The sequence below is a fragment of the Meriones unguiculatus genome, chromosome 15 (genome assembly GCF_030254825.1).
Source record: "Meriones unguiculatus strain TT.TT164.6M chromosome 15, Bangor_MerUng_6.1, whole genome shotgun sequence".
Classification (NCBI taxonomy): Eukaryota; Metazoa; Chordata; class Mammalia; order Rodentia; family Muridae; genus Meriones; species Meriones unguiculatus.
Window position 1 is genome coordinate 61,677,317 of NC_083362.1, and position 68,664 is coordinate 61,745,980.

The 68,664-nt window shown below is 51.7% G+C and overlaps 3 protein-coding genes and 2 long non-coding RNA genes across 5 annotated transcripts in view; 2 read left to right on the forward strand and 3 right to left on the reverse strand.

Annotated features, from left to right (window-relative positions):
* Positions 1 to 3,384: 3,384 nt before the first annotated feature.
* Cryba2 (crystallin beta A2) lies at positions 3,385 to 6,357 on the reverse strand. Its single transcript, XM_021664210.2, has 4 exons — positions 6,197 to 6,357; positions 5,404 to 5,545; positions 3,895 to 4,037; positions 3,385 to 3,572 (listed from the first exon to the last, which is right to left on the reverse strand). Exons 1-4 carry the CDS (start codon positions 6,355 to 6,357, stop codon positions 3,425 to 3,427), a joined length of 594 nt encoding a protein of 197 aa, XP_021519885.1. The 3' UTR covers positions 3,385 to 3,424.
* Positions 6,358 to 15,392: 9,035 nt separating this feature from the next.
* On the reverse strand, positions 15,393 to 52,562 carry Cfap65 (cilia and flagella associated protein 65). Its single transcript, XM_060368643.1, has 34 exons — positions 52,458 to 52,562; positions 51,814 to 51,859; positions 50,503 to 50,700; positions 48,640 to 48,824; positions 44,641 to 44,743; positions 43,727 to 43,893; positions 43,402 to 43,601; positions 43,001 to 43,146; positions 42,317 to 42,539; positions 41,716 to 41,981; positions 40,640 to 40,840; positions 40,056 to 40,415; positions 37,963 to 38,100; positions 36,428 to 36,673; positions 35,407 to 35,631; positions 34,396 to 34,554; positions 34,040 to 34,190; positions 33,592 to 33,720; positions 32,093 to 32,306; positions 31,698 to 31,826; positions 25,707 to 25,883; positions 25,418 to 25,484; positions 25,127 to 25,237; positions 21,977 to 22,168; positions 21,712 to 21,870; positions 20,676 to 20,819; positions 20,195 to 20,308; positions 19,903 to 20,010; positions 18,319 to 18,363; positions 17,911 to 18,113; positions 17,354 to 17,482; positions 16,399 to 16,875; positions 15,639 to 15,776; positions 15,393 to 15,527 (listed from the first exon to the last, which is right to left on the reverse strand). The coding sequence occupies exons 3-34, from the start codon at positions 50,629 to 50,631 to the stop codon at positions 15,419 to 15,421; spliced, it is 5,544 nt and encodes a 1,847-aa protein (XP_060224626.1). The 5' UTR covers positions 50,632 to 50,700; positions 51,814 to 51,859; positions 52,458 to 52,562; the 3' UTR covers positions 15,393 to 15,418.
* Positions 15,524 to 17,917, forward strand: LOC132648095 (uncharacterized). Its single transcript, XR_009586470.1, has 5 exons — positions 15,524 to 15,757; positions 15,842 to 15,976; positions 16,098 to 16,205; positions 16,455 to 16,527; positions 17,268 to 17,917. It is a non-coding gene; the product is annotated as an uncharacterized LOC132648095 (long non-coding RNA).
* Positions 21,740 to 23,549, forward strand: LOC132648096 (uncharacterized). The gene is made up of 3 exons (XR_009586471.1): positions 21,740 to 21,860; positions 22,109 to 22,220; positions 23,205 to 23,549. It is a non-coding gene; the product is annotated as an uncharacterized LOC132648096 (long non-coding RNA).
* Positions 52,563 to 62,655: 10,093 nt separating the features above from the next.
* The window catches only part of Ihh (Indian hedgehog signaling molecule), a 6,619-nt gene continuing 610 nt past the window's right edge, over positions 62,656 to 68,664 (reverse strand). Inside the window, exons 1-3 of the mRNA XM_021664197.2 lie at positions 68,370 to 68,664; positions 65,696 to 65,957; positions 62,656 to 64,126 (exon numbers count right to left, since the gene is read on the reverse strand). The exon at positions 68,370 to 68,664 is cut by the window's right edge and continues 610 nt beyond it. Coding sequence (XP_021519872.1) covers positions 63,468 to 64,126; positions 65,696 to 65,957; positions 68,370 to 68,664 — 1,216 coding nt within the window. The 3' untranslated portion in view covers positions 62,656 to 63,467. The remainder of the gene's footprint in view (positions 64,127 to 65,695; positions 65,958 to 68,369) is intronic.

Genomic DNA, 68,664 nt, shown 5'->3' on the forward strand with positions numbered 1-68,664 from the left:
CCTCTCCCTCCCCTCCCTCTCTCAAGGCTTACTCTCCTCCCCTTTCCTCCCCCCCCCCCTTACCCCGGTCCCCGTCTCCAGGCTGCGTTATCTGCATCTTCACTTTTAAATTTCCGCTTCCCTCCCTCTCGCCTGTCGCTGCGCTCCGGGCCGCGCAGCCATGGCTCCCTTTATCTTTGCCCACCCCGCGCCTTCTCCCTCCTTTCTCCTACTCTCGGCTGGTCCCTAGAGACCCGGTCCCCCTCCTGGTCTCCCCTAAGCTTTCACTGGTTTCCTGTCTTGTCTGGCCCCGGGCCTTAGGCAGGACGCTGGGTCATCTCCCGTGGCAACTTCTGGGTTGCTCTCTTCTTTATTCTCCTCACCTTCTTTCTAGGTCTCCTTACTGCTTTGTGCCTGCGGGGGTTTTTCTCCTCCTGTCTTCTCTCTCTCCCCCCCCCCCCGCCTTTAAATTTTTTTTTTAATTTTAAAAAATATATTCAATTCCCAGTTGGACCTCCTGTCTCGCCAGAGACCAAATATAAGTTGCTCCCTCCTCCCCACCCCTTGGAGATTCCTATTTATTTTCCTAATTGTCAACTACAACTAGTTCTCTTCCCTCCTTCCCCACTCTTACGAACACCCCCATGCTGGTTCTGACGGAATCACACTGCGGGGTTACAGGGATCATAAAAGGATTGTGTCTTGTACAAGTGCCTTTTCTAATTCATGATGTGGCTTCCAAGCAGACCAGGGTCTCTGGGTACTTGTGAGGCTTCCCAGCCCTGACACTGAAGTTGGGGCTCTGGGTCAGGGATACCTTTTCTGCAACCATGTGACACTTCCTTTTGACGAGAGGTAGCTGCTGTCAGACCTGCTATTCTCCGGTCCTCCTCTCTCTTGCTTAAATACAGGGGCGCGGGGAGCTGGTCATGGGCGGGCCGCCTGCAGGGTCCTTGTTCCTAGGGTGCCTGTATGAGGAAGTGCTGCAAATATCCTACAGGGTTTCCGCGGCACCCCCACTTGCTGTACATCAGGGGAGAGTTCATCTTTGCCAGTCAAAGGCGCTAAGGGGCAGGTGAGGAGAGGCAGTCCACGGAATCCTAATGAGCCGGGGATGGAGACTTCAGGAAGCAGACGCGGAATCTGCTGGGAGCGAGGGCGGAAAGGTTGGGTCGTGTAGGGGGAACAAGCTTAGGACACCACAGGAAGAAGCCGGTGCTGCCAAGATCTCGGTGCTCTTTCTGTGCTCTCTTACTGCTCCATCCTATCACTGCTGACGGAAGGCAACAGCAAGAAGGTAAGGGCAGGAAGATCTGGGCGTATAGAAGGCATAATACTCTCAGCAGGAGCTGAGGCAGAAGGGGGAAAAGTTCAGAGGCGGAACGTACAAACTAGCTGTATCAACAGCTCAGGCTTTGTGCTCAGCCTGACAGGAACGCGGGTGCTAAAGGAGAAAAAAAAAAGTGCAGAGAAGTCTCCCAACCCCACTTCCATCTCTTTCTGATGAGAGAGTCAATGAGAGAGTCTTTGGTAGTTTCCCCTCCATTGTCTCCCTGCCAAGTTGCAGACACCATGCTTCCTCACTCCACAAACCAACAGCCTGTCCAGAATGGGAGACCCAGAGGTTAAAACTCTCAGCCTCTACTTACAAGCTACCAGGAGATGACAGATGTGGGAGGCAGAATGTGACCCTCCCCCCATCGAGGAAAACCTAAAGAGATCCACGCTGGTAAAAGCTGGATCAAACAAACCCAAGGCCACTATTCCCTTTCTTCTCCTTTTTTTTTTTTCTTTTCTTTTTTTGAGACAGGGTTTCTCTGTGTAGCCCTGGCTGTTCTGGACCTCACTTTGTGGACCAGGTTGGCCTTGAACTCACAGAGATCTGCCCAAGTGCTGGGATTAAAGGTGTGTGTCACCAAACCGGGGCCCTCGAGATAACTTCTTGATGCTTCCCAAAGGACCGCTCACCCAAGAGAAGATACTGGAGTCCTCTCCATTGTTCATCGCCTGTTTATGGCAACAGGTAGTGAGGAAGTGGCCACCGACCTGGATTCTGGATTCCACTCTGGGTTCTGGAGTCTCGCCTATTTCCTACTTCTGTGACTTGAGGGAGTTAAATCACCTTTGTACTGTACTTAGTCTTATTGTCTCAAAACTGAAGGTTTTAACATCTGCGTATTGTGAGCTTCTTATAAGATAGCACATGGTAAGTGCTTACGGACCAAGTAATATGCATTTAGCTTTTGATAATGCTTCGATCTTGCAAGAGATGACCAGCCAGGAACCCTACATATGTTTCAGGCTCTATTGAAGCCTGAAGCTTTTTAGTTGCAGCTCAAGTTAGCCTTCACTGAACCTGGATTTGGCATTGGGACCTTGTCTTCAAGCCCTGGCTTGGGTCAGTAACCTCTTTAAGCCCACCCCCCCTTTTTATAAATGAGATCGATGAAGATATGGAGGATATTTGGAGGATCAAATGCAACAGAAGCCATGGACTCTAGAGCCCACTCAGAATTTAAGTAGAACTCATACCCACTGAGAGCTCCTTGGTTCTGAGACCCCTGGCAGGACAGATGGGAGGGTCCTGCATCCACTGCCCCAATGCTTTTCTACAACATCACACACATTCTCGGGGGGGGGGGCGGGGAGTGTTCTTATTAAATCCTCAGACACACCCCCGGGGCATGGATCAATAGCTTTGGTTTACAGGTAGATGTCAAAGGAGATTCTAGTGATTGCTGTTAGAGACTGGGATAAGAGGGATGAAGCCCCCCTGTAGAAGTGGACAGTGGGACCTCCCGATAATTCTCCTCGGAATGAAAGAAAGGGGAATACTGAAAAACACTGGCAGGTTTCCCTAGCTGGCTGGAAGCCAGGGTAAAGATGCAAACTAAAGATGGCCACGGGTGGGGGTGGGGATCAGAGCTTTTGTATATAGTCTGTCCTGCCTGGTGGCTCATGGTCCAGGGAGTGTGCGGTGGCTGAAATTCAGCTGTGGACCCTACTTCAGGATAGGGTTGTTGATCCATCTTGAGAATGGCAGAGGCTGCATCTGGGCTTTCAATACTTTGACCTACCTTGGTGGCCCTTTACCCAGGGTGAGATCGGGGGAACTGGCTGAGTTTTATTGATGCCACAACTCTTGCTAGCTGTTCCCCTCTAGCTCCCCCAGAGCATGTCCATGCTCATCTAAGTCAGGCAGAGGTTCTGGGCCTCTTTATAGGAGGCCCTGGTCGGAGGGAACAATCCTCAGAAGGATAAGAATGGGGACTACTTACCTCAAGTGAACAAAGGTCTAGATCCCGTCATGCACACCACGCACACACACACGCGTGCACGCACACGCACGCATGCTGAAAGACACCAAGGAAGAGAGGCAAGAGGGGCAGGTAGATTCTAGGGCTTTTATTGAGAACCTTAGTGGTGATGACTGGGAATGTGGAGCCTAGTGCTGGACTCTTCGAATGGACTGCAGCATTCCAGTATGAGCCTGCGTGCCAAAGTCACTGTAGGTACGAAACTCCCCACTGTGCCGGTCCCGTTCCAAGACATACTGGTAACCTCGGTAGCCTGGGTACTGGTAGGCCACCCACCTAGGGTAGAAAAGAAAATGGGAAGAGTAGACTCTGTCTCACTCCCACCTATGTGGTCCCATCAGTAGTCCCCCTTTCCAGCTACCAATAGCCAGCTCCAAAAACATTGGTCCAGCTTTGCCTTCTGCACTGGGCCCTCCGTGATCTGTCTTAGCCCGATTCCTATATCCACCCTTCATTTCCTCCTTACAGAAGTTTTCAACCTCCCCACCCCTTTATACTCCCCCTGGCTACTGGTCTAAAGCATCCTCCATCATCCCCTCATTTCTCTTTTGTTCCCAGGGATCACCCACCCCTCCCTTGTTCCAGCCCCAGGACTCACGCTCCAGAGCTGACTTTGAGGGAACCCACGTCTTTGCTGGTCCAGCCCATGGAAGGCAGTGATGGGTAGTCATCACTGAGTTCAAACTTGCATCCCTGGAAGTTTTCCCCCTCAAACAGTGTCACTCGGCTGTCACTGTGGTTCTGAGGCACAGAAATGGGGGGGGGGGGGTACAGATAGGTCAGGCCTTCCAAAATGGTGTTCACGGATACAGCCTTAACCCTTTCTGCTCATCATGTCATGCAGCCTTGCAGGCTTTTCAGGAGTTCACTCCATCAGCTCCTAGTGAGTGTGGCCAGCTGGGATGATCAGAGTCTCCTCCTGGGTCCTGCCAAGACACTGAGGTGTGTGTGAGGAGTAGAAAGTTCCCAGACATTCTTTGAGGTCAGTGCTAAAGGGACTCTTGTGATGGAAAGCTTTATGTTGTAGTAGTCTGCTTTATTTGTGGTGATGCAGATCAAACCCAGGACCTTGAGTACACCAGGCTGGCCTTCAATATGTGATCCTTCTGCCTGAGCCTCCAAAGTAGATGGAATTGGCATGTACCACTATCCCTCCCCAACCCCATGCTTATATTTAGAAGAAAAACACGGGTTCTGATTTAAAACAAAAAATGTCTGGCTCATTAACCAGGATATTTTTCTACGGCTCCCACTGATGACCCAGCCCCATCAGCTTCCCTATCAGCTCCTCTCACATATCAGGACCCAGCTAAGGGGTACTGGATGGAACCGTCAGAACAGGTGGCAGGGCTGGTTGCATCTGATTTCCCTTGCACAAGGGTCTTTCTCCTGAGGGGTTATGGTCCCTCACAGCCTCTTGGAACCAAGAAAGAGGACTGGACCTCTGACCTTCCTCATCAGCCTCAGTACTCAGCAATACTTAAATGAGCATGAATGGAGAGCGAGGACCTCATCTCTGGGACAGTTGACTCATTTTACACACACACACACACACACACACACACACACACACACACACACACACGCTGTCCAATATACAGAGACATGCTGACACTGACCGTGTTCTTAGCCTTGATCCCTAGACTGAATTCTAGCGTCATCGGCATGTTAACACTTTGACCCTATTAAAGTCACGTTACTCCTCTGAGCCCATTTCTAAGACTCGGTATGGCGCTAGCCGCAGCTGCTTCAGGCTCCCGGAAGCTGCGTGACATCTTAGACCTTAGGCTCCTTGCTCCTGTGGTGGACTGAAGCAGAAGGACCCCAGAGCGCTCAGAACTGGTGGGTCTTTGGTGCTGTCCGTGGTGCTGATCAAGCCTGTGCCCCACAGTCCCAGCTTTCAGCGGTTTTTTTTTTTTTTTTTTCGGACCCGGACTAATGCCGCGTCTGAAAAAAGTCTTAGGCCACCCACCTAAGACTTTATTCATTCATTCTGCTCTGGGCGGGACGGTAGGCTTTCCAGGGCACCATGCTTTGGCTGGGGCCTGAAGCTAGGCGGCGGGAGACGGGGTGGGGGTGGGGGTGGGGGGGAATGGGCAGCGCTCACCGCACACAGCACTGGCCGGAAAGACAGCAACTGGTTGCTGTGGTGGCCGCTGCTGCCGCTCCAGGCACTCCAGCAAGGGTAGTCCCCTTTCTCCAGAATGAACTGCTGTCCCTGGAAGTCGGGATACTCGAAGGCCACCCATCTGAAAAAGAGGAGAAACTGGGAGGCGTCTGTTCCCTCTCCCTCCTCCTCCTCATCATCATCACCTTGTTTGCTGTGGTTAAAAAGACCCAGGGACCCAAACTCTTTTTCTAAATCTAGACCGTTCCCTGGACACACCCAGCTCCTCTGGAAACTTGAACCCCCCCCCCCAAACCTGGTGCTTTCCGGGGTTGGAAGGGCCTAGGCTTCCCATTCAGGCTCCACAGGTTAGAAGGAATGTTTCGGGTTGCAAAGGTCACTGGTCCAAGGACTGTCTTCTGGGGTTTATGTGCCTGCCTATGGAGGCGGCCAGCCATCCACCCTGCTATAGCGGCAACGGAGCCTCAGCTCTCTCCGGGACCCCAAGATGGCTTCTAGGATGCTAAGATGGGGCTAGAAGAAAGGCTCTGTCTCCACAAAGCCACCTGACAAAGGAAACACTGGGGCCTCCAGGGCGGGGCCCCACAGCTCGCTTCTTGCCTTTGTCTTGGAGAAGGTTGGGAGTTTTGGAGAGGAGAAAGGTTTCTCTCCCTAACGAGTCTGTGGGCACGGTGGAGCGCAGGCTAAAGTCCTGGGCTCTGACTGTGGCTAGGGTGTGAGGGCAGCCGGTCACCCCCTAAATGAGCCCGGCAGCCGCAGCAGGCTCACTCACGCGCCGTTCTCCACCTTGACGGAGCGCACCCTGCGCAGGGCTCCACGCTCGCAGACGTTGGCACAGTCGCTCAGCAGCCGGCAGCGACGACCCTGGAAGTCCTCTTCGTCCCAGAGCGTGAGGGAAGCCGGCGCCGGGCCCGGGGCAGGGGCGCTGCTCATCGTCGCTGCGGAGGGGAAGGGCGGGGTGGCCGGCTAAGCTCCCCGGAGCCCTCTAACTCAGTCTCAGTCTGCCCATCCCGGGGTAGGGTGTGAGGATCCCCCCTGGCTCTCGACACCGGCTGCCTAGGGTCGGGTAGGGGTGAGGGTGGGGTTCCCTTGTTTCTCCCTCCCTCTCCCCAGCACCCGGTACTCACCTGAGAGGTGAGCACCGCACCGCACAGGAAAAAATGAAGAGGCTGCGCGCGAGCCTGGTGCTCGCCGCTTTATACCCACGTCGGGCTGCCTCTCCCCGTGGGACCCCGGTAGGGTGGGCGAGCTGAGTCAGCTGGCAGGCTTTGGCCAGCTCTGGTCTGCATAGGCAGCGGAGCCACCGATCTGGTCCCAGCCCTCCTGGATGACAACGGAAAGTGCTGAGGCGCGCAGAGCGCGCCCCGCCGGAGCCCAGGCTGACTCTGCGCTTCCTTTCAATGGGGCCTAAGCCTGGCAGAGACTCCTGGCCCAGGGGCAGAACACGCACTCCCTGGCACAGACCTTCAGGCGTGAAGGCTAAGCCTGAGGCTTAGCCTCTCCGAAGACCACGTGAGCCAGGCCCAGCACAGCTCTTCCCTAGGTCAAAACTCCCTAGGCGAAGATCTGTTTTGGGAGGTGACAGGCAGAGGAAGAAAAGATCCCTTTCTAACGATGCCGCGTCAAGCCCCTTTTCTTTCCGAACGAGGGTTCCCGACCAATCTTTTCCGGCTCCGCGGTCGAGACCAGGCCTCGTCGCCAGGCGGCGCTAAGCAGGGAAAGGCACCTGGGAGAGCAGAAGTGCCAAGAGAGGGGCTCACTGTTCTATGTAGAAAGAGCATTTCAATCTCCTCCACCCGCGAGGCTGCCGAGGCCCCCTCCCCAAGCCTCAGAATCCAGAGCTCTGGTCCTGACATCGGCGGCGGGAGCGCGGGGTTAGGGGCGGGGGTTGGGGGTGGGATGACCAATGGGACAGAAGAGGCTCAGAGCCCCAAGGGGGGTGGGGTGGCTGCAGGAAGGGGATCTCTTTGTCATTGTAGCTGTCAACTAGACACCAGCTTGCTTAATAGTGAGAGGCTATTCCAGCAGGAGAGTGAGGGGATGGGTGGGAAATTCTTTGTTACTCCCGTTTTCCAAGAGGCTCTTCTGTAGACCCAACAATAGCCTGGTAGGTCCAGTTTGCACACACGAATGTAGAAATTTTAAACTCAGCCGGGTGCAGGGCCTTCTTCAAGTTCATAACTGGCCAGTTTCAGAGTTAGGAAAGATCCAGGCTTTCTGTTCTGCCTCCCCCCCACCCAACTTTTGGCAACTTACCCTCTGGCACCCAACCCGCTAAACCCATTCCCAGCCCAGAGCCTTTACACTTGCCCTTCGGATTCCCTGGAATGTTTTAGCCTCCTGCGCTCAGTGTGGCTAATCTCCTCTGCCACTTTGTGGGCGGTGCTAGTCACAAAACATCACCCATCACGTCTAGTCTATTTTCTCTCTAGCGTTTGTCACTCTGAAGATACCCCCCTTAGTCTGTGAATTCACCGGTGTGGTGCCTCCTTTACTAGTCTGTAAGCCCCATGCCAAACGGTAGGAACTGTGTCTGTCTTGTTCCCCAGTTATCCCTAGTACTGTGCTGGACACAAAGTAAAAACTCAATAAAACTGGAGTGAATTAACAAGATGACCAATTGTGGGCCAAATGTCCATCGACGGGGAAGGAGTGGACAAGAAAGTCTTTAGCAGTTTGGGGGTGATGGTTTACCCATTTTCCTAATCCCGTCTCTGAGTGCTGGGCTTCTGGGAGAGGGGGAAGGCACTTCCTCCCTTGGACCTCTCCATTCACTAGTGAGAAATGGCTGTTGGAATTCACATCCAGGAGCTTGAATCGAGGATATAACCCAAGCCAGGAGACCATGGATAGAAAAACGGGACAAGCCTGATAGAGGATGGAGCCAGAATTACTGTTCAGAGGTTTGACTTTACTCTAGAAGGGGCTGTAATTATTCCCAGGCCTTAGGGGAAAAGTCCAGGCTCCCTACAGGACAACAGCTAATCAGAAAATTCTAGAGGTGGCCACTAGGGGGCAGAGCCAGCCTGCGCTGGCCAGAAAACCAGAGCTGATGGCAGTGGGGGAGGCGAGGGGGCCGGAGTGGCGGTGTTGATGAGGAGGGGCTGTGGTGGTGGCTGGGGGCACGCGTTTGTCAAGTTTATCATCATTAGGAGCTGGGCCTTGGGTGGGGGCAGCTTCCCAGTCCATGGGTTATCGCTCCAGGATCTGGAAAGAGGTAGACATGAGATTCTCCTTAGAATTGGTGTCACCTGGGTTTGGGGGTGGTGGTTTCTGTGAGAAGCCCACCCTTTCCGGTTGGAAGTTCTCTTGGCAGCAGCCAGACTCTCCCCAGTCTACACCTAGGTTTCCTCATCAGAAAAAAATGTAGGTTCTCCCCAGCCATCCGTGGCTTTTAGTTCTATCCACAGTCAGCTAAAGGGTGTGTCTGTGACCACCACACCTGCCGCCACCACCTACCTCAACTGAGGTACCAGACCAGCCCCCCCCCCCAAACCTCAGAGACCAAGGAAGGGAAGGCACCAATAAAGGGCAGGAGCCGAGAAGCTCCCGGGCAGCCCCGCACTCTGCTGCGCCAGAGCGGGACCTTGAGAGTCCAATTCCAGCCCCTGCTCTCCCCCTCATGCCCCCTCCCACCCCCAGCAGCTGTTCCTGTTTGTTTTCCCAGATCAGTTGAGCTTAGAGCTTCCTGAAGGAAGGATGCCCAGGTGGCTTTGTTTGCCAGCTCGGTACCATCCCTTTCGCCCTCCTCCACACGCACAGATTTGACATTCGGGGAACAAGCAAAGGGGGGGACCTCGGATCTATACCCCCCCAAATCACCCAGAGATCTCACAAAGATCTCATCATGGCAATTTCCACTCTGACCCCACTGAGGTAACCACCTCATATAGGGACCTCTGACAGACCCCAGAAGTCCTAAGACCCTATCTGCACCTCCACCCTACTTTACTCTGTCTACCCCAGCCTGTGATTTTTAAGAAAATACTCATTCCACGTTCACCCTTAGATCCACAAGGGCCTTGAGCGTCATTGCTTCCACAAGGATGTCATACTCCACCCACGTGGGGACCAGTAGACTCTGCAGATAAATGCGCAGACCCGATCCTGAGTTTCCACTCACATCTCCATCTTAGTAAAGGTCCAGAGACTACCTAGGGAAGGGGGCCACTGCCCCTGTGTAGAGTGCCACTTCATGGGAAAAAAAAAGCCTCACTTCTCAGCACTGCTGGACAGTTTCAAGGTGCCAGTTTCCGTTTCAAGATGGCTAAGGTCCTCTCCCCAAAGCGCCTGATCCCACCTCTTCCCCTCATTTCACAGGGAAATTATCCAGGGCCTCGGGGGACTGAAAATGCAAATTCTGTGAGTGGCGCCCTCATCCACCCCAGTCCTATTGCCAGCTTTTTTTCCTTTGCTGCCTGGCTCCTCTCCTCCCCGCCCCATTCCAGGTCTGGAACAGGTTGGTGAGCTCCTTCCCTGGGGCTGTACAAGCCTTGTCTCCCAGGAGACAGAGATAACTCGGTTCATCATGCAGATGGGAGCCCTGCCCACGTAGACCCATTCTTTTTTTTCTCTTCCTCAGGAAGGCCAGACAACCCATCCCCATCCAGAGAGGAGAGGCAGCTTTCACCACGAACTCACTTCCACACTGGGCCACTAACCTCTTCCAGGATGGCAGGGAGAGGATCCTCAGGAACAGGGACACGGGCACAAAGTTGATCCCACAAAGTTGGCATGTGAACTGCCTTATCCTAGGACCCAACGGACACCTCAGAGTCTATTCTGAGGTCTACTGTGAAGACCCATTTGTCCAGTCATTTATAGTTTTTCCTGTTGGCAAGCATTGGGGAGGGTTCACACTGGAACACACCCTCATGAGCTATGACTTGCACACACGCCCGCTCTGCAGTTACCCAGAGAGTCGCCGTCATCTTAACTATTAGCTTTAATCACGCAGGTGCTGGAGGCTAGGTGGACTCTGAAAGGGATGCTGTTCCCTGCCTGAGATCAAATCCCAGCTCTACTGATTAAAAGTCAGGTAGTCTCCCCCACGTTACCTTTCCATTTTCTCCTCTGTAAAATGCGAATCATTGTTTTGACTATTGGGAAGATTGAAATGTATGTAAAACACAGAACCACCCTGCAATACACATTCATCAAACAAATGGTAGCAGTTACGGTAGTGTGTTTTCAGGTTAGGGGTGTCTTTGTCTCAGGGCTCTCCCCACTTGCTCTTGGATGAGGTGGGGTTGGATTGGGAGGGGTCAAGGCAGCAAGCATAGCTCCCTTTCCAATCGGATCCAGGTTCTAGGGAAGCCAGCAGAGCACTCAACGTGGTGTACCTGTCAGTCACTTACCTCCCTCTACCTCCCAGGAGCCATTCTGCTCACTCAGTTTGACAGGGTCAGGGGAGGTGTTCCAAGTTCCCCTAATTCTTGCTCAGGCCTGTGCCATCAAGAGGAAAAAAAAAAGTTGGGGAGTAGCGCTGAAGACATAGCTTCTAGTCCCTCTGGTTTTCTTTTCTCTGCCAGCCCTCCTTCCCACCCCACTCCCACCCCTTTGCTTGGGGCCTCAGTTGTTTTTTTTTTTTTTTTTTTGTTTTGTTTTGTTTGTTTGTTTTTTTATCCGTAAGCTAAGATGGCTGCTGGAGGGACCCCCCACCCCTGCTCAGCTCCTGCCATGTCTGAGGAAGGTTCTCCTCCCTCCCCATCCTGCCCCTGGCTTGCCCCACCTGCCCTGCCAGGTAGCTACCCACCTGGCCTAGGCAGAGTGAAGGGGCAGAGCTGCTGTCACCATGGGGATTAATCTCCAAGAAGGTCACCAAGGCTCTAGTGCTACCCCGGCTGCACAGGGATTAGCACCTGGATGTGAGCCCCATCCATTCTCACATAGTCCGGGAGAGGCCTCCAAGCCCAGGGGTTCCAAGGCCGAGCTGGATGCACCACAGCGGTGGGGGAAGGGCAGCTGCTCAGCAGTGACTTGACAGGGAAGGGTGGAGAACTGCCCGTGTCTGCTCAGGGACCGCAGGCGGGCACGAGCCTCGTGCCTTTCCATCTTCTGGCCTTTAATGGGAGGAGAGGAGGAGAGTGTTCATCCCGCCAGTCTTGGTGGTTGCCATTTGCCACCCACCTCAATACTGTCCCTTGAGGTCATCTCCACACCCCACCCTGTTTTCACACTTCCTTCTCCCTCTGACTTTCCACTTCTATCCAGGGGACCTCTAACTCCACTGTCTCTGAAGTTCCCATCTTTTGGTCTTTCACAAGACCACCAACGCCCTGTGTGTGTGTGTGTGTGTGTGTGTGTGTGTGTGTGTGGATTCTCTCGGTGTCTCCCTAGGTCTTGCTTCCACTGTCTGGTGGTTCTGCGTTCCCCCTGCCCTGCCTGAGCGCTTCCCTCTGCCTTGCCTCAGAGCTGCACTCTTTATCTACCTTTTGCGCCTGTTCTCAGGCCTCTCTCTCTCTCTCTCAGGCCTTCCCCTTGGCCCCGTCTTCTCTGCTGTTTCCCAGCCTCACACCCTTCCCCCCCCCCATCTCTTCCACAGGGCAGCACTTCAACTGATCACTCCTTTTCCTCTTCCCCCTACCTGTGCCCTCCCCTTACCGGGAGTGCTGACAGGGAAGACAGGAAGCAGACTCTGGCTTGGAGCGGGAGGGGGGAGGGGCAGCCCGCACACCAGCTGCTGAGTACCCCCCTTCTGTCCCAGCACCTGCAGGCTTGCCTGACGCCTGCAGACTCCACCTCAGGCTGACAGGGGGATGGGAGGGAGAGGAGGGACCCAGAGGAGAGAAGCCAGATGCCCCAAGATGGCCTGGAGAAGTGAATCATGGAAATGGGTAGGGGGTGGGGATATGGAGAAGGAAGCTTAAGGAAGAGGCCCTGTGACATCTGTCACCAGGCCAGATCCTCAGCCCTCTGCGTGCTCTCTCTTTTGCCACCCTATTTCCAAAGGCTGCTTTTGTATGTTCTGGGACCATTCCAAGGGCAGGCCTAGGTTGTGCAGAGTCTGGACAACCCACCCCCAAGGAGTCCCAGTTTCATGCCATGATTGGGGAGGGGAGGGTTCTGCCATCAAAGACATGGGAAATGTGATCCAGGCTGCCAACAGGTAACTCACTCAGTGCCAGCAAGGGCAAGGAGGAAAGACTGTGCCAAGGGAAGCAGGTCATGGAGGCCAGCATGGGGGTTACAAATACCTATCTATGTCTGAGGACATGTGGATCTAGCCTGGCCCTGGGGCTGGTTCAGTCAAGAACACATCTTCCGTCAGAGCCCCTTTGCCACCATTCCTTAGGAACCCAGCAGTTCCCATGGGGCCTCCGCATAGCCAGAAGTTGGGCAGTAGAGTTTAGGGTGGCTGATGGAACAAAAAAAGCAGCTCTAGGAAAACAAAACAAAACAAAAACCGATTTATCACCCTGCTTCCCGTCTTCTGTCTCAGGTGTGGGTTACCTCTCTCCATCTTTGCTTCTTGACCCAGCCAGGGTCTCCTTGCTGCCTCATGAGCAGCCTTTGCCTACCCTTAACCTACAGCTGTCGCCACACATTCCAGGGAGGGGGATGGGGAAGGAAGGCGCCCGGAATCAGAGGACAGACGCACTCATTTCTGGCCTAGCCTCTCCCCCAGGCTCCTCTGGAGGGTAAGACAATCCCTTCTTGTAGGCCAGCTCACGGCATTTTAAGTAACTGAAATGGGGGTGGCCCATTCCAGATCTGGGTTGTGGCTAATGATCCATGGCCGGACTCTGGCTGAGCCGGGCGCTACCCAGACCCAGTCTAGCCCGTCTGACTGGGCTGCGCAGAATACAAGGTTACGGGTTTTGAGAAAGGTGGTGAGCTCCTTCCTGTGTCTGAAGACCCTGTGTTTGTCCTTTTGTGGTGTCTGCTGATGGCAGCTGATATGATCGGACTGAGACACAGACCCGGCAAGTGGCAGGAATGAAATTTTGAGGTGGGAGCGGGAGCACGGAAGAGATTTGAGTCCTCGGCTCACCGTTCGCAAGTTTTCCCCGCACAAGTTTTCTGGCATTGACTCTTGCAGTGGGCCAGGTTAAAGGGACTCGACAGAATGGCTAGGAGCCCAGGAACCAGGATAAAGAGGGTCGTGGAGGCCCTCACCAGTGTGAGGAACGAGGCGGATTGCCTCGGGGTTTTTTTTTTGCAAACGGGAGAACCAAAAGGCTGGGGAAAGACTTGCCCGAGGCCACAGAACTCGCCGGGACAGAACGAGGCTAGAATCCCAATTTCCAAGCTCAGGAGGGGGATCTCTGTTCTGGACCTCAGCCCATTCCGGCCACCCGGCTGGAGCCTGCTCAGCCTGCATCACCCTGCAGCCGGCTATGCCTGGCAGCTCAGAGTCTGCGGGCAGGGCAGGCGGGGCCTGGCGGGAGCCGGATGTTCCCCGGGCACGGTGTGCAGTCTCTGTGACCCATATGGTGGCGGTGGCGGCGGCGGCGGCGGCGGCGGCGGCGGGCAGGCAGGTGCTTGGGTGTCGGTCGGGCCAGCCCCGGGGCTGATGCTGAGAAGCCGCCCCTGCCTCACGCGAGCCGAACGAACAAAACGCTCAGGTCCGGTTTGTGCGAGGGGCTCGTCGCGGGGCCGGCGCAGCGGGGGACCCGGGGCCTGGCGGCGGTCCTCGGAGGTGTCCGTCCTCGGTGGATGGCCTTCCTCGAGCGCAGCGGCGCACAGCGCTGCCCTGGCCGCCGCTCTCAGCCGCGCACCGCTGTCTGACACGTCGGCTGCCCGGGCGGACGCCCGCAGGTGCACACCTGGCCCGCCCCTCCCTCCGGGGCCACCCTCCGCGGCCTTTCTGCCCCCTCCGCCCAAAGCAGACAGGCTTGGCTTCGTCCCCAGCCCACGCCCCGGAGCTTGTGCCCGAGCCAGGGCTCAGTGCACTCTTAATACTGCCGGTTCAGTCCCGCCCCTGCACACACACACACACACACACACACACACACACACACACACACACCTGTCCAGGCGCCCATTTGCTCGGGGCAAATATTGACTCACGGAGGCGGAGCACCCCCCCTCCCGCCCTGGCTCAGAGACCGAGCCTCCGCAGAGGCCTTGTCAGCGGCTGCAGTGGGGGTGGGAGGGTGGGGGGGTGGGGGGAATGGAGAGGGGGAAAAGCTGGGGGGGGGGGGCGGTGCAGGGGTGGCTGCCCTGGACCTGAGTGCCGCTGGAACAACACCAGATGTCACTTTTCCACCCACCTGGCTCCGCGCTCAGGGAGGAGCCAGGCTTAGGGAGAAAACAGAGGCAGACGTGAAGGCAGAACATCTCTGGGTCTGAGGACTGGTTTGTAACGGAGGTCATTTTGGATACGCCTGTGGCCGGCCAAGCCATGGCTTCGAATACTGCACAGATCCTAATTCTGGCAGGCCACTGTCTACCTCAGTTTCCCCTCCTTCTTAATTTGTTTTTGTTTATTCGAGACAGGGTTTCTTTGTGTCTCCCTGCCTGTCCTAGAACTAGCTTTGTAGGCCAGGCTGGCCTCAAACTCACAGAGACTCACCTGCCTCTGCCTCCCAAGTGCTGGGATTAAAGGCGTGAGCCACCACCGCCCCCTTCTTCTTAACCTCTTGGGAGAGTTCAGGGAACCTGGTTGGCCTTGGAGGTGCTGGCGAACAGATACAGGTAGGAGTGTCCATCCCATGTCCACTTGTTTAGCCCACCAGGCCTAGTGCTCCGGTCTTGTCTACCAGGAAACACTGTAGCGAAGCGCCCTCCACTGGTCAGACGAATCCCACTGCAAGTATTAAGAACTCTGCCAGTCAAGGCGGACCGCATCCTCCCCTCTCTAAAGGTCCGGTGGATCTCTGCTGTCCACCCTGACAGTTCTCACTTCCACACATCTCACCACTTTTCTTTCTCCAGGCAAGAGGAAATAAAATCCAGGTAGATGGGGGGGAGGGGGGGTGTTAAAATGCTTTACTTGCAAGACAGTAAAAAAAAAAAAAAAAAAAAAAAGGGAAAAGGGATCAGGGGCAATTTAGGCAATGTTAGAGTTGCTGGGTGCTGTCACCAGCACACAGTCAGGAGTGTGCTGCATCCCAGAGCTGAATGCATCCCCTTGTTGCATAGGCAATAGGGCATCCGCCCTGCAAAAGAGAAAGCCGCAGGGAGGAACGAAGGTGAGGCTTCCAATCCCATCTGAACGCCTCTCCTGTCGTACACCCCTCCAACCAATGAGTGGAACTCCAAGCCCCCACCTGTTCATGTTGACGGGTGGTAGGGCAATGATGCGGGGCCTCGAGGTGAGGACCACCTCTCCGCGGCTTGCCTCCACCAGGATGTTCTGGATCATGTTCTGCAGTATCGCTTCCTGCAGGTTGGTAAAAGCTGACAGCCTGGGAGGAGGGTGTTGCTCTTGTAATCCAATGTTACAGACCTGCAGGCTGCTTTCTCCACTCAGCTGTGTGCAAGTTACTGTGCAAGAGGGTGCTGGGTGCTGCACGGATGCCCAGTGAAACCCCTTCCCCCAGCGGAAACACTACGGGGCATCTTGCTGCAATTTCACAGATGCTAGCTGTGTGGCTGAGATTCAAAGGTGATGTAGTTGCCAGGTTTGGAGGATGGTAGCGATGAGAGGATGAAGAAGAGGTTGTGTGGTGCCAAGGAATCCCCAAAGAAAAGAATGCACCCTCCCTCTCCCCCCCCCCCGCCAAAAGGTCCCAGGAGAAAGTGGCAGAAGAAAGGACACATCAGAAGTGGTAATTGGCCTCTGGTCCTAACCGTCCACTGAAGAAGAGACTTTAAAGATGACCGCCCCTCTCCTGGTAAGTGCTACCAAGCAGGTATCACACGCTACACAAAGCTGGGTTCTGGTCTTTTGAAAAGCCTCCCATCCAAACCTTACACTACCCCAGGGGGTTGTCACTAGACCTTGAGTTAAGAAGAGAATCACGGGCAAGTTGGGGCCAGCCTCAGGGTAAGGCTCTTCCCTGTCCTCACCTGGTCCCAGCTGCTCACCTTCCAATGGCTTCCTTCTCATCATTTTCTTGCTCCTCCTTTATTATGGCTTTCAGATCCTGCTGCCATTGCCACTGCAGGGCCTGCTGGGACTTAGACATCGGTGTGGCAGCCTTCATCACTGACCAGGTCAATTTTGCTTCCTTGTCCATTTCCTCTTCCATTTCCTCCTTGATTGGCTCCTCTTCTGTCTCCTCCACTTCTTCCTCTTCTGCCACCTCCTCTTCCTCTTCCAGCTCACCCTCTTCTTCATCTCTTAACTTCTTCTCAAGGGTGTATTTGTCCTCCTCCTGGTCTTTGTCTTTCTCTTCCTCAAAGCAGCTTGAGGACAGGGACAGGATTGGCATTAAATACAAGCTGCTCTTCTGGGCCAGGAGTCTGGCTGACTGCTCATTCCAGAACTGGCAGAAGTAAGGCACCTGCTCCACCAGGCTTTGGTCCACAGCTTCTTGAAAAGTCTTGTCTTCCAGCAGGCCCCTGGGCAGGAAAAAAAAAAAAAAAAAAGAGATGGAATCTGATGAAAGGGCTTACAGCCAAGGCAACTTTGGCTTTCTTGTTACCCAAGGGGCAGTTCTAGCTAAGTCAGGGAGGAGAGCCTTGGAACAAGGCATCTTTGAGCTCCATGATGTCTTAAAGGTGACCAGGGTGAGATGTAGGCAGAGCCAGCAAGTCAGAATGACACAGATAAAAGGCAGGTCTCCTGAGGCCCTAGGGAATTAACTGGCTCTAGATGGCATCAGACTAGCCACAGAAAGTGAGAGGATCGGGACTCAGCCCTGAAGGTTCACCTAACAGCTCTATCAGACCTGGTCTGTCCCAAGGGTCCTCCAGCAGAGGGATCTTGCAAAGGAATTCTCTTTTTTTGTCAGGGAGAGAAGTCGTGGGGCTTCAGAAGCTTTGGCTGATGCAGCTGGAGAGGTGGCCAGAGAATGAAGGCGCACAGAGCTGAGGGTACCTGATGATGGAGGAGAGGCAGTCAACCACAATCTGCTTCTTCTGCCTCGAGCCAGGGCTCACTTTGTCCGGGGGTTCTTCCTCAAAGGCTTTTGTCTCTTCCCTGAAGGACTTCTTCTTTGGCAGCTCCCTGGAGTAGACCGTGATATTCTGAATGAACTTGGAGTGCTGATATGCTGTGACAGGGGCGTACAAGCCATGACGGCAGCTGCCCAGTCATGAGGACATAAAATATTCTGGGCACATTCCCAGTCTTAATAAAATGTAGTTTCTGTACTCAGAGAGCCACACCCAACCCTTAGGTTAGAACAGGACCCACAGGCTCCAGGTTGGCCAAAGAAGAGAGTGGGAAGCCTTGGTGGCTTCCTCAGGGGCCTCTCTATCAACTCCCTTCAAAAGGACATAAACAATAATGGTGATATCTCGGGCCCATAGTGCCCAATGACTCCTCATCCACCCTGTTCTTGCTTCAGTCCTTCCTAAAGTGTGGATACCACTGTTGTACAAAGGGGGAGAGGATTAAGACTAGAGGAAGGTGGCCCTTCCCCAGGGCTTCACCGGTGCAGGAAGTGGCAGGGAAACTCCGAGAAGAAGTTAGCCAGGTAGTAGTCGATGGCATGGGCCCTCGCGGTGAGGCCTAGACAGAGCAGGCCTGGCACAGGTGGTTGAGGACACGGCCATGACGTCTTCTCCTTTGCCACCTTCAGGTTCCAGCTGGCAGGCCGGCTGAGACACAGGTGGTTTGTGATGGGAGGCAGCGTCTTTGGGAAGAGGCAAGCATAGGTGATAGGGCAACTGCAATCCCAACCGTCAACAGGTCCCCTGGTATAGCTCCCTAGGGTTGTGGACTTGCCTATTAGTACTGTCCTCCCTTCTGTCTAGGAGGCTGGCCCGGGGCTTGTCTCTGGGGACAAGCAAGAACTTTTTTCAGTTATCCCAAGAATGGCCTGAGGCTTTCGGGCTCACCTTGTACTTTTTTGCAGGTTCACAGGCTGTGCAAAATGTTTTCTTCTGCAAGAGAGAGGCCAGCTTAGGATATGACAGCCCCAGTCATGTCCACCTCCATCTTTCTTGCATCCCTCTGGGTTTTGCCCACCCCCCAGGTGCTACCTTCTTCTAGAACCTTCTCTGGGTAAGTGGCGCCTGGGAACAGACAAGGAAAATCTGTTCAGTCAAGTGAAGGATAGAGAAGGAAATGCAATCAAATGTAGGGAGGCTGGCCCCAAAGGTGTGTGCCCTTGGCACTCTGGGTCTTTGGAACTCAGGGAGACAAGAAAACAGCCTGCAATTCTAAAGACTGGAAAGCAGCCTTATTTCCCTATATGATCTGTATTCACAGAGGCCCAAGTCTCCTGGAGAGCTGAGCCTTTTGGAGAGTTCTAAACATGAGTGTAGGCAGGCAGTAAAGTGAGGAGGAATCAAGATGTTTTATGTTTAATATTTGCAGATTATAATGCAGCCTGTGTTTCGGAACTTGTCCCTGGATACCAGTCTTGGCTATAGGCACTCCATGGGTATTAATGATCACAGCAGTGGCTCCAAAGTGGATATCCCACTAGCATTAGGACATATTTTAAAACATTTATTGTTGGGCCGGAGAGATGGCTCAGTGGTTTAAGAGCACTGTCTGCTCTTCCAAAGGTTGTGTGTTCAACTCCCGGCGACCACATGATGGCTCATAACCATCTATAATGTGAACTGATTCCCTCTTCTGGCAGATGTAAATGCAGATAGAACACTCACATACATAAAATAAACAAACCTTAAAAAAAAAAAACATTTATTGTTGACTGAGTGGGATACCTCCTGCCTGTAACCTTCACACTTAAGACACTGAGACAGGAACTGTCCAACTCCCTGTTTTAAAAACTGACCCCCAGACCAGGTGTGGTCATGCACACCTTTGATCCCAGCACTTGGGAGGCAGAGGTAAGAGGATCCCTGTGAGTTCAAGGCCAGCCTGGACTACAAAGTGAGTCCAGGATAGCCAGGGCTACACTGAGAAACCCTGTCTCAAAAAACAAAACAAACACTAAAACTAAATGCCCAAACCCCGTATTTTGTATACAAAAGGGGAGCAAATGCTACAAAGAATTACCATTGTTCAGTCACTCAGCTCTAACTATTAACGGCTCATGGCCATTTTAAACACATCTCTCACCTGTGGATTATCTTGAACAGAATCCCTAATTTATGTTATCGGGTCACATAATTAGCAAAGGTTGAAGCCAAGAATCAAACCCAGGTCTCTCTCTAGAGCCTGCATGTAAGGCCACTAGGCCATGGTGCCCTTCATCAGAAGGTGAGAGCTCTGTGTGGTTCCCTTTGTGTTCTCAGCACCCAACTGGCATGCATCTTCCTGTCTAGCGCAGGGAATTGCCCGCCAGCCTTCCTCACATTGGGTGGTCCAGGATGGCTGTGGGGCTGCTATGCAAGTGAGCAGAATCTAAAAGCAGGTTGGCCAGGTTCCTATGGAGGGCCACCTCAGCCAATCAGAACTCTCTCTTCTGGTGGAATCTGGCAGTGGGAGGCCCACTGAGCACTCCTCACCTTCACTTTCTTATCCGTGATGGTGAACTCCACCTCCTGCCGGGCCTTCTCTTCATTCCACTCCTGTAGCTCCTTGTGATATTGCTGCATGAGTTCTTGCCGGTATACCTGGGCCCAGCACAAGGGGAGAGAAGGCCTAGAGCTGGAGGGTCTCAGCATGAGCCTACCCTGAGCCCTTCTGAGAGCTGGCCCCTGCCTTTCTCTGAGGGTTTGGAGATCTCGGAGTCCTCCTCTGTCCCGTAATTGGGAGCTGTGTCTCAACGTCTATGTGTTTCCCTGTAATGGTCCCTACCTTGCATATCAGGTCCACGCTGTAGAAGCAGGCATGAACCGAGGTCTTCAGGGTCACTAAGATTGGGGCTGCCTCTTCAGGAGCCACTTCTCCTTCCACAGGACTCACAGTTACCTGTTGATTTAGATAAAGAGTTTGTGGATTTGGAGGAAGGATGGCAGTGGGTGGGCTGAGGTAAAGTGGTACAGGATGGGACGGGACAGGATGGGACAGGATGGGTGTGATGGAATAAGGGAAGTTGGAATAGGATAGGACAGAGCAAGATACTATGGATACTACGGAATGGGACAAGATGGTGTGGTACAGGAAATAATGGCATGGGATTGGAGAGCACAGGATGAGATAAGATAGGGCAAGATGGCATGAAATAGGCTAGGCTGGGATGGAACGGGGAGGGATACGTTGAGGGGAGACGAGGCAGTACAGAAGGAGTTTGGAGCCTTGCCCCAAGTTCTCATTCTGGGAGCAAATGGACTCTCACCTCTCCAAAGTCTAAGGTCCTTGGCTGCCAGGTGAAGACAATTGTCTCATTCTTGGAGATGTTGTTGAGAAAGAGCAAACGGCTACACTTGCTCTGCACAGGGATGTTTCCCAGGGAGACATGAGACTGGGACAAGAAGACATTCTGTCAGTGAAGACAGCATAGCATCAGCTTCGGGGGCATGAAGAAGAAACAACTGAAACACTGCCGTTTCCTAAGCTTTTCCAACCGGCCAATTATGATGTTACGAGTTTTCCTCGCATCTGACCCTCACAGTGGCCCTATGCTGGGGGCACAGTTATTCTCTCGTGTTGACTGTGTTGCTGAGGTTCAGGGGTCAGAAACGACCTTTCTAAATTTCTCTCACGTGTAGAGCTAGGATAACTTCCAAGAGCCTCACCCCAGAGCCTATTGTGTCCACAGGGCTTCCAGTGTGCATCCTGACTTGGGGGTATAACGGAGCTCTTAACGGAAAAATGTTCAGTGTAGTGATTGTGTGGGGGTCCAGGAGTAAGTAGATGGTTGTATAGAAGATACATAGATTAGAAAGCTGTATGGGCTTCAGTGTGTAGATGGAAAAGTACATCACAGGGTAGCTGAATAGATGAGCCACTAGGTGAGTGGACCAGGCCTCCCAACAGTAAGAAGCATGTGGACTAGAAGCAGTATTGGTGGCCCCTGATCTCTTGAGCAAAAAAGCCTCTCCTGGACCCACGAGAGGGACTGCTCTGTCTGAAGATGGCATCCAGGATAGGAGGATTTCTTTCTAAATCTTGCAATATCCCTCAGCCCATGCTCACAGAAAAGGGTTGGATCAAGGGTCCTAAAGTAGCTGAGGTGTCCCAAGCAGGAATACTCGTCATCCGCTGACAGGGGAGGCGGGTGCTGTCTTTAAAGCTGGAGCCAGGCTAATTCCGGCTCTTATCCCTCCTCCCCTCTGTAACCAATCTCCTCCTCTCTGTAGCCTTCAGTACTGCCCACCCTTGACTCTAAGGCTCTCCATTGCCTCGGTTTCTCCCAGCTCCCTTTCTCCCACCTGCCCAGGGACCATCAGCCGAGAGTATGTGGAGTTGTTGTCCCACGAGAAGAGGTTGTGGAAGGGGGCGGTGTCACCCATGATATAAGGGTCGTATCCCACTCCTTGGAAGCGGATGACAGCTGAATTCCACCCAATGATGTGTATCGGTACGTCCACCTGGGAAATGACCACAGTGGAGGAAGGAACTGGTGAAATCAAGACACAGGGAGGAAGTCACAGCGCCAAGCCCAAACGCCCCGGGGTTATCCAGGCCACTGCGTACCGTGTAGGTCTTGGCCTCGATGGGTGAGAAGATCCACAGAACCCGAGCAGTGGTTCCTGGATGGATCTCCCCTTTGGGGTTCAGGCAGCAGAAAATAGGATGATCAAAATTTTTTTCTTGAATTTGTGACAGAACACTGGTCTGGACCTCGTACGTCACAGGAACGGAGCCGCCGTTATACAGCTCGTAAATCTGCAAGGGCAGAGATGGGGAGACAGCCAGCCAGCTTGAGACTGTAGAACAGGTACCCACTTTGCGGGGGGCACATTATCGCCACGGTAACTCTGAAGGTCTCTGAGCCCACCTCCCCGTCATTTTCCCCTATGGCTCAATACCTGGATATTCAGTCTGTAAAATTTTAGGATAATCAGAAATTCTGTTTGTAAAGCAGCCATTTACCTCATTTGCCCTCAATTTACACTTGCCAAGTTTATAAAAGACCCTAGTGTGAGTGTCCCTCACATTGGGGTTTGGGGAAATGTCCACATACCTATACACCATCCAGAACCTTTGTCATCTAAGACTTTCAATCTAGTCCACCATAAAGACTGTCACTCTGTTATTAGAGGAAATCTTCTTAAAATGGCCTAGGGAAAGGGTTCTGAAAAACTGAAGGCTGCCTTAGAAAAACAGAGCTGTTCTGGTCTAATGCTTCTTCTCAGAGCTAAGAGTACTAAAACCAGAGAGGAGCAAAGAATTCACCTGGGTTTGGCCCTGGACCTTTCTTCTCTTTTTTAGCCTGGTCCATCTCACGGATCTTGAGATACAGTGCTGCAGGCTGAATACTCTGTACCCAAGCTCATAGGCTGAACCCTAATCCCTGCTGTAAAAATCAAGTTGGCACTGATAGGCTGCTTCCTTCTTGCTGGGTAGTCCTCAGTATGGGGAGTTGCAGTGTAAAATGCTGGGGGAGGGTGGGGGAGGGGGTGCTGAGGGAATCATCAACAGTCCTACCCAACTGTGAACCTGCAAACTATAACAATGACCCCAGTGGCAAAGCCACACCCATGAGTGGAATAATGACGTGTTCTGGGGGGAAACCAGATACTTACTGATCAGATTTAAGGCCCCTCTCTGTGTTTAGAACCCATAGCTGGCCATCTCTTAGAGGCCCCAGAGGTGAACTTGCTACTATTATTTTGCCAAATGACATCAAACTGCCCCTTAACTTTGTATCACTGGGCCCAGTGTGGTTCTCAAGCCTCATCAAAGCACTTTCTTCACACAGTGGATGGTTCACACAGAAGCTCTCAGCCGATCAGAGAGCAGAAAAGAAGTGTCTGTGTACTGCTCAGCTACAAGTGGGACATAAGTATCGTAACCCCCTTCAAGGCTCGGGGCCTGTTGCAGAAGAGGGGAAGGAAGACTGTAAGAGCCAGAAGATGGGCAGGACCGGGGCCAGAGTAAAACAGTATTTTTTTGGACATGACAAGATGGCCGCACTCATGGACTCCCAGCACCTGTGGCTACCTGCACAAGACTCACTCAGTTAACACTGTTGTGAAGGGGAGGAGGGGTTTGTAGAGCCCCACCCCCACCGGACTGAGGAGGTACCGATGATTGACCGAGCTCCAGTGGGTAGCCCCACACCCATGACAATACATGACAGTACATACAGATAGCAGGAATTGGACTTCGTGGGTCAGTTAAAAAAAAAAAAAAAAAAAAAAAAAAAGAGGTCAGGAAATTGGGAGGAGGTGGGGAAATGAGGGTAGATCTGGGAGGAGTCAGGGAGAGGAGTGGCAGGTGAAAATACACTGCATGAAAGTATAAAGTTCTGAAAAGAATTAATTAAAGTATTTTATTAAAAAACAGAGGTGAGGTCTTTCAGGAGGTGATAGGTCAAGGGGGTGGAGACATCATGAAAGTCATGTCAGCCTAAGAAAGCCTGTTTGCCTTCTCTGCTGCATGAGGAAACCTGGACGAGATGTGTGGGAGCCGGGAGGGCAAGCACAAACCAGACACCAACAAAGCTCGACCCTCACCTGGCCTTCATCTGAGACTTCCCAGCCCTCAGAACTCACACTCTCTCTTGCATGCTTTCTCTCTCTCTCTCTCTCTCTCTCTCTCCCTTTCCCATGTGTGTGCATGTACACACATCTGCATATACATGGGGAGGCCAGAATCACATAGGTGTTCCCCTTGATTACTCTTTTCCTGGAACTCACAGATTGGCTAAACTGACTAGTGGACAATGATTAAAAAAAAAGTTGATGTCTAGCTCTGGCTTACACACACACACACAAACACACAGAAACATTATATGCATGCGCACATATACACAAACATATACATACACAAACATGTACACACAGACATGTTTACACATACACACAAATATGTACACATACAAACATATGCACACACACAAGCTTGTATACACAAAAGCATGAATACACATACACAAACATGAACACATAAACATGTACACACATATACACATGTACACACACAAACCTATACACACACATACATAGACATACACCAAAAAGAAAGAAAAAGCTTGCAACGTCTGAAGACTCACGTTGCCATCCTCTGTTCTCTGGAAGGATGTGCTTCTAAAAGCAATCATCTCCAGACTGTGGCTGAGACCTCCTAGCCAACATGTCTAGATAAACTGAGTGGGTCATAGCTGGCATTTATGACATAGGACAGGATAAAATTAAAAAGACATTATTTGAGCTGGGTGATGGTTGTGCACACCTTTAATCCCAGCGCCTAGGAGGCAGAGGCAGGCGGACCTCTGAGTTTGAGGCCAGCCTGGTCTACATAGTGAGTTCTAGGACAGCCAGGGCTACACAGAAGAGACGTTATTTGTGTACTTTGTATGTAGAAGGTTAAGTACGGATTTGCAGTAATTCTAGCTGAGCGTATGTATAAGCACTGGAGTGAACCACAAATGACGTAAAATGAATTATTAACACTAATAATGCATGGTCAAGAAGATGAAAGATCCCTGTGCTAATGGGGAAAAACACTTCTGCCTGGGAACGGAGACTGACCAAAGGGCTTTAGTACCAGAAGATTGTGGCCTTAAATCTTCCCAGTGGTTTCATGTGGCGCAGAGTCTGTACGCCTGTAAGGACTGACCCGGGCACACAGAGACCGACGCTCAGGCCTTTCAGTGACAGGGTCCCACAGGCCACCGACCTGGCGTGGGGGAAGTGTGTCGCCGATGGGAACGGGGATGAACTGGTGGGCGGTCGAGGTGAAGTGCACGTACTTCTGCCCCAGCTTCACCGTCACGCCTATGAAGTGGAGCTGGAAATAAAGAGCCCACGTAGGGCGAGCTGCCCTGTGAGAACGGGCAGACCCAGCCGAGAGACGGGCCCCAGGGCCCCAGGGGGCAACACCCCCAGCTCCTCTCTTGGATGTCCAAAGGGCTCCTGGATCCAGTCGCCAGTCCCCAGACCCCGGCAGGACTGGGGTGTGAGGTCTCACCAGGATCTCCCGTCCATGGGACACCTTGAAGAGCACAGAGAGGTGATCAGTGCCGATAAACAGGTGGCTGGGAGGGCGGAGACAAGTTGGACAGTGAGTTCCGGAGCCTTCTTTGGATGGGAAAACAAGTGTGGCTTTGGGTCAGACAACCACATCTGAATTGGGACAGACGGGAATGACATAGGCCTCTCCTGCAGGGGATTGTCTTGGGTCCCCTGGCGTCATGCAGACAAAAGCCAGGGCTAGGGAGCTCTTGGAAGGAGGAGCACGGTAGAGGGCTCGGGAACACCTGTATTTTAGCTCCACCATCTGCTCCTTCCCAGGGCTCAGGCTTCCAGACTTGGGGTTGATGATGAAGAGGCAATTATCCTCTGCACGCATTTGGTGGAGCTCAGCGAAGTTGAGCTCTGTTTCATCTGCCCACAGATCCGTGTCTAGCTGCTGGTCGCTTGGAAAGAGGAAGGCCCTGGGGGAGGCAAGGGAGAAGAGTGAAGCCATGCAGAGTCTAAGTCATTTGGAAAGATGGGCAGGCAGAGGGGCTTTCGCCATACCTTCCGCACTTTGCACCCCCATTTCATGAGCTGACCCATGTTCTGGTGAGCAACTGAGGCAGAGTCTCCTTTCATAAATGCCCCCAAACCCAGAAATAGCCAGCACGGTGGCTCACACCTGTAATAGCAGCACTTAGGAGGATTGCTGAAAGTCAAGGTCAATTTGTGCTGCATAGTGAGTTCCAGACTAGCTTGGGTTAAAGAATGAGACCTTAGCTGGGTGTAATGGCACATGCCTGTAAAGCTAGCACTAAGAGAGGCAGAGGCAGGCAGATCTCTGCGAGTTCAAGGCCAGTCTGGTCTACAAAGCCAGTCCAGGACAGCCAAGGCTACACAGAGAAACACTCTCTCGAAAAACAAAACAAGCAAACAAAAAAAGAGTAAGACCCTTTGTGCTGATTTGAATGAGAATGGCCCCTCTGAATGCTATGAGTCAGTGGAACTGTTTGGGGAGGATTAGGAGGTGTGACCTTGTTGAAGGAGGTGTGGCCGCGTTGGAGCAGGTGTGTCACTGGGGGTGGGCTTTGAGCTTTCAAAATCCCTGTCAGGCCCAGTCTCACTCTTTCCCTGTCTGCTGCTTGCAGGTCAGGAAGTGAGCTCTTAGCTCCTTCTCCAGCATCATGCCCATGTACTCCCAAACATGATAATCATGGATTAACCCTCTAAAACTGTAAGCAAGAACCCCATTAAATGCATCCTTTTATAATAGTTGTTTTAAATTGGTATTTCACCACAGCAATAGAATAATGACTAAGACACCATCTTCAAACAAACAAACAAACAAACAAACACTAACTAGAGACAGAAGCAGACCCAGAATGAATAATGAACAGTGAAGACTGCAGCTCTCGTTTTGGACACCAGGAGCCAAGGGTGTCACTTGTATATGTGAGTCACTTAGGACTGGCCACTGGGTCCTTCTTTCATAACCTCTCAGGGAGAGCATTTGCAACCCTAGGGAATGCTGGCAGGACCACTCAGGGACCCCTGGGAAAAAGGGTGTTGAAGTTAGCTTGAACGCGGGGTACAGAACAGGTGCCCAGAGGACAGGTGATCTTAAAGCAAGGAAGAATGTGAAGAGCAACCTCACAAGGCCTCACATGGTAGCAAGGTAGACATTGCCCTCCAACCAGCTGCTGAAAGCAGTGATGAGGGGTCCCAAGGCCATCATTCGATAGAACTCTTTCTTTCAGAGAGATGGAAGGGAATTGTCCCCAGTATCAAACTGAGTCAGGGAATTGAACAGAGGGCACCCAGAAATGGAAGGCAAAAGAGGCAATAAGCCTCAACAGGAGTCAGAGAACTGCACTCCAAAATCACAAGAGTTCTGTCTTCTTTCCTATCACACAAGAAATTTGAAAAATAGATGCATATAGTGATGGAAAAGTTCAGAAAGAGCAGACATCCCCAAACACAGGTAGAGTGAGAGGGGAGTCCTGCTAGCTTTTGGAAAGAATTCGGCAGCATGTACTAAGACAAAACACACACATGTCCTTTGACCCGCAAGTCCTACTCTTGGGAAACCACCCGTATGATTAAAATGCAGACATGGAAATATACCAACACACACTGAACATCTTAAAACAATCTTTTTGTGTATGTGTGTATATGACATATGTGTGCATGTGTGTGAGGGTGCCACAGCATGCGTGTGGTCAGAGGACAACGGTGGGTGTCAGTCCTTGGCTTCCATCTTGTTGAGACAGGGTTTGTTTACCACTGTGGGTGTCAGGCTTAGCTTCTGGGAATGACTGTCCTGTCTCCTCTTCCCATCTTGCCACAGGAATGTTGGAATTACAGACGTGTGCTACTGTGGCTGGCCTTACATGGGTTCTGGGACTCCTAACTCAGGACCTCGTGCTTGCATAACAAGCTTGGTTAGGGTTTTACTGCTGTGAGACACCATGGCCACGACAACTCTTACAAAGAAAGCATTTCATTGAGGTCAACCTTCAGTTCAGAGGTTTACTCCATCATCATCACGGCAAGAAGCATGGCGCCATGCAGGCGGGCATGGTGCTGGGGAGGGAGCTGAGAGTTTTACAACATGAACTGTACGCAGCAGCAGGAGCCTGCCCCACTAAGCCTGGCTGGAGCATCTGAGACCTCAAAGCCCACCTTCACAGTGACACAGTACCTCCAAGGCCACGCCTACCCCAACAATGCCACACCTACTAACAGTACCAGACCCCATGAGCCTATGGAGCCGTTTTTCACGCAAACTACCATATCCACTGCACTGTCTCCTCAGTCCCATGCAGTGATATTTACATATACATCTATACATGAAACTTTCTTTATGGTGGCAAAAAAAAAAAATGTTCCTTTTATTGGGAAAAAAAAAATCTTCCAATAAAGGAGTGGCCTAATCACTTAAGTCCCTTTATATTGTAGAATACCGAGCAACTGATAAAAGAAGGTACCAGGTCTACAGGTACTCCACTCCAACCATTCTTCCTTCACAGCACACATTCTAGAGGGGGATTCGTTCTGCAAAGCATACAGCTGTCTGTATGTGGCATAAATGCTGAGGGGGAACACGCCCAAGCCCTGGCCACCCCAGCAGTGGATATGAGCCTGAGGCTGGGGGTTCTGAATTTTCTCCCATCGGTTGTATGGCTTGACCTGATGCAGGTGAGTGCCGCTTTTCTCGTTTTTTTTGTTGGTACATTGTCCTTGTGGGATGTGTACAATATACCCTTGTTCATTCAAATGCTGATTTCTCTACGCCACTATCTGGTTTCAATCGGACATTGCATTGTGATGCTTATTCTAACGATCACCTGTCTCAAGTTTGTGTAAACATGCCACCATTTGTTCTCTGTATTGTCAGTAAAACAACCAGCCAGTGCTGAGCAATGGAGAGAATAGGGTGGGACATCCTGGTCCAGAGGGGAGCAGAAGGAAGCGAGTGGGAGGAGTCGGGAAGAGAGATCAGAGAGGACAGGACTTGGAACCACCGGGAGGGATGAACTGGACCTAAGATATGACTAAAAGCAAGTATAATGTGTAAAATCTGAATGGGAGGAAGCTGTATGGGCTTGAAGGTTTAGGGTAGAGTAATCACTGCCCAGCATTGTACTCTAGGTTAACTAAATACATCCTAGTCTCTGTGTGGTGATTTGGGTATACAGCTGGTTTAGGAATAACTGCTGTTTAACTAAAAGATAAATCAATAATAAATATTAATAATCAACAACACATTTTATTTGGGGGCATGTTGAGCAGTGGCAGAGGGGGAGCTCTCGCTATTTCGGGATGATCTGGGAAATTTCTGTAGCTCCTTTACACACAGTCACTTCACTGGTCTACTGCTGAGATGATTTTCCTGCCTCTCGCTTGACTTGTTCTAATGCACACGCCTTCTCCTGAAAGCTGGAGGACAACACCACCCTCCTAACCTACCATCCCCTGGAGATCAGACTGACAGGCCATGAAACCAGGCCTTTGTCCCCTTCTGCAGCTCACATCTCACCAGCCTCTTAACAAGCTCAGAGTCTCTGGAGGAAGACTCTAGGCCCTTTGTGTCCTGCCCCGGCCTGTAGCTCCAGCTGTATTCAAGGTCCTCCTTTTCTTGCTGTCTTTCAAAATTCCTCCTTCTCTTCCTCCTCACTGTGCTAGGATTGAAATGGGGGCTCTGCGTATGCTCAGCAAGCACTGTACTCCTGAGCCCTCCAGAAAGTCTCTTTGCTCTCACCATCACCCTGCTTGAAGTCGTCAGTGACGCTGTGAGTCCACACCTTCCTCCTTCCCCGCATACCACCCTGTCCTAGGAGGCTGCTGTACCCTGGGTTCCTGTTGCTCCCAGAGTGCAGGGACTGGCCTGGTCCCTATTTCTGTTCTTGGGACGGACCTGAGGCTTAATTGTAGGAAATGCCCGAGACAAATGTAGCCAGGGAAATAAGAGCACCCTAGCGAACAAATAAACAGCGCATCTGATGTCTTTAAGAGCCTGTCCTCTAGAATGCGAGGAACCTTGCAGCCATATGCCAGACTCAAACACAGCACAAGTCCCAGGAGGAGAAGGATTGAGGGGAGAAGGCAGCTCCGTGGTTCTCTGATCCTCCTCCCCAGCTTGGGCTCCCCCTTCATCCTGCCTACTGCCATCTCTAAGGCAACTCCATGCTCTCCTTGCATCACTGGTCCAGATGAGAATAAAAGTCCCCATCTGTTCTTCATGAGCTCAGCAGAGAGATGCTAGTTTTGCAAAATTTTGGTCTTCTAAGAAAGTGAAGTGAACCACAGCACAAAACGCACAGGAAAGTCAGGCCACTTGAGCTCTGGAGGAAGCATGGCAAGGCTTCCTGTACTTTTAAGAGATCTTCTGCCAGCAGGATCCAGTTCAGGGAGCTCTCCCTGGGTCTTGTCTGTCCTGGTTGCCAACATCGTGGACCTTCTCCACAGAGTGTGTGAGCTGGGTTGCTCCTACACACCCATGCCTATGTCTTCCAAAATATCCCAGGATACAGGCCAGTGCCCCGTGTTCTAAAGACACTGGCTCCTGGCCTACTTAGGACAGCCACTATCACATCTAAGCCCAGGATGGGCTCTGGGATTTCCCAACCAGGCCAAGCAGTCCCGTCAGGATCCATAGTTATTCACAATCCTTCTTTTTCCTATAGCTGCCACATAATGAGCCAACCTCTCCATCTTACCACTGTGAAGGCCTGGGGCAGTCAGAGTTTAGGGGTAACCATTGTATGCCTGTCAGTGAAGAGTGTCCTCCTTCACTCTACACTCCCAAGATGGCCTCTGCTCAGGCCAGCAGGTTCTGACCCCAGTGTTTCTTCTTGAATTCTCCCACTCACTCACTTTCCCACAACACACCCTCAGGCTGGGCCTTGACTCTCTCAGCCTGATCCAGATAAGGACCCTTCTCTCATACTTCTCATTAGCCAACCAGAACTGAAAGTCTGTTAACAGACATTTACTAAGAAGTCTAAGTATGTTCACACCAGGAACGTGATGTGGAACCAGGTGGCTTGCTGGGCATGAGTTCTGGGCTCTCATGAGAGGCAGGAGAATGGACAGGCTTGGTGGGCTCAGGTCTTTAGACCTGGCCTCCTGTGACCTGCCAGGCAACTATTTTGTGGCCAGACTCCTTCCCTGCAGTGCGACAGCCTTGCTCAATCGCGCCCTCCGGTGGTAGGCTCCAGTGTGGCAGCAGATGCCTGTCTTCCTTGGTAGCCTAGACTTGCCTCCATTTGGCCCCAGCCCCAGCAATCTGTCACTCAGTGTGGTGCCAGTCCTCATGTACAGAAGCAACTGGAAGCCTTCTTGCTGACTAACTGGGGTGGGCAGGTGCCCCGGAGATGGCACATCTGGATCTGAACCTGGCCCTGCCTCTAAGAGCTGCGTGGCTTTGACTGAGGTCTTAGTCCACTGACGCTCGGGCACTGTCTTTTGAGAAAGCCTGGAGAGGTCTTTCTCACGGGGACACTGCAAAGGTCAAGGACCGAAGGCTGGAAGAACACAGGGGCTGGTCTGTATCATTCATTCGGTTACTGATATTGCTGTGACCAGTTGCCAGGAGCCCGGCTGCGGCCAGTGACATCTCCCAAGTGCTGCGGGAAACTGTGGTCTCCCCTAGGCCCCCTTACCCTGTCAGTGGGAGGCCCATTTGCAGACCTCAGGTGGGCTTCCCGGGAAGGAAATGGCTATCCTCTACTCCTGGCCTCTACGGCTCTGTCCCCAGACCCCCTCGGCATCCCCTTTCTGCCCAGCCATACCAGTCCAAGGGCACCAGGCCGCTGTTCTTCAGCACGAGGAGCACCACGGAGGGTGGGGCATTGAGCGGTGCTGCTCCAAAATTGAAATCCAGCTTCAGAGGCGTGAAGACAGGGGGTGTGTGGCTCATGCTGTGCGAAGCGGAGAAATGGCTCAGTGCTGGCATTGGAGACAGCTCGGGGCTCTAGCCTTGGGTGCCCATCCCCAGGTACAAGGTGAAAAATTTGGAATTCGGGATCATTGAGATGGCTCCTGAGTGCTCAAGTCAACCGTTGCCTTGCTCTAAGAATTTAGGGCCCCCTCACACCCATCTTCTTGGGAAAGGCCTAGTGTTGGGTGGTTGGTAGGCAGCCTGTGATTGTCCACTATGTCCTGCCTGCCCCCGAGCCGAGCTTACCTGTGCCGGGTGGGCACCTTGTAGGTGAGCTCCTTCTCGGTTGGATCACGTGCCAAGTAACTATTGAGGGTGTCCAGGGAGAAGAGGTTCCATAGGTGCTTGCGAGTGATGCCCTCAGCACTGCCCATGGAGGAGATATCCAGGATGGAGAGTAAAGGGTACACAGCCGCCAGGGAGACAAGGCACAGTTGTTGCTTCTCACCAGGCATGCTATCTGGGGACATGAGTGTGGGGGAGAGCAGAGGGTTCAGTTCCCCTGGGGGTAGGCGCAGAACGGTCAGACACAGTGGCTGAGCTTCAGTCTAGAGCACATGTCCGACGGCAGCCAGACCTTGTCTAAGGCTTTCCACGTGCTGGGCACGGTCCTGCTTTAGCACACAGTCTGGCATTTATTTAACTTTAACTTGCACTACTATTTATTTTCAAACTCATTGCAATACAGCATACTTCACAGTCTGTAAAAACTACTCCTCAACACACACAATAGGCCTTCTATATTCACAGAGAAATGCTACCACCAACACTAATTTTAGAAAGTTTCTATTGTTAACCCCCACCAAAAAAAACCCCAAAACCTCAGTACCAACCACTCAACACTCCCCATGTACTCTTCCCCCTTTCCTAGCAATCACTAGTCTATTCTCCATCTCTGTGCTTTTTCTTTTTTTTTTTTTAATCTATCCTGAGTATTTCAAGCATGGAATCATTCAGTGCTTGGCATTTTTTCTTTCTTTTCTTTTCTTTTTTCTTTTTTTTTTTTTACGATTTATTTATTTATTTACAGCATTCTGCCTGCATGTACACTTGCATGCCAGAAAAGGGCACCAGATCTCACTATATGGTTATGAGCCACCGTGTGGTTTCTGAGCATTGAACTCAGGACTTTTGGAAGAACGGCCAGTGTTCTTAACCTCTGAGCCATCTCTGCAGCCTGTGCTTAGACTTTTCCGACTGGCTTCTTTCACTTAGCGCCATGCTTTCGATGCCCATCAATATAGTGGCATATGTTACTACTTCATTTTTTTGTGTGGCCTGTAGTCTGTGGTCATCTCCTTTTTATTGATGGGGAAGCTGAGGCATATTTAGGTGAAACAACTAGCTAGCACCACTCTGCCAATAAGTGTGGGAGAGTCAGAATCCAATCCCCTTGAGTGAATATTCTTCTGATGCCTGCCCCAGGAACTTTCAGATGGCACAGGGAAGAGCAACTTTGTCTCATGAAGGAGAGAGCTAAAGCTTGACTGAGGACTTGCCTGAGATTCTGACAGAAGGCAGCACATTTGCTAACTCTTGTGTGTTCACAGCTCAGGGACATGTGTGTAGATATCACGTGGGCAGACACAGTTACACACGTCAGACCCCTAAGGCACAGTCCTGTCCTGCCCTCACTCACTTGCCAGCTTGTCCTGGACTTAGCATGCCTCCAGTTCTGTGTCCCACAATTCACCTCTTCTCTTCTCCCCTTCCTGGCCCCGAATCTTTGCTAAGTGCCCAGGTACCTCTGTGGGACAGGAGACAGTAGCTGATGGTCCAGGAATACTGGGAATGGCTTTTAGGACAGGCAGTCAGGGTGATGGTATCCTGGGAATGAGGTGGCATGGTCCCCTCCAAGCGGTTGAGTTCTAGAGCTGCCGGGGGATGGTGCAGGGGTCATCACTGGGCATCTGGACAGAGGTGTCCTGGCCTCTCCTCAGATACTCTCCCCTGAGTCACCACAACACTCCCTGATAGAGAAGGCCGGGGCAGAAAGAACCATGCATCTTGATGTCAGTGGCATTTGCCTTAGTTAAAAAGCAGAAATGCTAGGTTTCCGGCTTTCTTTTCTGACCCATGCCATGTGCGGGTCATCTGTCTTAGGTACACACAGACACACAGACCACACACACACACACACACACACACATGCACCACCCTCCCTCGCTCCAGACCCAGCCCAGGCCTCAGTACCACAGGGGTCATCGTTGAGGCCTTTGGGCCTGTGCTGCTCCAGGACTAGGCGGTAATAGAGGGTGCAGTTGCCATCGTTCAGGAGTAGCAAAGACTTGACCTCCCGGCTGTTCACCAGTACGTTTCCAAAGTCCAGCTCCTTTGGCTTTGCCTGGGACCACAGCCAGCCAGCTGCTGGGGGTGCCCCCAACCCCTGGTCTTCAGAACATCCCCCAAGGAAAGGCGGATCTGAGGTCGTGTGCGCAAGGATCCGTATCTTGTCCTCGATCTTGTCTCCTGCCTTCTTAAGGTTGGGCACCTGGGACTTTCCCTCCCACGTGGGTCCTGGCTCCACCCCCAACAGGGCTCCCACTCACAGAGAGGCATCCGGTAACGCCCATGCCCACCAGCCGAATCCGGTAGTGCATGGTGGCTTGAGGTGTGGCCTTTTTCGGCTCTTTGGCTTCCCAGACCCACATCCCCACTCGAAACAGGTACTTGGTCTCCTCCAAAGGGCTGAAGATCCATGTCAGTGTCTGGGGTCACAGAGATGATTCATTCTCACAGGCAAGTGTCCAGGATACCCCCCTCCTGGACTGCTGGCTCAGGGAGGTCCTTTTTGTCTGCCTGTTTACCCAAGTGCTGAGCACTTTACACACACCATCTTGTCTTGTCTCCAGAAGTCCCTCAATTCTACATCCCCATGACCCGGCAGTGGCATTGTTTTCCAGACTCATTTTGAAGGAAACTGGAGCCTCAGAGAAGTGGAATAACTGGACTGGGTCAGAAACCTGGCGGCAAGGCACTGGGGCAGGATCTCAAGTGGCTTTCTATGTCTGTGTGATCCCTGAGGCTCCCATTTCCTATCCATGGGTGTTCATGGGTATCACACATTGGTGCTATTCCTTGGAGTCTGACCTACCTCAGAATAGGGACAAATTTTTTTTTTTTTTTTTTTTTTTGGTGACAATTTGGGTCCCCCACTTTGTATTGATCTGGAACCTCTGGTGTCTCCTTTCTCGCCCCCTCCTGAGAGAGTCACCCATACCCAGCTGATTCAAACTACCTGCCAGGAATCTTGTTGCTTAGGTATCATGGATGATGAGGTTTAGACATGCCCTGGACCCTGGCATCACTAATGCTGCATTCAGTCCCAATTCTGCACTTTTAATCTTGGTCTTTTAAACACTCTTCCCCCTAAGTCTCAATTTCCTGTAAGATGAGGGTGAGGGAGGTGTTAACTAAAACCTACTCACAGTCTAGAGAAGGTGACTACAGATTTCTTAGTTAGGTGTGCATTGCAGGCCATGAGAACCACAGGTAAGAGATGGCAAAGGTAAAGGTGACAGGTACCCGTCTGCCCTTGGCAAGGGGGTCCAGGCACTCACAACATTCTCGTTAGGATGAATGATGCCCCTGGAGGGCTGGACAGCCAGCATCTTTTGGTGCTGCTGGGAGACTCTCCATTCGAACTCCAGGGGTAGCCGTGTGGGGTTGTGAAAGGTGAAGGTACAGGTGGAGGAGCATCCCACCCAGGTAGGCTTGAAGAAGATGCTTTTGTAGGTGTCCAGCTTCAGCTGCAGTGGCTCTTCTCTGCTCTGCATGCTTACTTCCTAAGCCAGAGGAAGGAGGGAAGGAAGGAAGGAAGGAAGGAAGGAAGGAAGGAAAGACGATGCCATGACCTTTTGGCTCGCCCCACACACCTAGGAAGCATGGCTGTGCAGATTTTCACACTTGGGAGGGGACAGCCAGTGCTGTCTTCTAGTCCGGACATAGCAGTTTCTCTCAAAAGCAGATTAAAAGGAACCCAGAGCTAGGTGTAGTGAAAACCCCAGCAATAGAGTAGGTGAGGCAGGAGGATTGCCTTGAGTCCAAGACCAGTTGGGGCTATATATGGTGATATAATCTCTTTGTTGTTGTTGCTTTTTCCCGAGACAGGGTTTCTCTGTGTAGCCCTGGCTATCCTGGAACTTGCTCTATAGACCAGGCTGGTCTCAAACTCACAGAGATCCGCCTGCCTCTGCCTCCCGAGTATGCCACCACTGCCTGGTGATATATTGCCTTAAAAACACAAACAAATATCAAACCCTCAGGGACAAAGAGAGGATGTGTCAGTCTTTCTTGGGGTCAGATGTGGGTTTACCATCCATCCCCGTCCCTGGGCTGTCTGCAAACACCCCACCACTGCCTGTGGGTGTGAGTCTGGGATCTTGGAGGCAGGGTTGTCAGGGGTGGAGCCCAGAGCTCCCCCTCTATCATCCTTCCATCCTGAAGGAATGTTCCTCACCCCTAGCCTACCCCCACCCCCATCCCTGTATCTACTTTGGCAAGGACCCTGAAAATGTGGTTTTAAAAAAGCAAGTCCCAGATTACGGCCAAGGACCCAGCTCCTCTATCGCTGCCTCCTACCTTGACATATTGGGGGTAAAAGTTGAACTGCAGGTAGAAGACATGCTGCTTCCAGGAGGTGCCCTTGGGGTATGTGTTGATGAGGAAGACCTGGTGGGCCCCAGGAGCTATGAGGCCAGAGGCAGGCCTCAGGGAGATGTCCAAGCTGCTGTTGGGAGCCAGGCTGAAGGTCAGCATCATGGAGCCTTTGTTGACCAGAAGCAGGCTTCTGTAGGTGGGCTTTCCAGAGGACACGGCTGGGAACGTCTGTGGATTCGGGGGAAATAAGAGGGAAAAGGACTTCTCCTGGGATCTCCATCTTTAGACATACATTTGGGCCACTCAGCTTTGGACAATGCTATCTCCAAGGAGACCCAAGATCTCTGCACACAGCCCAGCCAGCAAAGAATTCCCAGGAATTAAAGGAAGACCACAGCCTGCCACCAAGGAATACTTCTGTCCTCCGGTGACCTCTGGACATAGGGATGTGGCAGTCCCAGGCCCCAAGGAAAGTCAGGCTTCTAAGGCCTGTCCTCAAGGTCAGAGGTAGAGTTGGTTTTTAGCAGTGTCTTCCAGTTGCTCTCTGGAGAACTACTTTTCACCCAGCCTGGTTCAGAAGTCTGGGGTCATTGTCTCTTTCTAGTTGATTCTCACTCAGGTGTCAGAAGGACATCAGCCTCAACAATACCGGCTCCTAAACACTTCATGGCCATCTTGGATATGGCCAGAACTAGGCTAAAAGCTAAGCAGGCTAAACAATAATACAAGGACTATAGTACCTGGTCCAAGTTCCCATCCAGTTGTGCCAACAAGTTAATGTGTCAATAGAGAAGCAACACAGGCTGCCACTAGACTCCAGAAAGGCATCAGGTCACACTGGGAGGAAATGCCAAGGGGGCTAAGGGCATCAGTGCAGACACCCTGAGCATCAGGGAGAGTGTTATTTCAGGAAGGGGTGGCCTCGAGGTGGATACCAAGGTGGCACAGGTTTGGGGTTGGAGAGCAGAAGGGTAGCTGGTAGGAAAAGCAGGATGTTTTCAAGCCATTGTCTCTAAGTAGCAACTTCCCAATAACAAAATGACTAGTTAAAAAAAAATATATATTATAGAGCTGGAAGCTGGGAAGGAAAAGCAGAATTTGATTCTGGGGACTTGGCCCCAGGCCATACACTTTTCAGCCCTGTGTCATTCTACCTCCCAGGACAGACAAGACCTCCAAGGACCTAGGGAGGAGGTCCTCTGGGAATTCTGACTCTCAGAAGTAACAGAGCTTGTGTTTTGGGTTGGTTCACCCCTAGGGTCAAGCCTAGGGCTTGGGAGCCAGCAGGTGCTCAGTGGGCAGGACAAATGAAGGGGTTGGAGAGTGCAGAGAACCAGGCAAAGGCTTCTGATGGAGTAAGAAAGGGCTGTGGCTCTAGACTGTTCTTGTGCTTGGGACCATGGTCAAAGAGCAAGCCCTCGAATGGCCAGGAAGAACATGGGGTGTAGAAAGAGAAGTGGGGATGCGTGAGCTGGGGTCCCCACTCCCGCTCCCACTATTGTTGGAGCCATGCTCACCTTGGGTGCATCCAGGGAATATTGGGGAATGTGATGCTCTAAGGCAGGATAATAGCTGTGGCCTCGAGCCCGAACCTTCAGACACCATGATGGGGCTACTGTACAGTCCTCCTCAATGTTGCTATAACTCTGAAGGACCTGCGGGGGGCAGCCCAAAAGAAAACTCAGAATCCACAGTCTAACCTTGGAAGACACTCTCCTTGCCCTTCCCTGGCTCTGTGCTGTAGGCATCCTATCCTGGGCACAAGGAAGGTAGATTTGAGGGATGCTGCAGGACAGCCCGGCACAGCCCTGCATAGCCCTGCACAGCCCCTCCCACTGGGCCTTCTATCTGGCACTCACTTTGCACCCTCTGTAAGGAGGAGAGTGTGGTGAGTTGTGAATGCAGCATTCATTCCATAGGAATGAACCCAGAACAGTGCTGGCCAATGGAAATAGGACATAAGCTACAGATTCTGGCTGAAAATGCAATTTTAAATGTTTCAGTGGCCGCATTAAAAAAAAATGTGAAATTAAGCCAGGCACGATGGCCCATGCCTGTAATCCCAGCACTCAGGAAGGCAGCAGGTGGATCTCTGTGAGTTCAAGGCCAGCCTGGTCTACAAAGAGAATCCAGGCCAGCCAAAGCTACACAGAAAAACCCTGTCTCAAAAAAAAAAAAAAAAAAAAAAAAAGTGAAATTAATTTCAATAATAATAGTTCCAAACTCTAACCATTTTGTCATGCAATCATTATAAAAGCTATTAATGAGATAATTTACAGTCTTTTCATAGACAATCTTTGAAATCTGGGTATATTTTATAGTCACAGTACAAATTCTCTATTTGGACCACCTTATTTCCGGGGTGCGCTGGTCACATACGACTGGCTGGTGTCTGCCTGCCTTATGGAACAGCACAGGTCTAGAGCTTGTAATCTCTCAGATGTGCTCAGAACTGGCCAGCCAGAAGTTAGTGTCATATTTCTACCTGTCTCCCATACCCCTACAAATATATGAGAATGGGAACAGTTAAAGCTCTGCTTTGAGACATAACGGTGTATGCCTTGGTCTACATACGGAGTTCCAGGCCAGCTGAGCCTGTACAGTGAGACCCTGACTCAGAAAAGAGACAGACAGACAAGGCAGGCAGGCAGGCAGGAAGGAAGAAAGGAAGAAAGGAAGGAGGGAAGGAAGGAAGGAAGGAAGGAAGGAAGGAAGGAAGGAAGGAAGGAGGGAGGGAGGGAGGGAGGGAGGGAAGGAGGGAAGGAAGGAAGGAAGGAAGGAAGGAAGGAAGGAAGGAAGGAAAGAAGGAAAGAAGGAAGGAAGGAAAGACATGGAGGGTATAGTTTAATTGGTAGATGCTTGCCTAGTATGCATCAAGCCCCAGGTTTGGTCCCTGACACCAAGACCAGCCTGTACTCGACAAGATCTCTACAAAAACAAAACAAAAATAAAAACACCCACAACCATGTTTTGAGTTTACATCTATAATCCCCAAATCAGGAGGTGGAGGCACAAAAAGTTGCAAGGAGTTGAGGCCAGCCCTGGCTATAAGGTGAAAGAAACCCTGTCTTAAAAAAACACAAACCACCTGCCCTATCAGCAGACAAGAGGAGGGACATAGAGGGGAAGAGAGAGGGAGGGTGGGACTGGGAGGAGGTGAGGGAGGGGGCTACAGCTCGGATACAAAAGTGAATACATTGTAATAAATAATAATAATAACAAAAACATTTTAGAAAACAAACCACAAAATGAAAACAGTGATTTTGCTTTGAAATACCTCCTCCCAGGACTAGAAGCCAGGGACCCCTATCTGAGACCCCCAGAGAACTCCTCCCTAGGCATTAAGTCTTTCCAAAGGGCACAATTCCAGCCGAGTTCTTCCCTGGGGGAAGGTGGGGGGAGGGAGACCACGCAGAGGTGGATTTCAGAAGGGCCAAGTTAGGCCCTGAGCCTGGGAGGATCCAACCGGTAGAGGACACTGTCCAGCCAGAGAAGTCTGCCTGGAGAGGATAGGCTCTGCAGCCACAGGTCATTCTTGTGACCAGACTGCCCTTCAGGTTCCAAGGAGGGGGCCTAGTTTCCCCACTTGTTTGGTCTGTCTGCACACTACCTTGTAAACGGCGAAGGCTTCCAGCTCCACAGCATAGAGGCAGTTGGGAGAGTACGGCTTGAAGTGCAGGCGCAGGGCTATGGACCTGAGTGGAGGCACATCGCTAGTGTCTGGGGTAACCCAGAAAGGGCAGTCAGGCCTGTGAGTCCAGATCACCGTGATCTTGCCCTTGGTGTGGTTCCTCAGGCACAAGGGAACAGGGTTGGGGTCCGCAGGCCTGGGACAGCCACCGAAGTCCACGTCGATCGGCTCTAGACTGACAGCCGGGGGGAAGATGGCCATGTCCCGGGTGCCGTCAAAAAAGTACTCTGCCATGGGGGGGATGGAGGGGTACACTGGGGCTGGCAGGTCGAGCGGATCCTGCAGAGGGAGAGACTGCGACAGGGTTCAAATGTCATTCCTCTTGCTGTTGACTTTCTTTGGCTCCCTCCTCTCCAGAAAAGATTGCAAGGCTCCAAGTAGGCCATCCCCAGCTACAGAGGTGCTCCACAGACCTGTTCAATGACTGCCGGGGGAGGGGCCAGGAACCTGGAGTGGGCAGACTGCCTCTGTGGGGGCGCTGAGATGTCTGGCATCCCACATACCTCAATGGGCAACATGAGGGCCCCATTCTCATCCCGTTCTAGCTTTTTCTCCTTCAGCATGGCAGCCAGGATGTCAGGAGGGTAGAGTGTCAGGCCCCGAGCCAGGTGTGTTCGGTACCAGGTGAGGTGCTGAGGCCTCAGGATGGCTGGCTTGATGTCCTCTGAGTGGCAGGTCCCAATCAGGTCCAGAAACAGTGGGTCCTGTGATGTTTGCCCACGCGGGACAGAGCATGGGGTAGGTGGTGAGACAAGGGGGCATTGGGGCTGGGCAGAGGACAGCAGGGAGCAGAGGAGGCAGGTCAGGGGGAGCATCCCGAGAGCTGCTGTTTGAGGAGTGCGATTCTGGGGCAAGTCAGGAGGAGAGCAGCCTAGGCCTGAAGACACGACCATCAGCTATTGCCTGCCCTTCCTCCACCTGCCATGGTTCCTGGGCGTTCTCCTGACAATCAGTGCCCATCAGGAGCCTAGCAAACCAGCAATTAGCTCCACCCATGGGTGAAATGGCAGAAACCACATCTGTCCTGTCCTTTCCCTCCAAGGCCTCCCAGAGCTTATGCTGCACTCGTGAGGATGGGGCAAAGAACCCCTTTTCCAGGCAGAGGGGTTAAGACCAGAGTCCAGTTGATGGGGAAATCCAAGGCTACATTTCAGCCTCAACTTCGTCATCATGTTCAGGTACTGTACATCACACGTCCACGGGGGCTGGGTTTGGTTTCTGGCTTCAGAGGTTCACCTACGCAAACACTGCACGTGCTCTGTGGGGTGAGGCCTAGGCCCCTCCCCCTCTCCACTTCTCAGCCCACTGACAGCAACAGAGGCTACAGCATGAAAACAGTCAGGGTCAACGTGGCACACCCATCTGGACCAGTGAGCTTTCATCCACTCCTGGCCGTGCTGGGCCTCTAAAGCCATGGCAGCCATTCTAAAGGGGGAGATGACCCAGCCAGACAGCCTTACGTGTTCTGAAAAGAGGGGAGCGCCCACCAGGCCCGGCCTTCATCACTTAGTCTCATGGCCTGTCACCGGAATGAGAACGGCCTCTTCCCTCGTATCTTGGCCCCTTCTCCGTTACTCACCTGGTGGTGGATGAGACAAGCCACCCTGCGGAAGCAGATGATAGGGTGCATGGGCTGGTAGGCACAGTGCAGGGTGATGCGGGCCTTGCCTGCCAGGGTTCCAAAGGTAGGTCTGATGCTGAAGACGCTCTCCTGGCAGTCAATGTCGAACTGGAAGTGGCCAGGGCAGTCCGACCGATTCTCAATCCACAGGGTCTGCTCTGCGTGCTCCCCGAGCCTCACCCAGCTGAAGTTGATGCAGTAGTGCTGCAGGACCACCTGGGGACCTAGGCAGAGGACATGGGTCCTTACGGGAGGACCCTGCCCTCTGGGTGGGCTGGGGTGCCAGGTCCTACCGCTCGGATGGGGTGCATCCTAGAGCGAGACGGCCAGATAAGGCCCAGGGACCCTGCAAAGTTTTCAGAGTTCTATCATTACTGTGTGGACCGTCAGGTATCCGCAATGCTTCCCCACATGGCCACCAGGGGGCAGCAGACACCCAGGCTCAGGGACCAGGAAAAAAAAAGTCTCTCTGGAACAGACAAGGAGCTCAAGGGAATGACTGACTCCTTAGTGGGATGTTCATGTTCTGGGGAGCACAGCCTCCTGGGAGGAACGTTACCTCTACAGAAACCGACGACTTGGAGCTGAGTTTGGGAGGCGCAACCAGCAGGCACGATGGAGAAGTAGTCTCTGGTTCTGCTGTCCAGGGTATTGGGGTGGAAGAACAGTGACAGGCATTTCTTCTCTCCTGGGGGCACCATACCGTGGGTCGTGGAGCACGAGAAGGCATGGTCTTTGGTGAGCACGTCTTCGGCTATTTCAACCTTAAAGGGGGCATTAACCTGTAGGGCCAGGGGGTCGGGGGAAGGAAAGGTTCTAGTCATAGATCTGGAAGGCCTGTGCGTCATACAGAGGAAGCCACAAGAGGGATCAGGGACACGTGGTAAGTAGTCTGGCCTGTGCGAGTATCAGGGAGCACGAGGAGAAAGAGGCCAAGCTGTGTGCCCCATCTCAAGGTGGACTGGAGCGGGGCCATTTTTTTACTTCTCCCAAAGGTTAGGGTGAGAGCAAGCCTTAGACCCGGGGTCGGGACACTCAGGACACTACAGGACACCTGAGCCCAGCCTCCGCTGAGAGGGGAGACAGCTGTTGCCACTCGTGTTTTTATCAATAGACACGAGCGTGCAAGGCTCTGCCTCTGAGGGTTGAGAGGAAGGAGGATGGGCTGTGAGCATGCGCAGCCCTGAGGTCCCCTGAGCCCTGCCCCTTCCCTCTTGCCCATCCCTTCCCAGCGCATGCACACCGCAGATGGGTTATACAGCCTGATTTGGCGCTCGGCGGTGGAGCCCACGGAGACATAGCCGAAGTGCAACAACTTCTGGAAACCCTCCGGATCCTGGTCCTCTGGCTGCTTGTGCTTTATGCTCACCAGCAGCTGTGTACATTTGCCTGGGGCAGAAATAGGGGGTGTCTTGAGGAGGACCTGTCAGGGCCTCTATAGGCACAGGTGAACAGCCCCTACACGTGAAGCGTCGCCTCACGCCACCGCCCCCCCAGGGGTAGTCTGTGGCTTAGTAGAAGATAAAGCCCAGGGCAGAGGGAAGGGCGAGAGGCGGGGGGTGGGGTGGGGGGGGCACAGCGAGGTTTTAAACTGAGGGAGTGCCACAGGGGGTCTGTGGGGACGGGTGGGGAAGGCAGGTTCACCTGCAGCCTGTATCTGGACGCTGTTCTTCTGCCTGCTGCCCTTCCCGTACCAGCACAGGGCCTCCACCTCGTGAATAACAGCGACGAGGGGCTCGAAGGTCACCTTGATCTTACAACCCAGGCCTGGCTCCAGTAGCCCAGAGGTGGGAAGCATCTGGAATGGGTTTGGGACTTCCCAGGTGAAGAAGGTGGGCAGGTCCCTGAGAGGGAGGGGGAGGGGAGGGGGGGGAGGGGGAGGAGTCAGGTCCTGGGGTTCTGCCTGTCTCCTCCGCGCCACGCAGCTCTCCTCCCAGGGGCTGCGGTTTCCACTTCCGGGCCTTCTCACCCGACGTTGTTCAGGCAGAACCAGGTCTCCACCATGTCTCCTACGGCGCACATGGGCAGTTGCAAGAATTCTGGGCAGGCTAGCTTGTGGCAAGGCAAGGTAGCCTTCAAGGACACACAGAAAGCCCCCTCCTCTTTCTCAAACCACAGCTGGTCCGTGTACTCCTTCTGCAGAACAAGAGGTGGGGAGAGGAGGAGGCCGTTACCGGCGAGTGGTACCCAGGTAGGACTCCGGGATCATACATCCCATGCCTGCAAGCCATCCCTTCAATAAATCTCTGGCAGGGGGTGCTGGGATATAGCCCACCATGTCAGGACTTCCTGAGCACTTAATACTGTCTTGGCCTCCGAGAAAAGGGCCACTTCTGGGGGAAACAGGAATTCTGAGAAGATGCAGAGGCATACCCCTGTAATTGCAGCTACTCAGGAAGCTGAGGCAGGAGGACTGCTTGAGCCTAGAGGTTCCAGGATAACCTGAGCAACATAGTGAGACTACGACTAAACATACTGAGACTCAAGACGAAAAGTTTCACCAAAAATTCTAAGGAAGATTGCGGGTAGTAAGTGCCTAATGAATCTATAGTCTTCTGGTGGTAATTACAGCCTCTCTGGCCCAATAGCAAATGGGGAACACCCTTCTATTGAACAAGATCAGGGTCTGGCCAAGCTTGGATTTTTTTTGTTGTTTGTTTGTTTGATTTTTTTTTTCCTGAGACAGGATCCCACTTTGTAGCCATGCCTGGCTTGAACTTACTATGTAGACCAGGATGGTCTTAAACTCCCCTTGCCTTTGCTCCTCAAATGCAGGAGGTACAGGTGTGTGTGGAAATCCCTGCTGCTCAGACGATCCTCCTAATTGGAGGTCTCTGCTCTCCTTCCCCTCCCCACACTGCATTGCTTGTCTGGCAGACTTACCTCTTCTAGAGGCCGGAAGATGATGGGGAGCGTGAGCATTATGCCTGGGCTCAGGAAGATGGGCTGGGGAATGATCGTGAAGAAGAACTTGGTCTTGGGAGGCCTGCAGAGAAAAGCCGGGTGATGAACACAGCAGAGCTGGGCTCAGAACCACCAGAGGAAGCTGAAGGAGTGAGGAGATTCAATAAGGAGCCAGATTGCAAGGGAGACTTATGCCCTCCCTCCTTCTCTTCATTTTATTTACTTATTGAGAGCCCGTCTCATGTAGCCCAGGTTGGCCTTGAACTTGATATGTAGCCTGTTGGAGGGACAGAATTCTGCCTAAAATGGGTAAGCTTGGATGCAGGCCAAGTCATTTGCCAAGCTCTACCAAGACAGGAAGCAAGTCTTTAATAGTTCCTGCCTCACAAATATGTCTGTCAGATATACTGGGCCAGAAGGCTGAAGATGATGCTCCAGCATTAGAGAGAGATTCTGCGAGACTGTCCAGGCAGTGGACTGTCTCTGTCTTATTTTGGAAGCTGCTTGCTTACACTCCCTGTTTACTCAGATAATAATTTTATTCCTTCTCAAGTCTCTGATGGAGTTGAAGACTAGTTAAGAGTTCTACAACTGAGCTTAGTTGCTTAGGAATTAAAAAGATGTTGTAAGATCCAGATAGATGTTTTTAGGTTGATAGATACAAAATATGATAGAGATTTAAGTTCAGAACTCTGAACTCACCAAGATGCCCATACATATGGAGTGGACCCTAAATATGCAACTCTTATATAATGGTTTTTCTGATTGTTTCATAATTGTTCCTACTGTATGTAATATATATATATATTATATATATATATGAACCTTTTATTACACTAAAGTGGGGAAACGTTGGAGGAGGGTCTCATTCACTGTGTTTTCAGATGCTGATTTCAATGCCCCGAGATCTGGTTGCTGCCCAGACAAGCACATTCTCCGTTACACCTGTCTTTGTTGTGTAAACCTAGCTCTACCTAATTTAAAGTTGACTGGGTTAGGGCTGCAGCCTTTGACTTGGCAGAACAGAGGTAGGCCGAGTTTTATGTTCCCGGGCTTGGGCACCCAGACACCATGAGGCAGGGGGAGGATGTAGAGAAGGAGCAGAAGATGGAGAAGGAGGACATGGAACAGATCCAGCCAAGAAAGGAAGACTTATTGGCAAATAACTTGGGTTCTTTAGCTGAAAGATAGCTAAAGAGCTTAGAGAGTTGATATCTGCCCAGATGCGGTGCTTTAAGCTTGTAAAATAAATCATAGTCTCTCTGTGTCAATTATTTTGGAAGCTGGTGGGGTTAAAGAAAACTGTTGTTTCACTAATTAGTCTTCTATAGTGGCCAAAGGTGACCTTTGACTTCTGATCTGTATCCACCTCCCCAGTTATAGGCATGAACTCCACCATATTCCATTTATATGGTGATGGAGATCAGATCCAGACTTCGTACATGCTAGGCAGTCAAGCTACCAGGCTATTCCCTCAGACCCCACCATATACACATGTATGTCAATATATGTTTACGTTTCCATAGATACAGTACATTTTTGCTTTGGGACAGGCTCTGATGTAGTACAGGGTGACCTCAAACTTGCTGTATGAAGCCTTGAACTCCTTGATCCTCCAAGCATGTACCATCATGCCTGGCTCCCCACTCCTTACTCCTACTCCCTACTCCTCTACTCCTACAATTCTTCATACCAAGATTTGTGTCTCTGCTGAAGATGATGGTCATGGAGAGAGAGGCTGTCCTGATTTTATAGGAACCCAGAAGGATAGCACAGGAGCAGCAGGTTTTGAGAGTGCTAGAAAAGACATGATGAGCTGAGCATGGTGGTGCGTGCCTTTAATCCCAGCAGTCAGGGAGGCAGAGGCAAGCGGATCTCTGTGAGTTCGAGGCCAGCCTGGTCTACAAAGCGAGTCCAGGACAGCCAAGGCTACACAGAGAAACCCTGTTTCGCAAAAGATTAAAAAAAAAAAAAAAAAAAAAAAAAAAGAAGGAAAGAGAGAAAGAACATATTGACAATGATTTCACCAATGGTCTGGTAAGTGTAGGTGGAACAGACACAGTTACAGGAAACTGCAACTTACAGAACCAACATGAGAATTATTCAGTGAACTTTATGGTCATTCTATCTAAAACCACAGCAAATACTGCCTAGCACTAGAGGAAAGACGAGTTCAGTTTCAAAGTCTTCAGGATAATATAGAAACACTCCCCAACACAGCCTTTGAAACAACCATATGGTAGTACCAAAACCTGACAGAGACAGAATGAGAACTACAGACCAATCTTACTCAGAAACAGAATATTAGTTAAAAAAAAAAAAAGATAACATAACAATGTTGGGATTATCAAGATATGCATGGTTAGTTTGATGCAGAAAGTCAGTTGCCATAATTTAACATATAAATAAATAAAGAAACAACAAAACAAATGGTATATCTATTAAGAAATGTTAGGGGCTGGAGAGATGGCTCAGAGGGTAAGAGCACTGGCTGCTCTTCCAGAGGTCTTGAGTTCAATTCCCAGCATCCACATGGTGGCTCACAACCATCTATAATGAGACCTGGTGCCTTCTTCTGGCATGCAGGTGCACATGCAGACAGAACATTGTGTAATAATAAATAAATCTTAAAAAAGAAGCCCTAAAAACAGACAAACAAAAAAGAAATGTTAGGGGCTGGAGAGATGGCTCACTGGTTAATATCACTTGCTGCTCCTTCAGAAGACCCAAGCTTGGTTTCCAGCACCCACATGGTAACTGACAACTGCCTGCAACTTTTGGCAAGGAGATCCAACCTCTCTCTGACCTCAAGGTCACCCGTACACATATACATGTATGTACATGCGGACATACACACATATGCACATAAATAAAAATAAATCTTAAAAAATTTTTAAAATGTTATACAATCTAGCCAGTCATGGTGGTTCATATCTGTAATACCATCACCTGGGAGTCTGAGGCAAGAAGATTGTCTGGTCTATATAGTGAGTTCTTGGCCAGACAGGCCTATATAGTAAGATCCTATCTCAAAACAAACTAAAAAACGACAACCTTCAGAAATATCAACAAACAAAAGATGAAAACAGTTTTAAAGAGCATCATGTATATAGCTGGGCATAGTGACACACACCTGTAATGCCAGCGCTTGAGAACCAGATGTAGGAGGACTCAATATGTAATCTCCCAAACTGATCTATATGTTCAGCCAAATCCCAATGTCACACACACAAAATTGGGTGTATGTGCAGTGAGCTCATTTTGAGTTTTAATGGAAGTTCAAGGGGACATGACAACATCTTGAGAAGATGGAGGATTTACATGACCGGATATGAACTTTACCATAGATTCTATTAATTACACCCAGGATTACACTAGTACATCAGGGCACAGAACAGATTCCCTCCACAGATTTACACCGTTCGACAGTATCTGTCAGTGGCGGGGAAACCATCAACTGGAGTGCATCCGCTTTGATAAACGGTGCTGACAAGATTGCACATTCAGTTAACGAAATATATCCTCAAGCCATTCACAAAAGGCAATTCCATGTAGATAAGGGGACATCTTGAAAGTCTCTTTAGAAATGCAGGGAAATGCTTCACCTGAGGTGAATGCAGATCTGGAGGTGTATACAAAAGACAAATTGAGGTTTTTTTTTTTAAAGGGGGTTAAAAGTTCATAAGGTAAATTAAACTGTATCATTTAAGGATGCCAACACAGGTGGCAAATCTGTCTGGGAAAAGCAGGGAAGTAGGTAGAACAGGAGGCAGGCTAGCTGTTCTCTGGGAGTAGGACGGTCCCACGATTTGGACTACAGTTAGTCATTATTTCTAGGACTCTTCACCATGCACGTGTTTTGAATGGCTCCTCTGACTTGGTGACCTTTTAAAGGTCACTTCGTTTTCCATTTAAGGAGAACCGGCTTTGAGAGCTCGAGGGCTCAGGCGCTAGGTCCCCGCTCCCTCCTGCTGGTACCTGTACTTTATCTTCTGGATTTTCAAGGAGAGATTCTTCAGAACCAGGTTCCTCGTGGTCTCCTTGCCCAGCTCCCAGCCCTTCCAGTGCAGGCCCTCAGCGACCTCGATGCCCCACACCACCCTCTTCTTCTCGTCGGTCTGCTTCCTCGAGATGCAGATTTTCCTGGTCAGGGAATCTCCAGCCTGTTTGGGTGGCAGGAAAGGGGGGAGAAGCAAGGCCAATCGTCAGGAATAGGATGCTGAGACCCAGAAAACATGGGGATCTCCTGTCTCCATCCTGCTTTTAGCACTTAAGGGATGGTGAAGTCCCTCAGCCCAGGGTGCGGGCTGGAGAAGAAACGGGATCTTGCACCATCAACCTGAAGTCACTGAACTGTTTCTCATAAAAGGCCCGGCAGTGGAGTCTTACCTGAGCTGCCCTAGCCACCAGGTGACTGATGCAGCCTTGGCTGCTGGGTTATCCCTTGGATATCCTCGGGCATCTCTCTCTCCCTTAGGAACCTTCTCTTCCTCTTTCCCAGCCAGCCATGATCTGCACAAGCCTCTCCTAGCTTGAATGGGCTACCCCAGATGTTTTCCCAGAATGCAGGGCATTCCACAGTTCCTTCACCCAGCCCTCAGCTGGCTACTGGGGCAGAGGAAGGGGCCAAGTTGACAGTGACTAATTCCCACCCACGTCCCCCCGGCTACCCCAAGTGCTTCATAAGACTCAGTGTGCCAGTGTTTCCCTGACTGTAATGGGGGGAGAAAAACCCACTTTCTTAGTTGATCCACATCTTGTATCTATCTAAGGAGGGAGGGGGCTGAAATCCCTGAGGCAATAAGTTGAAGGAAAGATAAACTGGACACTTCTTTCCTGCCATGCCCATTGCCATGAGCGCTCAGCTCACTGCCGTTTTCTCTTTGACCAATTATTGCTCATCTGTTGTCATAGATAACACAAGATGCAGCCATCCACTCAGCAAATATTTGTTGACTACCATGTGCCAGGCACTGTGTGAGGTGCTTGGGCTGTCATGGTGAAGAAGACATACAAATCCTTTCTCTCTGGAGATTACACTCTGCATTTCAATATTTACTAAGAGCAATGGATGGCCAATATGATATTTTCTTTCCCTGATTGCCAATGGAGGAAAGGTGGCACAGATGGGGGAGAGCAACCCATGATCAAAATCAGTGCATCAATCAGGATCCAACTGCGAACTAAGAAGCCACTCTAGAGCTCAATCAGAGGACTCAGGCTCAGTGGATGGGGTGTTTACTGGGCAAACATGAGGGACTGAGTTCAGATCCCCAGCACCCATGAAAAAGTTGGTTGCAGGGGCATGTGCCTGCTGGTAACCCCGGCACTGGGCAGGGGTGTGGGCTGGGGTGCTGGAGACAGGCAGACCTCAGGGGCTTGCCAGACAGCCAGTGTGACAAAAACAACAAGCCCTAAGTTCAGTGAGAGACTCTTTCAAAATATAATGTGGGGACTGGAGGGAGAAAGACATGTAATATCAGTCTCTGCTGGCTCCCATCCATGCTGATAAAGACACACACACACACACAACCAACTTGTGCAACACATGGTCAAGGACTGTGAAATAACCCACAGGTTATCAACATCAAGAAATGGTCAGCAGGACTGGAGAGATAGCTCAAGAGTTAATAGCCCTCGACCTTGCCTCTCTTGCAGAGGACCGAGTCAGCTCCCAGCACTCTCACCTGCACTCGAGTCTGCCCAGGGCTCCATTTAAGAAGGGCTAGAGCTGGAGTGTGTACAGGCGAGTCCGTCCCCCGGACCTTTACTCTATTGTACTGTCACCAGGAACCCACTGGTGTTGCCACGGTTGATCCACGAGCCCGCCCAGAGCCTCACCTGGGTGGTGACATTGCTGCTTGCCAGTGTGCTGACACTCAGGCATGATCTGTCGCTTATGGTATGCACTGTGTAGTCTCTGCTCTCCCTGAGCCTCATAATGTGGCCTGCGTTTGTCCCGATCAGCATCTAGCCAGGCCAGAGATTCCTCCTAGATTCACACGTGAGTCTGGAGCTGGGAGAGGAGAAGAGGAGGACCTGAAGAAGAGAGTCGATGCAGGAGACTCGTTCAGCGGAGATGGAGGAGGGCTGTGCTCTTTATTCTGACAAGTGCTATGAGGTGGCACCATTAGAAATGAGACGGAATGCAAGGTCCAGAGCCTTGCTCAGCACCCTAAAGTACCACTCATGCAATCACATGGCAGACAGTTTCAGAAAAAAACTCGCGCAGCCATGTTATTCCGTGGCCACACGTGACATTATCCACTGTTTAATTTGCTTTCTGTGTAAAACTCTTGGTCCCAGCAACTATACGGTGGCTCACAACCATCCACAATGAGATCTGGTGCCCTCTTCTGGCGTGCAGGAGAACTCTTCACCACTGAACTATCTTGCCAGCCCAGTGCAGCTTATATTCACAGTTTATATCAACTCAGACAGCCCAAATTTCAAGCGCTCAGTGTTACAGCTGGCTAGTAGCTACCACACTGGACAGCAAAGCTGAAATACTTATTTTGAACATGTGTGTTTATTTCACACTGTTTAGTATCCTTTCCCCTTCTTTAAATGACATTATCAATATCCAAAATAGTATCAGTTTTGGCTAGCCATCTACTGACAGCTGATGAGCCAGACAGTGTGGTAAAGTTTCCAGCAGGTATTTTAATCCCTGTGCATGGGACTTGTCTTCTGCCCACTCTGGTTTTTCAAGAAAAAGGTTTCCCTGTGTAACCCTGGCTGTCCTGGAACTAGCTCTGTAGGCCAGGCTGTCCTCAAACTCGCAGAGATCTGCCTGCCTCTGCCTCCCTGGTGCTGAGATTAAGGGTGTGTGCCACCACTGGCCGACTGTGATTCCCTTTTATTTAACCTAAAAATTTCCCTTTTCAAGTTGGCTATTAAGCTCCTCAGGTTATAATGTAACAACCTCCTGACGGCCTTTAGGAGTTTACACTGTCCAGCAGATAATCTCATTCATTGTTTCTCCACCAACCGGAGAAACCCTCTGTGGAGTCGTTTGTTCCTAGAGGGCTCTCCAACTATTGGAGGGAACCTTCCAGACTTCCGCCTTCACCCCATCCATTCCCTCACGGAGCATTTACAAACAATGCACAGCATGGACCCTGCTAGGGACAAAACAATTAAGGTTCCTACCTCCAAAAGTAAAGCGGCTGTTCAGGCGGAGCCCAAGAAACGCAAGCTGGGGGTGGGGAAGAGAGCTGTTACTTTTCCGTCCTTGGAGACCTGCCCCTATTCCCTGACCTCTCAAATACAGGGGATTCGACAGACAGTTCCTGCCCCACCGCTCTGAAAAAGCCCCCACTCAACACACCAGTCTATTCCTGAAAGGCCAGAGAAGAGATGGAATAGGGCAGAAAAGGGGTCCAGCCTGGGCTTAGCGTGGTGAGCATGGAGCCCAGGGGGAACACATGAGGTCATTTCCAATATTTCGCTGCGAAAAGCCGGTGTAGTTGTGAGATTTTTGTTGTTTTGCTTTTTGGTTTTGTTTTAAGCCGATTTCCTAGTTCCAAGTGGGAAGAGAAGATTTCACCAGCTTCTTTTATTTGCCTAATTTCCGATCTTAAATTTTTCCAGAAATGACTGGTGGAGAAACGGGGTTGGGATTGGAGTGGGGGCAGTGTCGCCTAGTACAGCTGAGGAAGAAACAGGGAAAACGAAGGCGACAAAATATACTTTAGGAGGCTTCTCCAAGTCTCCCGATTGCCCCGCCTAATTAATCTCGCTCACAGTGAAAGCTCCGCGGCGATTGCATGGGTAAGGGGTCTCGGTACGGATACCTTCTTTTTCTTTGACACTTGTGCTTCTCGCTGGGCTCCAACGTTCAGAACGCACACAGCCGCCAAGCTGACGTCTCCATAGATACAGGACGCGCGGGACTCAGCGCCTCTTGATCGCCCAGGGCAACGACGGCAACCCAAAAGAGCCAAGGTTCAGAGAAAGCGAACGAGTTCGTTTTTTTTTTTCCTTTTTGTTTTCTTTCCTTTTCATGTCATTGCTTTTCTTTATTTTCCCCTTTTTCTTTCCTTTTATAGTTTTCTTTTCTTTTTTCTTTTCTCTTTTTTCCTTCCTTCTTTCCTTCCTTTCTTCCTTCCTTCCTTCCTTCTTTCCTTTTCATCCTGAGAAATAATTAAGGTCTTGATCATCACTAAGCTACGTCCCCAGTGAGTGCTGCCCAAGTTTAATCTCCCTAATGCTCAGTCTCCCTGCTCTAGCAGCGACTGTGGTCTTCTTCCAGTCCAGGCAAGATAAAACACAGTGCCCCCAGTTCTCAGGATGTCCTGGCACTCATTACTTTAGTTGACAACTATATTCAGAGACTACTGTTGGGTTCAGTACCTGAACGGGAGTCATTTCTGATCTCTTGGGGCTGTCATTGATCTAGGCTCAGAGCCTCGAAAGATCACAGCTGTTCAGCTGAAAACAGCCCCTGGTTGCATCTTATTGCACCAGATTTCTAAATGTGCTGCTTCTGCTGGTGAAAGGAATGATTTTGTCATTTTCTTCCAGGTGTCTTCTGGTCCAAGATCAACCAAGGTAAATTGACTGGTTTGAAGAGAGACAAAATTAATGTGTGAGGAAATTCTTACACGTAATAGGAATCTTGGGAAGCTCAGTTGTCTGGGCCTTGGTGTGCATGTTGTGAGAAAGGTCTTACTGGGAAAGACTGCATAACAAAGCCGAGGATCTCAAAGTTCATTCTTTGGCAATTAAAGAGTTTTATTGCCTGAACAGTGAATCCTTTTTTCCTCAGAAGGAAAGGGGTGTGGAATGGCTATTGAAGGAAAGCTTAGAGACATGGGGGCAAACCCAGAAAATGAAGTAGCAGTTTGGAGAACCTGGATTCACTTTACATTAGGAGGAACAAGGACTGAAGTGACAAAGTGACCTGAGTTAGCTTGGGAGATCACATGAGGGGGGGGGGCAGGACTGCTGAAAGGGCAGGCCAGGAGGTCAGTTAAGTCATGCCAGCCCGATTAAGCCTGGAATTCTCCCGGGATGAAGGAATGTAGAACTCAGTGAGTGTTTCACTGGTTTTAACGGGATTCTCAGAATCGGAAACTTGTACTTTGGACATGAGTATGTTTATGCTGTTTGGAGTTCCTATAATGATTTCTTTTTTGTTGTTGTTGTTTTTTTCTCAAGTTCTTTTTTAATCAGCCAGATTCAGCTGGACCTTATGGACAAAAGGAGGGGGTACTTTTCATACTTATGTCAAAAAGAGATTGAGAGCAGGGTCAGGGATTCCAATAAGAAAACCTGATGATAAAAAAAAGTCAGACTTTTTCTGAGCCACTGTCCTTCGGCCTCCTTCCACAAGGAACTTCTCCCAGAATCCTATCCTGTTTATATCTTGATGAATTCTGGGTTGGGACGATGGAAGGACACAGTTTCTTTTGTCATCGAGCCAAGTTGCCTGTGTTTCTATGAAAATTTAACTCCTCTTGAAAGCTCTGAGGGGTGACTGATGTGGGACTCCCGAGGAGGGTGTCCTGCCTGGACTTAGCCCAGGAAGGTGAATAACCTGGAAAGGTATGGTCGAGTACTGGGTGTGAGTACGGGGAAGTGGAATCTGGGCTTGCCTTGGAAGTCCCCTTCTCTGTAGCTTTGATTCCATGGGAGATAGCAGGTATTGGATCTGAGGCGTTAAGTCCTCCACAAGCCCACAGACACGGGTGTTGTTTGGCTCAAGGCTGTGAATAAAAGTAAATGATGATTAAGGAAACTGATAAGGACCAAAATATTGGAAAAGGAAAGAATGGATGGGAGACCTGAGATTCCTGCCTGAAACCTGGAGCTGGGGATACAAAGCACAGTTAGTGATTAGGGCTTCACGGCATACAAAGCAGCCATAGCATGCTTTCATCCCAGGCCTCTTCTCACCACCTTCCCCTGGAAGAGAGATGATTCTGGACCAGAAAATCAGACGAGCCTGGGATCAATCTCTGTTCTTGTCTGGCTGTGAGATTTTGAAAAAGTCACATGATCTCTCTGAGCCTCACTTTTCTCATCTATTTGTTGTGGATACTCTTTCCCCTCTTTTGTTTATTGACACAGGTTTTCACTTTGTAGACCAGGCTGTCCTCACTCATACTTGAAATACCCCTGCCTCAGCCTCTGGGGTTATAGGCATTTAACACAAAGGCTTCGTTGGTTAATTTCTAAAACACAGAACGAAGATTGATTAAGCACGTGAAGAGCAGTGAAAAACACCTTCTCCCTGAGGTCTCTATAAACAAGCCACTCAGTATTCTATGCACCTTCCCTCTCTACCAGCCTCGGCCTCTCTGCAGCGTGCTTGGAAGAGAGCATTATCTCCTTTCCACATCGCCCTCCTCTCCTTCTCCAGGACAGAGGTTGTTTTGCTGTGCTGAGGTAGGGAGGGTCAAGCACAGGATACCTAAGCACCAGGGGTGCTCTGCTGACTGGTGGACAAGCCCACCCACCACTTACAGATGGAAGGGCTGCCCTCCAAAACCGAAGGAGTCAGAGGCCAACGTCTCAGTTACATTTCCCATTGTTGTGACAAGACACCCGATAGAAGCAGTTTAAAGATAAAAGGATTTGTTTGGGCTCAAGACTGGAGACCGTCTAGCCCAGCCTGGTGGAGAAGGCACCACAGAGTTCATGGCAGTGGGAGCGTGTGCTGGGACTCCAGAGAGAGCGATGCCAGCACTCTTCTGGGTTTCTTCTTTTTCCCCTTTTATTCAGGCTGGGCCTCCGGCTCCTGGGATGATGCCATCCACACTTGGGGTAAGCCTTTCCTGCTCAGTTAACTTCTCCATAAACACTCTCTAGATGTGCCCAGAGGCATGTCCCTTGGAGGAATCAGTCAAGCTGACAATGAAGATTAACCATTAGAGCTGTCATATGACAAGAGAATTAAAAGGAAAGGCTTTCAACCTGTTTGGGACCAACTTGTGGGTTTCTAACTTTCCTGTGCAAACCTCACCTGCTCCTAGACAACTTTCTCCCTCCCTCCCTCTACCTACCCTGTAAACTACCACAGAGTAGAAAGCCATGCAGGCCAAGAGTAAGGACAAGAGGGGGCAAAAACAACAACAGAAAAACAAAACAAAACAAAACATAATATTTCATCTTAGAAAATTCAAGCTCAGGTCCTGGCTCCATCGTTCTCTTTGTTTGCTTGTTTGTTGTTGTTGTTTGTTTTCTCCGTTTGTTTGGTTGGTTTGGTTGTTTTGAAACAGGGTTTCTCTGTGTAGCCATGGCTGTCCTGGAACTTGCTCTGTAGACTAGGCTGGCCTCAAATTCAGAGACCCACCTGCTGCTGCCTCCTAAGTGCTGGGATTAAAGGCGTGCACCAACACTGCCTGTGTAGTTCCATCTTTCAATAGCTGAACACTGTCAGACAAACTGTAAGGCCTCTTTTTACTCATCTGTAAAACTGGAACAAATGGAAGTTGAATTCAAAACACTTAACAAATGGTAAGGTGTGGGCACAGGACTTCTCAGACCAGATCCCAGCTTCCCTAGGACCAGACCAACGCCCTAGAGCCCACATCGTGCCAGGTTCTTTGGCAGTGGGATAGAACATGAGCATGGGGAAAGAGGACTGAGAGACCAAACTTGGCAATGTGTGTGTTTGTGGGTGGGGGGGAGGGTCCAGTCACTGGCCAGTAAAGTTATGCTATACTAGTTTCAACCCAGTGTCAAGGACAAATTTTTACCCTACCAGCAACTGCACACTCAGGTCTTTGTTTCAACGTGAAGTCCTTCAAGTCTGAGGTTTCTACTTGTTGATCCTCCTTATTGGCAGAGAGCTCATGGCATTTAACTGCATTTCCCTTTTTTTGCCCACGTGGTCTCCTCCTGGCTCTTCAGTTCCATGTCTACTCGAGGCACCAGCACCACGGACAGCGCCATCGGTCCTGGCGGGTCCCCTTCCTCCTTCCTTCATCTTTCCAGCTTCTCTCCCTTCACCCCAAGGCCCCCTGAGTATAAAATGAACTGAGGGAGGGTATCCCTGAGAGGACAGTAGATTGGAGTGCTTAGGAAAGAGCCTGGGCCATCAAACTAAATATGGATTCAACCCTACCACTTATTTACTATAAGGACATGATGCTCTTTTACTTTTTAAGACCCAGGCTCCTCATCAGTTGTGATGGTCAGCATTCCTTGTCAATTTGTCAGGATCTAATATCACTTAGAAGACAAGGCATACTTGTGAGGGAATATCTAAATGAAGTGGAGATGAGAAGATCTGCCCACTGCGGGTGGCAACATTCCACAGACAGACAGACATTCATTGCTATCTGCGTCAAACTTCTCCCGTTTTTTATTTATACACCATGCTGGCCTGTACCCTTGAACTGTGATACAGAATAAGCCCTTTCCTCATTAACCTACTTTTGTTAGGGTATTCTATCACAGCAACAGGGAAACAAACAAACAAACAAAAACTAAGACGTCCACCAACAGAGAAAACCAGGCAGCTGTTTCAAAGCTTATAGAGTATGAGATACATGACTTCTAGAAAGAGTGGCTGGAGAGATGGCTCTGTGGGTAAGAGCATTGGCTGTTCTTTCAGAGGACTCAGGCTCAACTCCCAGAACCCACCTGGTGGTTTATAACTATCTGTAATTTCAAGCCCAGGGGATCTGACACCTTCTTCTGAGTACAAAGCATGCATATGGCACACAAGCAGTCCACACATCCACACATCTATGCACATAAACTTTAAAAGAAAATAAGATTTAACAGCAACAAACCACAAGACAAAGAAAGAACCACTTCCGATCAAGACACTTCCTGAAGTAACAATATCCTAACAGGAGAAACGGCTTCCTCCTCCTCCTCCTCCTCCTCTTCTTCTTTTTCTTCTTCTTCTTCTTCTCCTCTTCCTCCTCCTCCTCTTCCTCCTCACCTCCTTCTCCTCCTCTTCCTCCTCCTCCTCCTCTTTTCTCATTCTCCTCATCTTCCTCTTTTGTTTGTTTGTTATTGTTGTTTGTTTTTCAAGACAGGATTTCTCTGTGTAACGTTGGCTGTCCTGGACTCACTTTGTAGACCTGGCTGGCCTTGAACTCACAGAGATCTGTCTGCTTCTGCCTCCCCAAGTGCTGAGATTACAGGCATGTGTCTCGTGCCCTGCCAACAGATGGCTTCTTTTGAATGTGAAAGAACTCTTGGACCAAGATGGTACAAGATTCTGTCTTCATTATATATTTTTTAAATCATGCCAGTTTGCATTATTGGTGCTGTTAACCTTGATCTTTCTGTTCAAGTGGTGTCTGCCAGAATTTCCCAATGTAAAGTTGCAATTTCATCTATTCCTTATTCGATTTTAATCCTACCCACTGTTTGCCTTTCTAAGATTAAGAGATTAAACCTTCATGGACAAGATGGCTCAGTGGGCAAAGTGCTTGCTGTGGGAGCCTGGCAGTGTGAGTTTGATACCCAGAACCACATTAGAATGGTGTCCCAGATGGCACACTCCCATGCTGAGAGTTGGTGCAGTCTGTTAGTCAGGGACTCTGTTAGACCGCTGACCAGAACACCCAGATCTAGGCAGAACCAGACAGAAGCTGTATCGCCATTTGTTACTTGTTAGAAGTCACTTAGGCTCAGACCAGCTCCTGTCTTTCCTGAGGACAGGGAATAGAAGAGGACTTATGGATATATTTTAAGCACCCCATACCCATTATGGGGTTTTCCCACAGCATTTGGGACATGCCTCCTCCAGGGCCTCCTTCTCCTAACATGGTTATTTATAGCCATTCCTGGACTCCTGGTTCTTCAGTTTGTGGCTAAGAATGTCTTCTCCTCATACCCCTGAGATGGACTCATCAGTTCTGATCTAGGTTCTGCTATTGTGTCTGGGAAATCAATTTCACCTGTCTGGGCCTTAGTTTCTTCATGTGCAAAGGAGGAAGTAAGATATCCTCACTTAGTATTTAGGACTGGAAGCAGTGTTAGCACACTTGACCTATAGGAAGAGTTCCTGACTGAAAGAAACGAACACAAACAAGGTAATTTCTCCCTGGGAAGCTAATTTGTTCATCTCTGAAACAGGCAAAGTCTGTCTGCTATCCTGTCTCCCGGTGGGATAACAGTTTTTAAAGAGGCTGCAGGTAGGACTACACCAGAGGACAAACATGCCCCGACTTGACTAGGAAGGCCCCCGAGTCTCTGCCCATCTGGGGTAGATGCGTGCGTGCGTGTGAGATGTGGGTGTGCAGTGGGTGTGGATAAAGGCAGTGCAGCACACAGGGCTGGGCTGCTATCTACTCACAGAGGCCTTATCAGATCCAGGCTGGCCAGGTCCAACCTGAGAAACAAAGAGGCTTTGAGAAGCTGACTGGGGTGTGGGGTGTGGGGCTGAGCCCCAGCAGGTGCAGTCACCCAGAGGCCAGAGGGCAATGGGTGATGGGAGCTGTCACCATAAGGAGGTTTCTCTTGACAGAGGAACCTCCCGGAGTGAAAAATGAGGTGTGTGCTCCCCCTCAAAGGCCTCCATGGGCAGAACCTGTCCTCTTAGGCCAGTTGTGGTGGGCACGTCACAATGGCTATTTGCCCTCCCCCTGCCACAGTTCTTTGTTCTCACTCCACATCCTGGGCATCCCTTCTGACACCTGGAGCTCCAGCCATTACTTACTTCAGCCCCTTAGTGTGCCTTGGACCTCCTACACACTGCCTCCCGATGATTCATTTCACTTACCTTTGCCCAGGTAATGCAGGGTCACCAAGGTCCAGCCTCGTGTCTTTTGAACGGAAGGTGCTTATTTCTGTTTCCCAGGTGCTAGACCACCACCCAAAGAGCCATTGCCTGGGTTCAGCTCTGACCAACACAGGGTCCACCCACTGCCAAAAGTCCTTCATGTGTGCACGAGGAGAGAAGTGAAGCCCGCTTGGCTTCCAATGAGCCATGGCCAGGGTGATTTCTAAACAAGAGCAAAAGCTTCCGGAATGGCTTGGGGTGGCGCATTCAGAGAGGCTCCGGCGCAGACAGGAGCGGGTACCCTAATTGCACCCAGCTTTTCATTGAGCATCGTCTTCCCAGGCACCTCGAGACCCCACAGTTAGGATGTTCTCTCATTTTGTTTCCTGAACCCCAACACTCCAGAATTCTGGTCTCTCCCCCCTCCCCCCACTGTATCTTACAAGGCATGGAGGGGTACTGTGGTTTGATTTAAAAATGCATGAGTTATAAAAATAATTCTCAGTGCATCGGCACCAAGATTATCAGATTAAGAGGGTTCTGCTACTGTGCATCCATTGAGTGTCACATCCTGGGGATGGCTTAGTCATTGCAAGTGAGCTCCTGATGAAAGAATGTGGTTTTCCCCCTTCTTTGGCCTTCTTGCCAATTGGCATTCTGCCATTGGATGGCACAGTACACAAGCCCTCCCCAGATACCAACCTCTTGATAGGGGACACACAATCTCAGAAACTGGGAAGCAAATGGGTTTTCTTCATTGACTGCTCTGCCCGTAGTATTCTCTCATGGTGGCACTCAATGAGGTAAGGTGGAGGGGAGTGCAGGCAGAGAGAGTGGGAGCCTGGTGTGGTCTCGTGTACACACGAGACCCAGCTCTCAGCAACAAGGAGACAGGATATCTGTATGAGAACATCCTTTCAGGGGCAGCCACAATGCCAAACGGTACTGTGGGTAGGAAAGGTGACGCCCTTGCTTAAAAGCCCTAAGTGTCATGTTGGCCCTTTCCCGACCTCCACGACTCCTCTGATCTGACCTTTAACCTTTGATTTTGTTGCTTGAATATATACAGTCTGTCACCACTTTTCTAACCCCATGGCCAGTTCCGTAGCCCAGGTTACCTGCTCTTTCTCCAGTTTACAGACTCCCCTGTTTCTGTGCTGTCTCTGCCAGTGTCTCCTCTATGCAGAAGCCACAGGGGCTTTTGCAAACTCTGGTCATGAGCCCCTTCCTACTTCAAGCCCTCCCGACTCCTCCTCGGTGATGAGGACAGTGATTGACATTACCGTTATTATCAATTTATTGTGTTCTCTCCTGCTCCCTGATCTGTGTCCTTCTCCTCTCTCTCTTCCTCTCCCTCTGTCCTCCATGACCTGGAGAGACATCCATATCCTCCAGCTGTCATTATAAACTGATCTGCCAGATAAAAAGTCTACCAGGAAAAAATGAGAAAGAAAACGAACAAGGACATCATTACCGTCACCTCATATTTCTCATTAGACATGAGCAGCGGACCTTTTAGCCTGGGGAATGAGAACCTGCTACAGAGAAATGGATCCATGCTAGCTGTGTCACCACAACAGACTTCCAGGAATGCCAGGTCACAAGCTCACACCAGGAAAAGAAAGCCTCTGACAGTGGAAGGCCAGAGAAGTAGGACACACACCCCTCGCTGTGTGTCTATTGCATGTTGCCATTTGGAAAACGATGATAGTAGTATACGTGGCACAAAAAAGGGTTGTTACAGGGATTAAAAAGGCTACAAGTGTAAATTCTAGAACAGCTCTTAGCAATAATAGTCTTCATTAGGTGACAGCCTGTGAGGACCTGTGGCACCGACCCCCAGAGCAGTGCTTATTTGTTGGTTTGCTTGCTTGTTTATTTTCTGCCAAGGTCCCTGCCTGGCCTGGAACTTCTAACAATCCTCCTGCCTCCACTTCCTGAGTTCTGTAATTATGGGCATTGCCACCACATCCAACTAAAGATGTTTATCTGTTTTGTCTTGAAATGGGGTCTCATTACATAGCCCAGACTGACCTCCAATTCTCCATCCTCCTGTCTCAGCCTCCCAAGTACTGGGATTATAGGCATGTACTACCTTGTTCGGCTCAGGAACATCAACTTGGATCGTTTTTCCTATCTCCCTGCTGTTCCATGGACAACATTACCTACTTCTCCTTTGATCTGACTTGTGCAGCAAAATTTGCCTTTGGTCAGAGGAACTGAAAATGAAGGGTGCTATTCTGTCTAGGCAACAAAATGAGTGTCCTCGTCACTTCTGTGTGGTGGTGTGGTTTGGATATGAAAAGTGCCCCTGGGAAAGCCTGGCCCCAGATAGTGGCACCAGCATCTTCAATAATGAGTCCATGATTGAAAGGGCTGTGAGAAGGCAGGGTCTAGTCATAGGAAGTAAGTCACTGGAGGCATGTTTTTGGAGAGTAGACCTCCTGCTCCCTCTGTCTGTTTCCCAGATGTCATGAGGGAAGCAGTGGAGCTGACAGGCCATGGAATGAAATCTCGGTGACCATGAGACAAAAGAAATAATTTTTGTTTTTCTCAAGTATTTTCTCCGGGTGGCAAAAAGCTAGCTGGCATCCACAGACCATTTGCCATGTTTGGGATATTTATAAAGATTAATTCCTGGGAGCCGGGTGTGGTGGTGCATGCCTTTAATCCTGGCACTCAGAGAAGCAAAGGTAGGTAGATCGCTGTAAGTTTGAGGCCAGCCTGGTCTACAAAGAGAGTCCAGGACAGCCAAGGCTACATAGAGAAACCCTGCCTTGAAAAACCAAAATAACAATAATAATTATTATTGTCATTCCTGGGCCTCACATTGGAGCTATGAAGACAGAAGCAGGAACATTCTTTAAACAGGCTTCCCAATTAATCCTGAGAGTTGGCAGCTGCTAGTTTAGGGACCTCTAACATGTCCAAGAAGTCAGAATGGGCCACCAAAAACCATGAATTGCATAGAATCTTTTCTTTTCACACTTCAGTCCATTACCAATAGAAAGGAGTCTAAAACCCAGGCCCTGAGAAGGCCCCAGGAAGGCAGAAGAGAACATTCACCAGGGCACAGTATCATGGTTTTTAGTATCTGAAGTGACCATGGATTAGCTACCTTTTTTCTATCCCTGGCACAGCCATGTTGAAAGCCCCAATCCATTTTCATCTGCCAGGTAAGAAACGGCCTGTAGTGAGTGTGAGAACCCTGACATTTGCCCTCAAAGGAAGGCATCTAGATAACCCATGTATGGCTATAGCAACCTGTCCTTTGGTCCCACCCACCCTGGATTCCATGGCTCTAACAACTTAAATAATTTTTATTACAAAAGAAAGACCAAAACATTCCCAAAATTCTCCCATTGGTTTTCCCTTCCATGTAAATAAATAAGGTGAGGGAGACAGACTGGAGGAGTGGGTTGGGGGGGGGGGAGTTCAGCAGAAAAGGGAGCTTAGCCTGGGCAGGGGTGGCAAGGACATCCAGCCTTCTACCCCAGCCCCAGGTTCTAGGGTCACATTGCCTGGAACAAAGACTCCACCCTTTGACAGCAAAGACTCGGGGTATGTCTGGAGGAGTGTGGCCTGCAGGGAAGGTTGTGTTCCAGGACAGCCAGGCTGGCTGCGGTCTTTCCGTTCTGAGAGGCAATGAGTCCAGCCAGCTCCCTGCTGGCCTTTAGGGAATCTAGCAGCATCGACTGAGGTGCAAGCCCACCTACGGGCAGACTCTCTTCATACCGTGAACACTTGTCAACAGTGGAGCCACACACCCAGACCCCGAGAAACTGGAATAAGCAGTCCAAAGACAGATGGATTGGGTCCTCCCCATGCAGGGAGGTGGGGGTGTGAGGGATCATAGAGCTAGCTGGGTGTTGGTCTCTAGGAGAAGAGAGCCTACCACCCCCGTGTCAGCTCAGTTCACAGCTCTACCACTACACCAAGATGAGAGTGTGGGGCCCAGAACTACCTGGGCGAGTCTCAATGGTATCTCCACTCTGGAGCGGAGGATGGAGACCAGTATCCTCAGGCCAGGTGCCTTCCAGAGTTAGAGCCTTCCTGGTGAGGAGGCCTTGGGATCCAGCATTGCAGTTCCAGGAGGACAGTGGTTCGAATCCTTTCAGCTTCCTGCCCCAGACATGCCCAGGGGATGGAAGCTGCTCTCTTCCAGCAAGAGACGCCCCAGGCGGTAGAGCAGCCGAGGGTACCAGTGAACACCCTCACTTGGGGTCCAGCTGCCCCATGCCAAACTGGGAAACAGTCGCAGGGGCCAAAAGGCCAACTGAGCCAGGTGGTGGTCAGCCACCGCTGCAAAGCAGGAGGCTACCACGTCCTCCACCACCAGCGTCCCATGCCTCGTGAGCGGCGCGTAGGACCCAAGGGCTACGTGGGTGGACACAGCTGCTACCTGAGCAGGCTGCAGGCCCGGCACCCCTGCTACCAGCACATATTGGCCTGGCCTCACGTGGCTGGCAAATGTGGCCCGGAAGTGGGCTGCGTGTTCCGTGTGATTGTCAGCGATGAAGAGCAGGTGGGCAGGCGTGAGTACCAGCCGTCGTGGAGGGTCCTGGGTCTCGATGACCTGGAAAGCTCTCAGCCTGTTTGGCTCACGGTCCAGGAAAATGAGCACGTCACTGAAGGTGGGGTTCCCGTCCTCCCCCATGGCCAGCACCCGGTCTCCTGGCTTCACAGATGACAGGGCCACACGCGCCCCGTTTTCTAGGCGCACCTGGGCTCCGGCAGGAAAGCAGCCGCCGGTCTTGGCAGCAGCCGAGTGCTCTGTAGGTGGAAGGGACATGAAGCTGTTACTACCGAACGGATGCTCACATTCTCAGGCACAGTGCCCCTCCCTCGGCCATCCTTGCCCAGGGGCAGCTTCTCCTGTTTTCAGATAACCCCCTTACCACGATTCCTCAGCCTAACCCAACCCATCTTTTTGATTCTCTGCCCCTCTTCTAGCCCAAGCCCTGGCCGATGAGAGGAGCTCCCTGGGGCTGGCATACAAGAAGTTGTTGCCATCTGTTTGCATCCTGCCGTGAAGCCCAGAGGCTGGAGGTCAGCAGAGCCATTGGCTACTTGGGACCTGACCCTAGGTAAGCTGAAGACTTGTGGAAGTGGGAAGTTGCTTAGCTTTGCTGGGGTCTAGATGGTCTGTCCTCCTACTTTATCAAACACGTTCAAGAAACGGCCTCCCAGACTGCCATTGCAGGTGCGGTGACAGAGCTGACCACTTGAGTCTATGGCAGTTAGAGGAAGGCCAGCCTGTGGGAAAACCAGGCTCCTGAGTATCTTCAGAGTGAGCGCTCAGGGGTGGGTCAATGGACAAAAACCATCACATTCAGTTCATGCATTGGTCCGTGATGCAGGGGCTGGGCACAGTGGCATCAGAAGGCGGGGTGGAGGTCAGTGTTTGGGGTCAGGAGTCATGAACAGAAGCTGCCAGTCGGGGAGCTGACCTTGAGCCAGTGCTTATAGATGGAGTGGATATGATCTTAAGGAGACGTAGTTGGAAGGGTCAGGTTGTGAACCCAGGTGGATCAAAAATACCAACCCCCCCAAAAAAAAGAGCTAGTGTGCCAGTCTGTGAGTGCAACTACTATATAGTCCCATGGAGAGGGGACCCTGCAGCCAAGTGGGGCCCACAGAAGAACGGTGTGGAGCAGTCATGAGTGGGTTAGGTGTAAGTGACAGGGACACTGGTGACACTGGGAATGAAGGGGCAAGAGCTTGCCAGTTTGGATCAACAAGGCGGCCAATCTGGGAAAATCCACTTTATTGAGTCCACTTTGTTGGGCTTTACCCCAAAATGTCCAGCTTCGGGGGGCTGGGGAAGAGATAGGGGACGCCTGCGCCCCACTGGGGGGCCTGACCTGCATCTACGTGGTAGGTAGGTTCTGGACTCTGGGCTCCTGGTCAGGCATACTTTCATGTCTGGACACACTCTGGTCCCTAGCCCCCACCGTGCCTTGTTCTGCGTGGGCCTGGATGGGGGACAGTGGTGCCTGCCAGCCTTGGCTTCCTCCATCTCTTCAAGACTTGTTCTGTCTTGCTCTGTCTGTAGCAGTCTCTGGGCTGTGGACCACCAGGTCAGCACTCAGTAGCACGGGACTAGGCCCTGTCTCTCTAGGCTCCTGCCATGACACTATGGAACATGAGAGGAGCAGGCAGTCCACAGCAGCTGCAGCGAGCGCTGCCGCCGCCGCCTCGGAAATCCTCTTCCCTCGGGTCCCCGCCTCCATCCCCTGGAGGCCATCTTCACCTTCTTGGCCCTAGCCGGCCTTGGCCTTGCGCTGCCTGCCCACGCCCTGCGGCCCCGGCCCCGGGCCCAGCCCCCCGGCAGCGGCTCACCAGACTTGACAGAGCAATGCACGTGGGCCTTGGACTCGTAATACACCCAGTCGAAGCCGGCCTCCACGGCCAAGCGCGCCAGCAGTCCGTACTTGTTTCGGTCGCGGTCTGAGGTGGTGATATCCACCGCGCGCCCCTCGTAGTGTAAAGACTCCTCGGAGTGATGGCCGTCTTCATCCCAGCCTTCGGTCACCCGCAGCTTCACACCGGGCCACTGGTTCATGACGGAGATGGCCAGCGAGTTCAGACGGTCCTTGCAGCGCTGCGAACGGGAATGAGCCCGGCATTAGGGAAAGGGAGCCCACTGGGCGGCGCAGGTGACAAGATGGGAGCCTCTCCCACGGTCCTCAAGGGACTCAGAAAATTTGCGAGGACCTCCTTTTCCCCCTTAGGAATAGAGGAATCTCAGTGTGCTCTCCTCGTCTGGCAGCCAGGAGTCCCCCGGGAGCCAGGCCACACATTGCAGGGCGCACGGAGTCACACACTCTCGGGGTGGGGGTGGGTGGGGGCTCTCTCCCGGCCCGTGGAGGTCCGCTCGCCTCCCTCTCCCCTAACTAGCGTTTGGTGTTGGCCACAAACGCAGCTCTGCTCCCCCGGGGCCGGGTTCCTCGCTTTCACCCAGGCACCGAGGTGGGTTATCCGCAGAGGAAGGAGGCTGGAACAGCCCATCGCCTGCGGGCTGGCCTGCCGGGCATGCAAGGCCAAAGGTGTCCAGTAGGTGTCACCGCAGCCCCAGAGCTGAGGCCGCCGGCCACCCGAGCCCTGCCAGCACAGCAGGTGCAGACCCGGCCGCAGCGCGGGTCAGGGGGGTTCTGTTGGAGGAAAATTCCCATTCTGCCTCGTTCCCGCCAGCGGGTGACACAGAACATTCCCGTCGGGACCTCCTTTTGAACCCGCGCCCGCTCTATGCTTAACTGGAGACACCTCAGGCGGAAAGCCAGGACCCCTCCCGTCTGATTGGGACACAGGGGGACTCCCCCGCCCCCGCCAGGGACCAGGGAGCTGTCACACCTCCACCAGGGTGCATTGTCCTTATTTGGGAAGGGATGGGGGCGGGAAGGAGAGAGAGAGTGAGAGAGAAAAGCCTTTGATCTCAGGAAATGGGCTCTGAATCGTCTGGATCTTCCTCGAACAGTGTGGGTGTAGCTGTGCCCTGAGGACACAGGAGATCGCCAGCGGTGGCTGCCTATTCAGGAGTCCCGGTCCTTTGCCCAGGGGACCGTGCACTTGACTGAGGAAAGGGGGTGGAGTTTCCACCTGCGGGGAAGGGGCCCTCAGTCTCTAAGGTGTGAGGCCCCCGAGGGTATCAACCTGCCCCACGGGAGCTCAGGCCCCACAGACCCTTGGACTTAGCCTCCCAGGAGCCAATAGAGGCTACAACCCAAGGCCCGGCCGCTCCTCCCTGCGGTGCAGTCCGGTTTGGGGGTGCTCCTCCTAGGATCCTTGTGGTCCAGTGCCTAGACCTGACCGCACATCTGCCTGCCTTCCTAGCCAGCTCCCGCCGACTCTTCCCTTCTTCCCCCCCCCCCGCCCCCTCCTCCGGGTACAGGGCCTGGGCGCTCGCTGTCAATGATTGCCCAGCCTGTGGCCCGGATCCTTATCTGCATTCCTCGGCGCCCAGCCCGGCCCGGCCACCGGCCAACCTTCGGCCCCGACATCGGCCGGCCGGCCCCGGCGCCAGGGCGCACGCTGGAGGCAGTGGTTAAGCTGCTCTCCCCGAAGGCTTCCCGAAGCCGGGCAGCCCGGTACCAGGGAAGGAACCGGGAGACCCCGGCGGCAAGGGGCGCGCGTCTATTCCCAAGGCGCGCCAGGCCTTCGGAGAAAGAAGGGACCCTGGCGCGCGCCCCTGGGTCCCATTCCGGGCGTGCAGAGAGACACGTTAGCGTCAGCCCGGCTCCCTGCCTTCCGGGGCACCCCTCTTCCGATTCCCAGGCCCTCTCGTCTGTGCCACCGAGCACGAGGATCCCCCAGGCTTGGTCCCAGACTCTCAAGGCTCCAGCACCCCACCCTTTAACCGCAACCGCGCCGCTCAGCCCTCGCGACAGACACGTGGGCTCCCTCGGCTGGTTCCCTTTCCTACCTCTGCCTCCACACTCAAACTTTTCCCTGCTCTCCCTTAAGCCCAGAGCCAGCCCAGGCCCGGCTCCAGGAGAGGGCAGCGCGGCTAACCAAGGGCACGCGGGGAGGAGGAGGAGGAAAGGCAACGGGGGGGGGGGGGTGGCCCCCGGGGTCCCGTGCTTCTTCACCTCAGGGGTACCCAATGGCTTCGAAGTGACCGGGGCTGGGCTGCGAGAGACGTTAGGCTGGGAGGGATCGCGTGGGTCACCGGAGGCACCCGAGGCAGCCAGGTACCTTCGAGTGCCAGGGCTGACCCGAGCTGCCAGCACTGGCGGGCGCAGGGGCCGCCCGCCAACCTGCTGAGCCGTGGGGCTTGGCTGCCAGCAGAACGCTCCTCTCAAAGGCACCGACCGGGTGGGATCCGGGAGGCCAGCACCCCCCGCGGGGTCCCTCGGACAGCCCCGTCTCGGGGGCGGCAAGACACCGGGGATCCACGAGAAGGGGCAGGTGCCAGGGGGGCGTGCCAGGCAGTGGAGAAAAAGGTGCCAGGCGGGAGGCTAGGCCCGGGCAGGTGGCGATGCTTCGATGGCGCGCTGAGAGCCCCGATGGCGCTCACCTGGGTCATGAGGCGGTCGGCCCCCGTGTTCTCCTCGTCCTTGAAGATGATGTCGGGGTTGTAGTTGGGGGTGAGCTCCTTGAAGCGCTCGGAGCTGCGCGCGATCTTGCCCTCGTAGCGCCCGCTGGCGCCCAGGGTCTTCTCCGGCACGTTGGGACTGAACTGCTTGTAGGCGAGAGGCACGAGCTTGCGAGGTGGCCTCCGGCGGCTGCCCACCACCCGGCCCGGCCCGCACCCCCGCGCCGCCGGCACCAGCAGCAGCAGCAGCAGGAGCAGGAGGAGGAGGAGGAGGCGA

What these genes read in the sequence shown, in the direction of transcription:
- Cryba2 (XM_021664210.2), bottom strand. Translation starts at nt 6,357, where the DNA reads ATGAGCAGCGCCCCTGCCCCGGGCCCGGCGCCGGCTTCCCTCACGCTC. An exon ending in GTCAAGGTGGAGAACGGCGC is followed by an intron (nt 5,546 to 6,196) that starts GTGAGTGAGCCT and finishes CCTCTTTTTCAG; the next exon opens with ATGGGTGGCCTTCGAGTATC. An exon ending in TCCGGCCAGTGCTGTGTGCG is followed by an intron (nt 4,038 to 5,403) that starts GTGAGCGCTGCC and finishes TCTGTGCCTCAG; the next exon opens with AACCACAGTGACAGCCGAGT.
- Cfap65 (XM_060368643.1), bottom strand. Translation starts at nt 50,631, where the DNA reads ATGCTGATCGGGACAAACGCAGGCCACATTATGAGGCTCAGGGAGAGC. An exon ending in CTGTCTCCTGTCCCACAGAG is followed by an intron (nt 32,307 to 33,591) that starts GTACCTGGGCAC and finishes TCATGTCCCCAG; the next exon opens with ATAGCATGCCTGGTGAGAAG. An exon ending in AAGGTGCCCACCCGGCACAG is followed by an intron (nt 31,827 to 32,092) that starts GTAAGCTCGGCT and finishes CGCTTCGCACAG; the next exon opens with CATGAGCCACACACCCCCTG.